At 34.8% G+C, this 72,089-nt stretch overlaps 4 protein-coding genes across 4 annotated transcripts; 1 reads left to right on the plus strand and 3 right to left on the minus strand.

The window, feature by feature from the left end:
- Positions 1-9,552: 9,552 nt before the first annotated feature.
- Positions 9,553-11,528, plus strand: LOC137387664 (baculoviral IAP repeat-containing protein 7-like). Its single transcript, XM_068074147.1, has one exon. It carries the CDS (start codon positions 9,566-9,568, stop codon positions 11,201-11,203), a length of 1,638 nt encoding a protein of 545 aa, XP_067930248.1. The 5' UTR covers positions 9,553-9,565; the 3' UTR covers positions 11,204-11,528.
- Positions 11,529-30,868: 19,340 nt separating this feature from the next.
- On the minus strand, positions 30,869-32,832 carry LOC137387246 (uncharacterized). The gene is made up of 7 exons (XM_068073586.1): positions 32,816-32,832; positions 32,474-32,519; positions 31,979-32,029; positions 31,714-31,848; positions 31,457-31,615; positions 31,113-31,289; positions 30,869-30,888 (listed from the first exon to the last, which is right to left on the minus strand). The coding sequence occupies exons 2-7, from the start codon at positions 32,514-32,516 to the stop codon at positions 30,869-30,871; spliced, it is 585 nt and encodes a 194-aa protein (XP_067929687.1). The 5' UTR covers positions 32,517-32,519; positions 32,816-32,832.
- A 15,073-nt stretch (positions 32,833-47,905) lies between these two features.
- Positions 47,906-49,382, minus strand: LOC137386760 (A disintegrin and metalloproteinase with thrombospondin motifs adt-2-like). Its single transcript, XM_068072892.1, has 5 exons — positions 49,355-49,382; positions 48,891-48,941; positions 48,606-48,761; positions 48,263-48,439; positions 47,906-48,025 (listed from the first exon to the last, which is right to left on the minus strand). Exons 2-5 carry the CDS (start codon positions 48,934-48,936, stop codon positions 48,006-48,008), a joined length of 399 nt encoding a protein of 132 aa, XP_067928993.1. The 5' UTR covers positions 48,937-48,941; positions 49,355-49,382; the 3' UTR covers positions 47,906-48,005.
- An 8,327-nt stretch (positions 49,383-57,709) lies between these two features.
- LOC137386761 (semaphorin-5A-like) lies at positions 57,710-59,258 on the minus strand. The gene is made up of 5 exons (XM_068072893.1): positions 59,219-59,258; positions 58,776-58,826; positions 58,491-58,640; positions 58,149-58,325; positions 57,710-57,787 (listed from the first exon to the last, which is right to left on the minus strand). Exons 2-5 carry the CDS (start codon positions 58,819-58,821, stop codon positions 57,768-57,770), a joined length of 393 nt encoding a protein of 130 aa, XP_067928994.1. The 5' UTR covers positions 58,822-58,826; positions 59,219-59,258; the 3' UTR covers positions 57,710-57,767.
- Between the last annotated feature and the right edge of the window lie 12,831 nt (positions 59,259-72,089).

The raw sequence follows: 72,089 nt of genomic DNA on the forward strand, positions 1-72,089 counted from the left end.
GCGAGGAATGTGGCTATTTATGTGGGACACCGTGGCTTCGCATTGCCCAGTCTAGTATAGTTAATAGGTCTATGATAATGGTAGATATGTGCATGACACATCCATTTAAGAGAAGTTTCTGTACTGCTGGTACTGTGGCATGCACGAACCTGCACTGGGAACAGGTATCCTTTCCCACACTCACTGAATTATTGGAAGACAAAACATGCTCCTGTTAGTCTAGTGGCAACCATTACTGAACACCTGTCTGATCTCATAACAGAATTTCGATGCTACTTCCCTGAGCTACCTTCAGAAAAAAATATATCCCACGAAATTCATTTTCACGCGCTGTTGAAGAAATTCCAGAGGAGCTACAATAGGAGTTTGTTGAGTTGGTCAACATTTCTGCACTGAAAGATGATCTCAGATTATTGTCTATTGACCAGTTTTGGCTCTCAGCAAAAAACATTTCTCTACTCATTGCTGGAAAGGCAATAAAGATTCTGATGCCACTTAGCTGTACCTACCTACGCGAAGTACGATTTTCATCAATGCTGCACTTTAAAAATGAGAAAAGAAATCGACTTGACCTTGAGAGCGACTTGAGATGTGCATTATAAAAAACAAAGCCTGATTTGTGTAAACTTGCACAGAGGCATCAGCAGGAGCGGTCTCATTAAAATTCATAATCTCACCCCACACCCGTTGAGTGTACCGGAATAACGATAATGTTGATGTGATTTATTACTATATATGCTACTCTCAGTTATTCAACAAATAAATACATGTATAAATGCTGCTGACCAACATATATGTATGTACCTGTGTAGCCCTTTCAGTAATTACAATATAGTTTGGGTTCACACTTCACATTTTCCAAGGGAGGGGGAATTTCTATATGAAAATTTTGCAAAAGGGTAAAAGCAAAAAAAGGTTGGGAACCACTGATCTAGGTCATCAAAGGATTCTGGAGAACAGAAAATGTACCACAACAACAAATATACAGAAACACATTCAATGGCATCAATAGCCTGATTTGGATGGCTCTGCTGTCAAGGAGCAAACAAAAGAGATGCATAATGCTCAAGATCTCTTAATAGTTTCTATTTGTTAAATATCTCCAAATTAAAAATTTTTGAAATTTTGTCATTTTTACAACATAGGGCAACTCGCATTTGTTCAGTTGCCTTGTTTTAAATTAACTAGCACTTTTCGTGTATGATCAAATCATCGCTAAACCAATAAAATATAATTTTTCATCGGAGACCAGCATACAGGATTGGGCATAGAGCATAAATCATAGAACATTGGGGAAATAGCGCATATGTATGATTACGATCTTCTTGGGCTTGTTATCTACTTTCTACTGAAACTTGTTTCTATTGTATCAACACATTTCAGAAACTCATTGTCAGGATCATATGCTATTGATTAACGCTTCACCTAGTGCACTCTTTGTTACCCAAATGTTGAAACAGGAGTAAATTTGATAACACCTTTTGTGCACTCATTATCATGTTCAGGGTGATAAAAATTACACACTCTTCCTTAATCTTGTATGACTTGCTTCAACTGACTGGTGCCAGTTGGTTGGATAGGCACCCTGTCGGCTCAGAGGACTTAATAAACATTGTAAAAGAGAACTCTGCTCAACGCCTCAGAGTTTCTACAGGTTTAATGGTGTCAACCCTCATAAGAGTGAAAATGTCATTCTACAGAATTTAACAAGTGTCATTTGACAGTCTACTGCATTGTCTTGATCTTGAACTACGTATAGATTTATAAGCTAAGACCAAGTAGTAGCTTAAATTGTTTCTGTTTGTATGAACAGACTGTGTCCACCATGCAATAAGACATTTATGGAGACTTTCTTATAAAAGACGACTACCGTAGGTGTAGCGCGAGATTTAAAACAAACCAATAGCTTACCAAACCTAAGAACTGGTAAAACTCATGCCAAAAGAAACCTTTTTGCCAGCATAACAATTTTCAAGCAAATCTGCCTGCAGTTTGAAACCGTATCATATATAATTATGTATAACCTTAATCTTGCGTCATATTTGAAGTTACCTTACCCATAAAAATATGTTCCCAGTTGTCATAGCCCAAAATTATATCCATAGTCTAGTTGTGAACGACACGATGATTGGCACCCGAATCATGCAGCTACTTAATAGAGACTCATACTAAATAAGCTTGAAAAGCTAATTGGACTTTCACTTATGCCATATCTCCTGATCATTTGCTGATAAGTTGTGATTCAGCAGGTGAACTTCCATTACGCACAACTGCTGGTAATTCATTTAAACTACAAAGTTACATGATATCTAATACCAGTTTCTATTCATCAAATCTATGACAAGGCTTTTGAGTTTGTTATATCTGGCTGCACTATCATAAGCGTTGATAATGGTTCTTACGCAGCAATTACCCATATACGTAGGCAATAAGGAAGTTACAGAACCTGGCTCAAGGAAATAAAACCGATAAGAGATATGCAATGTAGTAATAATGAATTAACTTATCGTTGCTGCTCTGTTGAATCAAGCTCCGACGACGAAGAGAAACTACTTCAGATTAGTTAGCTATCTGATGAACTGTATCTGTACTATAAGGGCAGCTAGTTGTACAGCTTATATGGTAGAACGGACAGCAGCAGGTAACATATGATTTTGTTCTGAAAAGCATAAAAAGAGTTACAATTAGAAATAGTTCAAACTCAAAACAGCTAAACTGTGCACGATATTAAAGTACCTTACTGCTATTATAAGGCTCTGTTTATTCTTTTTTTCATACTTGATAATACAATTCTTACTCTATTGTTGATACCAGTTGTAAGGAGTTGAAAAGAAACACTTCAATTATTCAGATTACATCTCCGAATAGACAAAGGAGTCAATTGATATAAGATTAGTTAAGTACGCTCCTAAGTTAAGTACACTCTTAAGTTAAGTACACTCCTAAGTTAAGTACGCTCCTAAGTTAAGTACGCTCTTAAGTTAAGTACGCTCTTAAGTTAAGTACACTCCTAAGTTAGGTACACTCCTAAGTTAAGTACGCTCCTAAGTTAAGTACGCTCTTAAGTTAAGTACACTCTTAAGTTAAGTACACTCCTAAGTTAAGTACACTCCTAAGTTAAGTACACTCCTAAGTTAAGCACACTTTTAAGTTAATTACACTCTTAAGTTAAGCACTTTTAAGTTAATTAGACCCTTAATTAAGTACACTACTAAGTTAAGTAGCTTATATAATTAACAGGCAATCACTGCTGTAAATCAAAGTTAGTTTTTGTTGTAGTAGGGCTAATTAAAAAAGCGCAGAGAAAACTAGGAAAAGAGAATTGAAAGAACAGTACTTACTCATTGGAGATTTTCTGTGAGTTTAGAATAGAACAAGGACATTATAAGATACATGAACAATGTATTTGTATAACAGCAAGCTGTTAAACTGGCCAATCAACGCTATGTGAAACTGCTCAACCCTCACATTGTTAAACTGCCCAATCATCAGGCTAAGGATGTAGCCAATCATCAGGCTTAAAAACTAGCCAATCGTTGCGCTACCACCAGCTAGCTGGCACCAATGATATACAGCCCCCCCCCCCCCAAGGATAGCCGACGGCTATCATATGGGCGGGGTTTAATGATGGAGCTCTATTAGGATTGTGCTAGCCTGGGTTTCGGAGCAAACACAACTCTCGCGGGGCGGTCGCGTTGTTTATCGTTTCATTAGCTTATTCAGCCAGTAGACCCCGCGGGTCACAATAGCAAACATTGAATTTTTGCAATGTAGGGGTAATACCTAACCAAAATAATGTATTTATTCAAAATAAAACATTTCAAATTACCTACTTTTAGTAATTTTAAAATTGGTAAAGGTCGTAGTATATGCCTAAAGTTAAATATAATTACCCGAACAACGGCATTTTTTTTCTAGTTTTTGATTAATATTTTGCCACCCCAAATATAAAATGACAAAGTCTTTCATCGGTTTCACATTGTTTTACCTTGCCAATAAGATGGGACAGCAGGCAAAGCTGTGCAATGTAGTTTTCATACTCAAAATCTAAATGCGAAACCGAATTTGAGCTATTTTACGATTGTGACTATTAATATCACGAATGCTTGTGAATGGCAACTGACTGATCATAACGGTGACAATATTGGGATACTATATTTATTTGAAAACAAAATGAATATAACAGATAAGTAAAATAACCACTATAGTTCATAATATTCGTAAATTTACAAGGTGCTTTATTCAGCATATTTGTTTGTTCGGGTGCCGTGTTCGGGTTAATCCCAACAGAGCTTCATCATTAAACCCCACCCATATGAGCGCCGTCGGCTATCCTTGGGGGCTGTATATCATTGCTGGCACTAAGGCACAGGTGTCAAACTCACGGCCCGCGGGCCAAATCCGGCCGGCCTTGAAATTTTATCTGGCCCACAAGATACATGTAATTTTACATTATTGCTATTCATGGCCCATTGATATGAAACGCTGATTACATAATACTGCACAGAACTGCAGATCCAGTCGTAATGCAACGCTTCGCCTGACTTGTCAGGTAGTTCTCGCATTGCAAGATAGCCGTTACAATAGCCGTTAGCCTGATGAGCATCTGGTATTCATCTTGAGAATCTCCACAACATAGGACATTACACTAAACGTAAATGAATTTGTTGCTTCGGCCAGATCATATAATCAGATCAAGGTCATAAGGACAAATAAAATTGAATGATTTATATTTTTATTGCTGAACAGAACACATTTTATGTATATTTCCAGGTTTTCTAGCATGTTCATATTTCTAACTTGTATAATTTTGATAGAAGATATTTTTAAGGAGAGCCAAATCTTTATGGGATATATAAGTTTATGCTTTATATACATCGACATAGGAGCAAATAAATTTAAACTTTGTTTTTAACCAGATATTTTCATGAGGAGCAAAAAATTAAGTAGAAGTAATTTATAAGTTGACTTGCAACAATATTTACATTACAGTTATTTGGTATCAAAAGATTCACCATCTCTTACTCTGTTGTGTTGTAAGTGCCAAATATGTGGAAATGTGATTACAAGCTCTTAAAAGCTCAAAAACGAAAAGCCGCCGTAGATTGGAATCAGGTTATTTCTACGACGTAGTCATTACATTTGGTTATTGTTTTGTCACGTGATGTTCTTACGTGAATTGAAAGGCCAATAAAAAGCTCAATATAAAACTTATTGTAGCACTAGTTTATGACAAACACTTCGGGTTTTACCGAAGAACCCGTATAAAATATAGATACTCGCTACTTTACAGTTTTGTTTCGGCATTATTTCGGCAGAGTAAGACATGGTAAATCTTTTCATATCAAATAACGGTAATGTGAATTTTGTTGCAAGTCAACCTTTAAACATTTCTGTCACCATTGTACTTTCTGTTATAAACGATTTGAATGTCACTTCTTAATTGCTAGTATCCTACATACTACGATAACCAGTAATGATACAGAGGAGTCCAAATATCAATACTAACAAATGATAACCAGTGTATAACAGAGGAGTGTAGATATCAATAGTAACACAAGATAATCAGTATATAACAGAGGAGTCTAGATATCAATAGTAACACATGATAACCAGTATATAACAGAGGAGTCTAGATGTCAATAGTAACACATGATAAACAGTATATAATGGAGGAGTCTAGATGTCAATAGTAACACATGATAACCAGTGTATAACAGAGGAGTCTATATATCAATAGTAACACATGATAACCAGTGTATAACAGAGGAGTCTAGATATCAATAGTAACACATGATAACCAGTATATAACAGAAGAGTCCAGATATCAATAGTAACACATGATAACCAGTATATAACAGAGGAGTCTAGATGTCAATAGTAACACATGATAACCAGTATATAACAGAGGAGTCAAGATATCAATAGTAACACATGATAACCAGTATATGACAGAAGAGTCTAGATATCAATAGTAACACATGATAACCAGTATATAACATAGGAGTCTAGACATCAACAGTGTGTATTACTAGCCAATCATCAGTCTGTATTACTAGCCAATCATCAGTCTTTATTACTAGGTCAATCATCAGTCTGTATTACTAGTCAATCATCAGTCTGTATTACTAGCCAATTATCAGTCTGTATTACTAGTTAATCATCAGTCTGTATTACTAGCCAATCATCAGTCTGTATTACTAGCCAATCATCAGTCTGTATTACTAGTTAATCATCAGTCTGTATTACTAGCTAATCATTAGTTTGTATTACTAGCCAACAATCAGTCTGTATTACTAGCCAATCATCAGTCTGTATTACTAGTCAATCATCAGTCTGTATTACTAGCCAATCATCAGTCTGTATTACTAGTTAATCATCAGTCTGTATTACTAGCTAATCATTAGTTTGTATTACTAGCCAACCATCAGTCTGTATTACTAGCCAATCATCAGTCTTTATTACTAGCCAATCATCAGTCTGTATTATTAGCCAATCATCAGTCTGTATTACTAGCTAATCATTAGTTTGTATTACTAGCCAACCATCAGTCTGTATTATTAGCCAATCATCAGTCTGTATTACAGGAGAAATTGTATGGTTCTTGTTATACATGATTTGTCAGTAGTTGAATAAAGCAGCACATATTAGTATCAGCAAACATACTATCTGTGTGTACTCTGTTAAGGAGATTAATTTTAAAGGTTGACTTGAAACAAAATTTACATTACAGTTATTTGGTATCGAAAGGTTCACCATGTTTTACTCTGCCATGTTGTAGGTTCAAAATACGTGGAAATGTGATTACAAGCACTTAAAAGTTCCAAAATGAACAGTTAATCGCAGCCATCGCGAAAACGCCGTAGGTTGGAATCCCTCTTAGAACCGCTCAAATGTGACGTAGTAGAACACGCTATGCTTCTGTTTACACTTTCATGCAACCTCAGTCGTCAAAATATTTTCCCAAATAAACTTCACGCGTTCAATAAAACCATGTCTATTGTCCTTATGCGTCTATTTCATCATCATTGTAATGTTGTCACTTTGAGCACTGATATCTCAAAACCTAGTTAAAAATCAGTTAAATTGTTTAACCTTAGCTTGAGAAAGTGCATATCATCTTCTGATAAACATGATGAGCCTGTTGGTTACCTGAGATGATTAAAAAATGCTGCAGAAATCGTTTGCACCATTCGACGGGAAATATGGGTCACATGATCAGATTATGACTAGATGATTAGACCAAGCTGAAATGAAACTGTAAAGTAGCGAGCATTTATATTTGATAAGGGCTTTCCCGTAGGACCCGAAGTGTTTTTCATAAACTAGTGCTATGAGATGTTTTATATTGAGCCTTTTATTGGCTTTTTACGTGTCAAAACAATAACCACATCGAGTTGAGTACGTCATCAAAATAAGAGATTCCAACCTACGCCCGTTTTTTGTGATGGCTGCGATTAACTGCTCGTTTTTGAGCTTTGAAAAGCTTGTAATCACATTTTACATATTTTGAACTTGCAACACAACAGAGTAAGACACGGTTAACCTTCTGCTGCCAAATAACCGTATTGTAATTTTTGTTTCCAGTCAACCTTAAAGGAAATTGCTTCATATCTGCAAAAAAAAAATTATGCAGGAGACAGTAGGCCTAAGTCCTATTTGAGAATGCGGTAAGATTTGATGATTTTAACATTTAAGACAATATAGGTGACAGTTTGTATTATTCTATAGCCTGTAAGTGTAGTATTGTAGAGTTGTTATAATGAAGCCATGGTGATGCAACACTTGGAAATACTGTACAAGACCTTTCAGCCTCCCATGTATTGTGATGAACTCTTACACAGCAAGTCAGCAATCTACTTGGGAAAACATAATATTTAGAATGGTGTAATAATTACCTATAAAAGTACCAGAAGCATATGACTAATAATGCTTTTGCTAAAGTAGAGAGAATGAGTGGTAACCTGAAGCAGAGAGAATGAGTGGTATCTTAACCTTTCTTAAACCAGGTGAGCTTTTATAAAAAGTTAGTGATTTTATTAACTCCCTATTATACAATTAGTTACCCAAGCTCTATAAAATTTATAAATGTTACAAAAAAGTTAAAGTCATGAGAAGTCATGGAAAATAGCAAGACTAAAATAAAGTTCAATAAGCTGCTCTAGAGTTGATTTCTACATCTAGACAAGTTAAAAAGGTTAATAAAACTATAAACCAGGTCTCTACCTCATCAGGGTTCATTAAATCAATAATAAATATAATATTAGGTAATAAACAGTCAGAAGATGTACAGAATTACGTATAAACAGTTGTAAGATGGGTGGACACACTGCCATGGTTTAATTACTCACAAATAAGTCAGTAGGACGATATGAGATATCCTGGAAACACTTGGTGCCATCAGTAAATGCGGTATTCAGTTTGAAATATATTGATTTTATTAGGCAAGTCTAATCGATGTGATTATGAGAAGTAACAACTAGTATGTCTATAAAGGTATTATGAAACTAAAGCATACAAAGTGAAGTCGTGATAATCTTATGTTGAACTGGTCGTACTACAGCTGGTAGTAGAACTAAAATCACAATCAAGTGTGCATAAGTAGTGATATCTATGTTCCAATCATATGGCATCGCTAGAATTAGGTAGAGGGCAGCATATTTAGTTGTACATTGTGTACAATTAAATCACTCTTTTAATACCATATTAAAAGTATGTTATTGACTTAGACGGACACCTACAATAAGTACTTTATCCATGCTAGTAAGAGATTGCATCAGCATTGCAATCACATCAGTCAGCAAGATTATTATCAATAGACTTTCTGAGCAATCATCAAGCCTACTTTATTCCCTTTGAGTAGACATAGAGGATGACTCATTGGAAAATCCCATTAGCCAATAACACACAAGTGGGCAAGTGTAGGCTTGTCAAATGCTGATCCTGCATTGCTCAACATTCCATATAAAAAGCAGCGAAAAAGATATATGGATGCAGATGTGAGGAGCGTTGTGATAAAGCAGCAGGCTTGAAGAAACTGTCCTATATACAATCTCAGGCAGTCAGGTGTCTGTTCTGACTGCGGTGAAAGGAAAGTAAACTAGCAAGTGTAATTATCAACATACTGAGCACGCTTTACACAGAAGCAAGGAAGAACTAATGTTGATGGCAGGATGGGTTTACCTAGCCAAAACAGAAGTGAAGCATTCATATCAAGAGCTGCTAGATACAGTAGTTTGTAGCTTAGCTCTTATTGGCTAATTGCATCCATAGCCACCTTTCTTCGGTTGCTATTGTTTTACAAAACGAGAAATTCTCGAATATATTTTTATTGTGAAGAATTTCTATAGCAGAAGTTGATTGATGTGACAAACTTCAAACATAATAACTGTTTACCACTTTTCTTTGCAGGTTTGAAGCGATGCATTCAGACCTTCTCTTTCACAGACATAGGTTGGACATAAAAAAGATGAATGGACTTATCTCCGTGTCTGTGCTCCTCATGTGTCACACAACAACTTTTGCAGAAATGCTTCCTGTAGTGAATAAACTGGAAACATATAGGATGAATTCCAACTTCCAAAGTGGTCATCCTCCGAGTTTCCAGGAAAACCTACTCTCGTTTCTTTCACTGATCATGCTGAGTGGATTATGCGTTGCTGCCATCTTCCTGATACAGATAAGAGCCAGCACAAGGAGAGAGCTTCGTAACTACAAACTGACTGCGCTCAAACAGCTACGGCCTCCATCACTTGGTAAAAAACCTGGAGGATGCTGGGAGTTTGATGATGAACATAGAGCAAAGATTCGAAGCCTGAAATATGATAATTGGATAAAGAAAACTTGTTTATGGATCTATCCGGTTGCCCAGTATCCAGAGAACCGCAATCCAGTTATACCTCTAACTCTACAGAAAGAACTTGACCAGAAAACCCCCAGAGAATATCTCAGTTACATTAACAATGATCTGACGACGGAGGAGCGAGAATCATTAATGGTCGATGAAGGACAAAGAAGAAGAACATTCCAGACACAATGGCCACATGATGGAACACTATCTGGTAACAAAATGGCTGAAGCTGGATTTTACTACCTCGGAGAAAGAGACCAAGTTCAGTGTGTGTTTTGTAGAGGGAGACTCCATAACTGGTCACAAAATGAGGTTCCTATGACTGAGCATGCTCGACTTTTTAACTTTTGTCGATTTGTCAAAGGATTGAATTGTGGGAACAGAGAATATAGATCAAAGAAGATGGAGAGTGAAGACATGACCAATATAACAGTATTTGGTAATCTTACAACCACTGAGGAAAGACGACAGCAAGAAAGTGGTACTGACAGTGGCCCATTGGGGATTTGTACCAATCGAGCTGCCATTATAAAATATGCTATAGATTCTGTGAGATTGAGAACTTTTCAGAGGTGGCCAGCCAGCAGCCACCTCACTGGAGAGCAAGTTTGTGAAGCAGGTTTCTATTATACAGGCTTTGGTGACCAGGTTCGGTGCTTTTACTGCTTAGGAGGAATCAAAGGATGGACAGCTCATGATGAACCATGGGAGGAACATGCTCGTTGGTTTCCTGACTGTTCTTATCTGTTGAACAAGAAAGGGACAGCATATGTTGCTCTAGTTCACCAAAAGACTCCGGACAACAAGAAATGTACAACCAAAACAAAGATGCAGAAACAAGTTGAAAGGAAGAAAAAAGCAGCCTTATCAAATCAAGAGGCAATGCCAAGGATTTGTGAAAAACTGGGGCATGATAAACAGACAATCGCTAAAGCTCTGGCCAATAACAACAACCATTTTGAAAGTGTAAAAGACATGGTGAACGCCTTGTACGCTTTAGAAGAATTTGATGAATTGCCAATGATCCAAAGTGAGGCAACACTAACATCTGGTGCTGCCTCACATCCTCTTCAAGAACATAATCCGCCTGCACAACGGCCAGCAAATCAATGGATAGGACAACTCCAACAAAGTGAGCGACAGATTAAACATAAAGCTGGTTGTAGACTTTGTGAACTAAAGACTACTAACTTTGTTCCAGCTACTAATGTTGGACTTCCATGTGGACATCTTATTTACTGTGACTCATGCAAAACTGATGAGTCAAAAAAGAGTGTAATTCAGCAGGTAAAATGTCCCAACTCTGACTGCAATTCTCCTCTTGCGGGGACTATGAAAGTATTTTTTGCTTAGCTTTTAGCCTATATGTTCACCTTACGAGTCAGTGAATGTCTCCTATAGGTTAAATATTATGTTTTTTAAATATCTGGGATGAAAAAAACTTACTTTAAAAAAATGCTCATAATTATTTATTATATTTATTTGTTTGTGTGGAAACACTTTATGCTCAGATATTACCTTCTGTTTTCTGTTATTTGTACCATTATATAATGTGATTAAATATTTAATTTTCAAGTTAAAAAAGATATTGTTGTATTATTTCACTTATTGACATGTTTTTTATGTTATATGTTGTTGAATTGATTTATATGCTTGATGCAGAATACTTATGCAATTTTTAAACCGGGCAATATTTTAATAGAAATCAAGCCTTTATTTATCGTTCGAATATCCTTGAGAATTTTATAGACAATTTTTGATATCATTTTTATAACTACAACATATATTTTTATAGTATATTTTTATGAGCAAGTTGTGATCTTTGTTTTGAAAGATTTATTATTTATAAATACATGACTTTGACACGCATATGAGCTATAGTGTTATATTGATCACATGGTTAAGAATATGAAATTAAGGAGAAAACAATCAAACAATAATGCTGGATTTAAAAAATTCATACTGAGATATTAATGTGTGCTATTCGTTGGCATACTCAGTATGTATACAACAGAGGAGCCACATAATAACACTAACAACAATAATGACAGAACAACAATAACAACAATAATGATATAACAACAATAACAACAATAACTGTGTAACAACAATAACAACAGTAATGACATAACAACAATAACAACAGTAATAGCATAACAACAATAATGATATAATAACAAAACAACAATTATGACATAACAACAATTATGACCTTGTTTAGGTTAATAGTTAAACTTTAAACACAAAACAAAGTTAGAAAAAGCTTCATATTTTTATAATAGCTTTTTTTACTATTGTATAAATTGCTATGAATATGTTGTCTTTTGAATATACTGACTTTACAGCGATAGGAGCAATAACAAAAACACAAATATTCAAGTTTTCAACAGTGAATCATAACATATGGTATCTCTTTTGCTAAATATTTCTCCAGAGTTAAATCGATCTCTTTGTAGAAACAGTAGCTTGGTTTAATTAAGTTGTATGAGCTTCTATTCTTTGTCAGTATATAGTATCCATACATGGCCAGCAGGTGAACTTATCTGGTAATGCTGAGGTCCAAATTCATAATAGTGCAGCCAGTTAGAGCCACCTACAAAATAATGTTTCCAAAAGTAGGCCACACTTTTCATTTGGCTTTAAGAACATCATGTCCTTTTGTGTGTTCACGCAAGTCGTATATATGTTGTATATATACAACATGTAATATATACATGGTGTATATATATTATATAAAAATATATATATACATTATATAGATTATATATTTATGTATATATATTATATAGATTATATACACATAAATTTATATAATATATATTTGTATATATTGTTAAATACATATGTGTGTATATAGGTTTATGTATGTATATTTATATGTATATACCAGGTAGCGTTTGTATCAGATATGGTACTCCTTATTTCAGGTATTCACAAGAAGACTGTATTTTCCTACAGCTTTCTTGCTTTATTTATGTACATATATATATTATATATACATAAATATATATAATATATATATTTGTATATATTGTTGTATACCTATGCATGTATATATATTTATGTATATATATTTATATGTATATACCAGGTAGCATTCGTATCAGATATGGTACTCCTTATTTCAGGTATTCACAAGAAGGCTGTATTTTCCTAAAGCCTTCTTGCTTAAATCGAAAAACTGATCTAAACATTTTGTAGCATTTTAATAGTTGTCTATTGTTGAATTATTAGCTCTATCACTAACTTTATTAAAAACATAAACATAAAAATATTTACCGGCATAGACAGCAGCCCACTGGGGATTTGTACCAATCGGGCTGCCGCTATAAAATATGCCCCAGGTTCTGCGAGACTGAGAACTTTCCAGAAGTGGCCAACTGGCAGCCCCTTCACTAGAGAGCAAGTTTGTGAAGCAGGTTTCTATTATACAGGCTTTGGTGACCAGGTTCGGTGCTTCTACTGCTTAGAAGGGATCAAACGATATACAATTCACGATGAACCATGGGAGGAATATGTTCGTTGGTTTCCTGACTGTTCTTATCTCTTGAACAAGAAAGGGATAGAATATGTTGATTTAGTTCACCAAAAGACTCCGGACAACAAGAAATGTGCAACAAAAACAAAGATACAGAAACGAGTTGAGTGAAAAAAAAAGCTGCCATATCTGAAAACTAGGTGATGCCAAAGACCCGTGAAAAACTGGGGCATGATAGACAGACAATCGCTAAAGCTCTGGCCAATAACAACAACCATTTTGAAAGTGTAAAAGACATGGTGAATGCCTTGTCTGCTTTAAAAAAGTTGGACAAATTGCCAATGAGCCAGAGTCAGGCAACATTGCCATCTGGTGCATCAAAACCTTTTCAAGAACATGATTCACCTGCACAACAGCCAGCAGATCAACGGATAGGACAACTCCAACAAAGTGAGCGACAGACAACACATAAAGCTGGTTGTAGAACTTGTGAACTAAAGACTACTAACTTTGTTCCAGCTACTAATGTTGGACTTTCATGAGGACATCTTCTTTACTGTGAGTAAAATATACAAGAATGCTAATGCAGAACCAGTTGAGTCAAATAAAAAAATTGGCCTAATTTGAGAATATTACTTGTGGAAAGCTGGGATATGATAACAGAGTTTACCAAATTCACTCTCCTGCATTGTTATGATACAGTGTACTAGGGTGAAAAGGTCAACTACTAGTATACGTCTTTAGTCACTCTCACTTACTTTACCAAGGTTAAAGACTTGAGGCAAAGTTCAGAAAAAGACAGCTTTTGCTGAGGAAGGCTACTGACACACAATAGTCATCATTTATCTATGGTTTTTTATAAGAGCATCAGTAGATGAAGAAACGGCAAACCATGTTCTGATTACGTAAAGACAAAGCAGTGAGTAATAAAAAAAACTGAAGACATAAAATGTCCACAGCTACTATATCAAACATGATGACTGTACAGTTTTCTAGAGTGTATCAAGAATGATATAAGCTGTGAATTCGTAGACAAAGTTCTATTTAGCAAGCTACTTTGATACTAACCATTGCGAAATAATGTACACCAATGTTTAAAATACCAATCTTGATACAAAAATACCTATTCAAAAATAATTTTTTAAAATCTTAAATACGGATTTTTGCAAAGGAAAATCTAACCACTAAACATAGCTTCCGAGTAGTTAGATTACAAGAGTGCACCACCACTCCCAGCTTTAGACCAGTATATAACAGAGAAGTCTAGATATCAATAGTAACACAAGATAATCAGTATATAACAGAAGAGTCTAGATATCAATAGTAACACATGATAACCAGTATATAACAGAGGAGTCTAGATGTCAATAGTAACACATGATACCCAGTATATAACAGAGGAGTCTAGATGTCAATAGTAACACATGATAACCAGTGTATAACAGAGGAGTCTAGATATCAATAGTAACACGTGATAACCAGTGTATAACAGAGGAGTCTAGATGTCAATAGTAACACATGATAACCAGTATATAACAGAAGAATCTAGATATCAATAGTAAAACATGATAACCAGAATATAACAAAAGAGTCTAGATATCAATAGTAACACATGATAACCAGTGTATAACAGAGGAGTCTAGATATCAATAGTAACACATGATAACCAGAATATAACAAAAGAGTTTAGATATCAATAGTAACACATGATAACCAGTGTATAACATAGGAGTCTAGATATCAATAGTAACACATGATAACCAGTATATAACAGAAGAATCTAGATATCAATAGTAACACATGATAACCAGAATATAACAAAAGAGTCTAGATATCAATAGTAACACATGATAACCAGTGTATAACAGAGGAGTCTAGATATCAATAGTAACACATGATAACCAGAATATAACAAAAGAGTTTAGATATCAATAGTAACATATGATAACCAGTGTATAACAGAGGAGTCTAGATATCAATAGTAACACATGATAACCAGTATATAACAGAAGAGTCCAGATATCAATAGTAACACATGTTAACCAGTATATAACAGAGGAGTCTATATATCAATAGTAACACATGATAACCAGTATATAACAGAGGAGTCTAGATATCAATAGTAACACATGATAACCAGTATATAACAGAGGAGTCTATACATCAACAGTATGTATTACTAGCCAACCATCAGTCTGTATTACTAGCCAATCATCAGTCTGTATTACTAGCTAATCATCAGTCTGTATTACTAGCCAATCATTAGTCTGTATTACTAGCCAATCATCAGTATACATTACTAGCTAATCATCAGTCTGCATTACTGGCCAATCATCAGTCTGTATTACTAGCTAATCATCAGTCTGTATTACTAGCCAATCATCAGTCTGTATTACTAGCCAATCATCAGTCTGTATTACTAGCCAATCATCAGTCTGTATTACTAGCCAACCACCAGTCTGTATTACTAGCTAATCATCAGTCTGTATTACTAGCCAATCATCAGTATGTATTACTAGCTAATCATCAGTCTGTAATTACTAGCCAACCATCAGTCTGTAATTACTAGCCAACCATCAGTCTGTATTACTAGTCAACCATCAGTCTGTATTACTAGCCAATCATCAGTCTGTATTACTAGCCAATCATCAGACTGTATTACTGGCCAGCCAACAGTCTGTATTAGTAGCCAATCATCATTCTGTATTACTAACCAATGATCAGTCTGTATTACTAGCCAATCATCAGTCTGTATTACTAGACATTTTTATGGTTCTTGTTATACATGATTTGTCAGTAGTTTAATAAAGCAGCACATGTTAGTATTAGCAAACTTACTATCTGTGTATACTCTTTTAAGGAGATTAGGTTTAAAGGTTGACTTGAAACAAAAATTACATTACAGTTATTTGGTATCGAAATGTTCACCATGTCTTGCTCTGTCCTGTTGTAAGTTCAAAATATGTGGAAATGTGATTACAAGCTTTTAAAAGCTCAAAAGCAAACAGTTAATTGCAGCCAGCACGAAAACGGCAGTAGGTTGGAATCCCTCTCAAAACCGCTCAAATGTAACGTAGTAGAACACGATGTGCTTCTGTTTACACTTTCATGCAAACTCATTCGTCGAAATATTTTCACAGGTAAACTTCACACATTCAATAAAACCATGTCTATTGTCCTTACGCTACCATTTTATTATCATTGTAATGCTGTCACTTTGAGCACTGATATCCTGTTGGTTCCCTGGGATGGTCGAAAAATGCTGCAGAAAAGGATTGCGCCGTTCGACGGGAAATATGGGTCACATGATCAGATTACGACTATATGATTAGACCAAGCTGAAACTAAACTGTAAAGTACCAAGCATCTATATTTGATAAGGGCTTTCCGGTAGAACCCGAAGTGCTTGTCATAAACTAGTGCTACGAGATGTTTTATGTTGAGCCTTTTATTGGCCTTTTACGTGTCAAAACAATAACCACATCGAGTTGAGTACGTCATCAAAATAAGGGATTCCAGCCTACGACCGTTTTCGTGATGGCTGCGATTAACTGTTCATTTTTGAGCTTTGAAGAGCTTGTAATCACATTTTCACACATTTTGAACTTGCAACACAGCAGAGTAAGACATGGTAAACCTTTTGATACCAAATAACCGTAATGTAATTCTTGTTTCAAGTCAACCTTTAAGAAAATTGCTGCAAATCTGCAACAAAGAAATTATGCAGGAGACAGTAGGCCTAATATCTATTTGAGACTACCGTAAGATTGATGGTTTTAACAGTTAAGACAATTTAGGTGACAGTTTGTATTATTCTATAGCCTGTAAGTGTAGTATTGTAGAGTTGTTATAATGCAGCTGTGATGATGTAATGTTTAGAAATACTGTACAAGACCTTTCAGCCTCACATGTATTGTGATGAACTCTTACACAGCAAGTCAGCAATCTACTTGGGATAACATAATATTTAGAATGGTGTAATAATTACCTATAAAAGTATCAGAAGCTTATGATTAATAATACTTTTGCTAAAGTAAAGAGAATGAGTTGTATTTTAACCTTCCTTAAACCAAGTGAGCTATTATAATAAGTTAGAAATTTTATTAATTCTCTGTTATACAATTAGCTATCTAAGCTCAATTAAATTTTAAAAATGTTACAAAAAGTTGAAGTCAAGAGAAGTCATGGAAAATAGCAAAACTAAAATAAAGTTCAATAAGCTGCTCTAGAGTTGATTTCTACATCTAGACAAGTTAAACAGGTTAATAAAACTATAAACCAGATCTCTACCTCATCAGGGTTCATTAAATCAATAATAAATATAATATTAAGTAATAAACAGTCAGAAGATGTACAGAATTACGTATAAACAGTTGTAAGATTTGTGGACACACTGTCACGGTTTAATTATTGACAAATAAGTCAGTACGACGATACGAGATATCCTGGAAACACTTGGTGCCATCAGTAAATGCGGTATTCAGTTTGGAATATATTGATTTTATTAGGCAAGTCTAATCGATGTGATTATGAAAAGTAACAACTAGTATGTCTATAAAGGTATTATGTAACTAAAACATACAAATTGAAGTCGTGATAATCTTATGTTGAGCTGGTCGTACTACAGCTGGTAGTAGAACTAAAATCACAATCAAGTGTGCATAAGTAGTGATATCTATGTTCCAATCATATGGCATCGCTAGAATTAGGTAGAGGGCAGCATATTTAGTTGTACATTGTGTACAATTAAATCACTCTTTTAATACCATATTAAAAGTGTGTTATTGTCTTAGACGAACACCTACAATAAGTACTTCATCCATGCTAGTAAGAGATTGCATCAGCATTGCAATCACACCAGTCAGCAAGATTATTATCAATAGACTTTCTGAGCAATCATCACACCTCACGCTAATTCCCTGTGAGTAGACATAGTGGATGACTCATTGGAAAATCCCATTAGCCAATAACACACAACTGGGCAAGCGTAGGCTTGTCAAATGCTGATTCTGCATTGCTCAACATTCCATATAAAAAGCAGCAAAAAATATATATGGATGCAGATGTGAGGAGGGCTGTGATAAAGCAGCAGGCTTGGAGAAACTGTTCTAAATACAATCTCAGGCAGTCAGGTGTCTGTTCTGACTGCGGTGAAAGGAAAGTAAACTAGCTAGTGTACTAATCAACATACTGAGCACGCTTTACACAGAAATAAGGAAGAACTAATGTTGATGGCAGGATGGGTTTACCTAGCCAAAACAGAAGTGAAGCACTCATATCAAGAGCTGCTAGATACAGCAGTTTGTAGATTAGCTCTTATTGGTTAATTGTATTCATAGCCACCTTCCTTCGATTGCTATCGTTTTACAAAACGAGAAACTCTCAAATATCTTTTTATTTTAGAAAATTTCTATAGCAGAAGTTGATTGATGTGACAAACTTCAAACATAATAACTGTTTACCACTTTTCTTTGCAGGTTTGAAGCGATGCATTCAGACCTTCTCTTTCACAGACATAGGTTAGACATAAAAATGATGAATGGACTTATCTCCGTGTCTATGCCCCTCATGTGTCACACAACAACTTTTGCAGAAATGCTTCCTGTAGTGAATAAACTGGAAACGTATAGGATGAATTCTAACTTCCAAAATGGTCATCCTCCGAGTTTCCAATAAAACCTGCTCTTGTTTCTTTCACTGATTGTGGTGAGTGGATTATGCGTTGCTGCCATCTTCCTGATACAAATAAGAGTCAGCACAAGGGGAGAGTTTCATAACTACAAACTGACTGCACTCAAACAGCTACGGCTTCCATCACTTGGTAGAAATCCTGGAGGATGCTGGGAGTTTGATGATAAGCATAGAGCAAAGATTCGAAGCCTGTACGATGATAATTGGATAAAGAAAACTTGTTTATGGATCTATCCGGTTGCCCAGTATCCAGAGAACCGCAATCCAGTTATACCTCTAACTCTACAGAAAGAACTTGACCAGAAAACCCCCAGAGAATATCTCAGTTACATGTACATTAACAATGATCTGATAACAGAGGAGCGAGAATCATTAATGGCCGATGAAGGACAAAGGAGAAGAACATTCCAGACACAATGGCCAGTGTGTGTTTTGTAGAGGAAGGCTCCGCAACTGGTCACAGCATGAGGTGCCCATGACTGAGCATGCTCGACTCTTTAGCTTTTGTCAATTTGTCAAAGGATTGAATTGTAGGAACAGAGAATATAGATCAAAGAAGATGGAGAGTGAAGACATGACCAATATAACAGTGTTTGGTAATCTTACAACCCCTGAGGAAAGACGACAGCAAGAAAGTGGCACTGCCAGCGGCCCATTGGAGATTTGTACCAATCGAGCCGCCATTATATAATATGCTATAGATTCTGCGAGACTGAGAACTTTCCAGAGGTGGCCAGCCAGCAGCCCCCTCACTGGAGAGCAAGTTTGTGAAACAGGTTTCTATTATACAGGCTTTGGTGACCAGGTTCGGTGCTTTTACTGCTTAGGAGGAATCAAAGGATGGACAGCTCATGATGAACCATGGGAGGAGCATGCCCGCTGGTTTCCTGACTGTTCTTATTTGCTAAACAAGAAAGGGGCAGCATATGTTGATCTGGTTCACCAAAGGACTCCGGACAACACGAAATGTACAACAAAAACAAAGATGCAGAAACGAGTTGAAAGGAAGAAAAAAGCAGCCATATCTGAACAAGAGGCAATGCCAGAGATTTGTGAAAAACTAGGGCATGATAGACAGACAATCGCTAAAGCTTTGGCTGATAACAACAACCATTTGAAAGTGTAAAAGACATGGTGAATGCGTTGTCTGTTTTAGAAAAGTTGGACTAACTGCCAATGACCCAGAGCCGGGCAACATTGCCATCTGGTGCTTCCCAACCTTTACAAGAACATGATTCGCCTGCACAACAGCCTGCAGATCACCAGATAGGACAACTCCAACAGATTCAGTGAAGGACTAAACATAAAACCGGTTGTATAAGTTGTGAACTAAAAACTACTAACTTTGTTCCAGCAACTAATGTTGGACTTCCATGTTTACATTTCGTTTACTGTGAGTAAAATATACAACAATGGTAATGCAGAACCAGTTGAGTCCAAGAAAAGAATCGACCTTATTTGAGAATATTACTTGTGGAAAACTGGGATATGATAACAGAGTTTACCAAGTTCTCCCTCCTGCATTGCCATGATACATTGTACTAGGGTCAGAAGGTCAACTACTAGAACGGCTTTTGTCACTCTCACTTACTTTAACAAGGTTACAGACTTAAGGCAAAGTTCAGACAAAGACAGCTTTTGCTGAGGAAGGCTACTGGCACACAATAGTCATCAGTTATTTACAGTCTATATATGAGCATCAGATAGAGAAACAGCATACCATGTTCTGATTACATAAGGAAAAAACCGCAAGTAATAAAAAATTGAGGAAATAAAATGTTTATAGCTACTATATCAAATATGATCACTGTGCAGTTTTAACGAATAGTTTATAAGCTGTCAATTCATAGACAAACTTTCATTTAATGAATTAGTTTTATACTAGCAATTGCAAAACGATGTACATCATTGTTTGAAATACCAATCTAGCAACAAAAATACATATTCAAAAATAGTTGTTTACAAGTCTCAAATACAGATCGTTAAAACAGAGAATCTAACCAGAAAATTCTCCAGCGGTATTGGTAGTAAAAATCACCCTAATTACAAGTATTTGATGCTAAGGTATTTAATTTAGGCACATAAATAAAATGCACTTCACTAAGACATGCTCTGAACCACAAAGTAATCTAAGCTCTGTATTAACATGTGTTGAGTAGTTCTAAAAAAATCAGAACTCTAAGGAATGCTTATCTTGCACTAAGTTGGAGTAAGTAAGAATGTATTATTTATAAAAAACTCAAGAATTAGAACAGAGTTACAAAAGCAAACAGTACTGAAGTTATGTAACATGTTAAAATCACTATAAAAATCACAATCTCTTAAGAAGTCTGTAAATGAGAAAAATTAAAAGAATATAACTTTTATATATGATTAGCTTTCTTTTTGGCCCACTTTAAATGACCAGTTTTGATGCTTCCACCGCTGTATTGATGGTCAAGGATTTGCTATAGGAAGTGCACGCTTATTACATCTTTGACTATTGTTTAACAAGGAAAATAAGGCATTTATTGATCTGGTTTTTTTTTAAGTTCCAGACAACGAAAGGTGTCAAACAAAAATGCAAAAATCAAATAGCACTAAAGAACGAGAAGACCAAATAATGGAGAGACAAAGATAAACTATGAGAGTAGCATGTTCATCATGTTCTGAGTGCTCCTATTTGCTAAGCAAGGAAGGCAGCTCACATGTTAATATGATCTATCAAAGGCTTCTCAGCGGCAGAAAATGTACGAGAGAGACAAAAATGCTAAAACCAAATTGTGTTACCAAAAAGACCAAAAGATGGACCACCAAAAACGGATACTCATAAAGGAAGTATGATCACTGCACTCCTGACTGTTTTTATTTGCTAAATTAAAAAAATAGGGAAATGCTGACCGGTTTTATCAAATCACTCCAGACCACAAGAAATAACCTGCAAAAACAAAAGTGCTGAAACCAAATTGAATTGAAGGAGCTGGGTTAAATTTGGATGGCCAGAGATTTACTATGGGCATCCCTGACTGTTCCTGTCTGATAAACAAGGAAAGAAAGGTATACATGTATGTTGATCTAGTTTATCAAAGGATTGCAGACAACAGGAAATATACATGTAACAGAGACATGTATGTAAAGATAAGTTAAGTTGAAGAAAATGAATCAAAGAATGGATGTCATAAGATCAATTATGGGAGGAGCACGATCACTGCATCCCTGACTGCTTTTATTTGCTAAACAAGGAAGGAAAGGTATATGTTGATCTAGTTTAACAATGGACTCTGGACAACAGGAAATGTACAACAGAGACAAAATATCTATTCATGATCTTTGTCATCAGAGGGTTCTGGAGAACAGAAAATGTACCACAACAACAAATATAGAGAAACACATTCAATGGCATTAATAGCCTGGCTTGGATTGGATGGCTCTGCTGTCAAGGAGCAAACAAAAGAGATGCATAATGCTCAGGATCTCCTAATAGTTTCTATTTGTTAAATATCTGAAGATTAAAATATCTGAAGATTAAAATATCTGAAGATTAAAATGTTTTAAATTTTGTCACTTTTACAACATAGGGCAACTCGCATTTGCTCTGCCAACAGCAAATACGAGTTGCTCTTTACGCAACCATAAGCTAACTGCTAGCCATACGCAACCATAGTTGCAACCATACGCTAACTGCTGTTGTCTCTGACAACAGCAGTTAGCGTTGTTAGTGACAGCAGCAGGTAGCGTATGGTTTTGTTCTGAAAAGCATGAAAAGAGTTACAATTAGAAATAGTTCAAAGTCAAGACAGTTAAACTGTGCACGATATTAAACGACCAAACTGCTATTATAAAACTTCTTTATAAAGCTTTAGATTTGCTCCTTAGCATCCTGTGCCAGTCAGTTTGATTAAGGTAGAGTTGGCCGCTGTCACGCATCGTAAATGATCTATTATCTATAGCAAAAGTGATGAGTAGGAACATCTTATGTGATGTTTTTATATGGATTGCATAACCAAAATTGTGTACAGGGAATAAAGGTTTGTAATGGTAATAAAACCCTAAAGATACCAGAAGCCTTTGTTCCAGAGATTCTTTTAGAAGTATATCTGTAGTGTTTTCCTGGTACTACTTTGATTTCAGTATACGAACTATTTGTATAGAGCTGGTTACGTCTGCCTAAAGGTTAGAAAACTAAGATAAAATAGCTCAAAAGTAGGTAGAAATCATTTTTTAAATCCAGTTTCATCCACACAAACAAAATTTTTAAAAGTTATAGTTTACTTTGTATATTCTGAGTGAGATATACATGTAAACACTCTTGCTAAGCATTTTACTTCCTTAGCCAATGATACTCTATTAGGAACACTTGTAGCTAACTTGAAATCTGTTTAACTTGTATTTTTCCTAATACTATAACCACTGCTATACTACTCTGCTTAAATAAATAAATCAGTTTTAAAATAGTTTTAGCAAGGACTTTATTGTGTGTTGTTTATCAGTCAAGTAAATTCCGTAATAATAGTAGGCTAGGCGGCTGATCAACCACAAATTTGTGTACATATATCCATACAGAATCTATATTCAGTAGTTAGCGCTCGCTCGTTTGATCACTTGGCTAATGAGTTTGACAGACCCGCTGCCTCGGACCACGATCAATGGGGGGCGGGGACTTGTTTACCGTTTAGACTAAGGGAAAGATCGTTGCGTTAGCAACCGTCTGCAGCCACTAAAAGCTGAATGGAACTTATTATGCTTAGCTTTGAAACGCAAATGAAGTGTTGAATACATAGAATTTTATTATCAGAAACTATGGCAAGCTAATGTGACAGAAAGCCAAAGGTTCGTTTTGTTTAAGCCACTATTATAATCTTTTATTTTGTGTTTAAGCTACTATTATAATCTTTTATTTTAAGCTTTCAAATGACATTCATTCAGCAACTGTTGATATCTATTTTACTGGAATTTAAACTTCCTTGTGTTTATTCGTAATTAACATGTTATTGTAGATTTCACGATGTTACTTATTAGCCAGCGTTGATGGAAGTTTGAATATATATATAAATAAACACCAGTGAAATCGAACGCTCACCACAAACACTTCGCTACAGCACTCAAGTGCAATTACATAACAATTAGCTTGTCGGGTGTACACGTATGTACATAGCAGACCGCGTGAACTGCTACAACACTATTTATTTTCATTGTTTTATATTATGTTCAGAACAATTTTAACTTTGTATTCTACTACTGATCCTTTCAGCTTTCATGGTGCATTCAATGTTCAGAAGAATACAGTACAATCAACACATGTCCAACTAAAAATGAAGAGACTTTTACCACTCGATGAAGGAAATAGACTAAAAGAATTCTTTTACATCAGCAGCTTGTATAATTAACAGGCAGTCACTCCTGCAAACCAAAATTAACTTTTTTAGTAGTAGCGCTACTTAAGAAAGCGCAGAGGGAACTAGGAAAAGAGAACTCAAAGAACAGTACTTACTCATTAGGATTCCCTGTGTGTCTAGAGGAGAACAAGGACATTATAAGATACATGAACAATGCTTTTGTACAACAGCAAGCTGTTAAACTGCCCAATCACCACATTGTAAAACTGCCCAATCAGTACATTGCGAAACTGACCAATTAGCACATTGTAACACTGCCCAATCACCACATTGTAAAACCACTCAATCAGTACATTACGAAACTGACCAATCATCACATTGTGAAACTGCCCAATTATCAGGCCTAGAAAACAGCAAATCATCAGGCTTAAAAACTAGGCAATCTTTAGGCTACCACCAACTAGCTAAGCTCTAAGGTGTGAAACAGTAACTTGACATGAAAGCTATAAATGCTATTGAAGGCATGCATTATATATATTTGGTCTATTAGGCATGAATTATGAATGAGGGAGTAAAGAGACAAATAAAAACGTGATAAGTCAAGAGTTGGAGTTGTGCATACAATGAGAATATCCACAGAGTACACACAAGTGTGCATATATAATCCCATGGCCAAACACTCGCTTCGCTCGTGTTTGGAAGTTTTATGATAAATGCATATGTGCACACAACTCCCGAAAAGTATCCATCAACGTCATACCCAAATCCTTGTACCGAAATCCCATCAAAAAGTTTAACCAGTTTTCTGTGGAGTCGTCTAAGTATAATAATAATACAAAACACATATAAACCTATTTAAGTATGTTACCAAGTCTTTGAAATGTGTCGACAATATCCTAAAACTTACCCATCTGATTAGACTATACATAATTAGACAGATTTATTTGGCCTAAAATCGCCATTAAAACCTGACAAGCCTTTTTAATCGAAAGCAAGACTGGCCAACAAAACGCCCATAAAGCTGTGCGCATTTCATGAGAAAAACGTGCACATTTCACTAGTCTATGGCCAAAATCACCGCTGGAATATCGTTTATTGCTCTCTCTCTCGGAAGAGTACAGTTCATATTGGAAAATGTTCGTATTCTGTTACAACGATAAAATATTGAGAATAGCAACTTTAAGATCTTGAGATTAGATTTTACTGAACTATACTTTTCCCTATTATTAGAGAAACTGAAATATTTGCGCACCTTCAGTAAAATCCAATTTCAAGATATTAAAGTTACTATTCATCGGCTCAGACAAACCAACTCTCAATATTTTACCGTTGTAACAGGAAATGAACTTTTTCTAATATGAACTATACTCTTCTCTCTCAGGAGTTCAAAACATTAATGATTTACCTGTTAACAACTTTGCTAGGGAGCGCATCACTTGATTAGCTATCAATGACCAAATCTTACAACGTAAAAGAGACTAGACTGCGCGACCTTTAACAGAACACTGCACTTATCTAACAAAACTATTTCTATTATTTTCTATATGAACTTTTTTTTAACACTTTATATGTCTCCTTGTCTATATTTTTATTATTATATATTTCCTTTTTTATTAGATCATACACAAAATACTTTACATATACTTATATAGGGCCTACATATAAATCTATTTACAACATTGCTCTATATCCTATACCATTATTCCTTTTCTATTACTCTATGTACAACTTTACATTCCCCGTATACTGTTCATTCACAACATTCCTAACATTTTTCTACACTTACACTTCTAAAATAGAATTTTTTCACCGTAATATATCCATTTATATTACACTACCAAATACAACTGTAATATCAACAATTAACCAATTACTCATATACTCGTACATGTACCTGGTTTTAAAACCCAAATTTACCTCCAAAATAAATTGTTGGCTGCACTTTTTTGAAGTCGTGCTCCCTTAAATTTATTTTATATCCTATCGAACAACTCTCATTTACACTATACTCTGTCAATTCCTGCTGATAACTACTTTTTCAACAACCAGCAGTACCCTTTCTTTTTTCCATTATCACTTTGGTTGTGGGCGGTATGACAGGGGAATTTCTAGCATATATACACTTATATAATGTATATATTGTATATGTACTGTATAGTGTTTATATCACTTATACACTATACTTTTTTTCAGAGTTGGTGTGTGTATCTGTCGTCGTTGTAAATGTTCATTTATAGCTACAGTATTAAAATCTTGAATTAAGGACTCCGTACTGCAGAAGATTTGATCTCGGACCCTCCCATTCGCCAGTCCGACGCATTACCAAATCATGGTAAGACTTGGTACTGCGTCGGACCACACAACGCATTACCAATCTACCATATCACACGAGATTGATAGATTCACTAGGTGATATATGATGCTATACGGGAGCAAATATGCCATCGATTTCCGTTACTATGCAGCGTGATGGCGTAACGTCATGGAGAAGAGTAGCTCTGATTAGTAAGCATACTCAAATTATCTATTGACATTGTGCCAGGTTGATAGCAAGTGGCAGGCAACGCTTATAACTGTTCATTGTTTATAAGCTGATTTTAATACTCGGGTAACGCCGGGTAGTACAGCTAGTACATATATAGTACTAGTAATGGAAAATAGTTGCACTTATTTTTGCAGCTACTGGCAGTTTCATGATTTCCTTTGTCAATCTTCAGGCTGCTATATATATTTATATATACATGTATATGCTAGCTGCATTACCCGTTTAGGGGAACAGATTCACGTACAGCAAGAGGTTTAGTGAGAGTTGTCTTTCACACTGTAAAACAACTCCAAATATGCAGCCTACTGAAATTGTTGTCCCAATCATAGTATGCATACACATATGCAGTCATAATGTCATATCAATAATGTTGGAAAAAACAATGGAAATCCGCAATGTGTTTTACGGCTAGATGCGTGTAAGATCTAGTAAATGTTTTAGATTAGTGCATCTACATTCATGCATTCGTTCATACCCATCTATATTTGCAGTTGACGATCGCGCGCTTTCACTTGCACTTGCAATCAATTACCTCGCAATCAATTGCCTTGCAATGAATTGCTTAGCACTCAATTGCTTCACAATCAATCGCTTCGCACTTACCAACTCGTTCATCCGGAGCGCCGCGACTGGAGACTCCCGACGCACTCAGGGCGAAAAAAATCTCACGGGCATTCCCGAGTGACGTCAAGGCCCAAAACCCGAACCGCTAGCTGCATTACTCGTCCACGGGAACACAGATTCACGTACAGCAAGAGGTTTATTGAGAGTTGTCTTTTATACTGTGAAACAAATCCAAATATGCAGTTTACTGAAATTGTTGCCCTGATCAGAGTATGCATACACATATGCGGTCATACATGTCAATAATGTTGGGGAGAACAATGAAAAACTACAATGTGTTTTACAGCTGGTCTACAATGCATCAATCTCAAACTGCTCAAATTGGAGTTGTGCTACTTTTGTACAGAGAACTGATAATGAAATTGACATTGCTAGGCAAACTGAAGTTGTTTAAGCTGGCAGTATTGAAAAGTTTTGCATTTTCTAAGAAATTCTACAAAATATTTGGCTATCGCCAGCATTTATTGAATGGAGAATTTTACATGCTTAAGACACTAATCATGTCTCACCAGTTCTTTGTCTAAAGACTGTGTTTAGACATGGTATATACAATCAGTGCGGCAGTAATGTGGTTGTGTTAATAAAATTTATATGTATAACATTGCAGACAGTATGATGTCAAGGCAGATACAGCATTAGCACCTTACAATAACGTCAACATGATAGCCTTTTTATGAGATGCAATGAGGAAAACGAATGCATGAAAATATATATATACTGTAAAATATGTTAGAAAATACTGCATACAGATAATATGTAGGTATATCAGATAATAGCATGACATAATGCAAGCATGAAATAACAATAACACCATGTTAATTCAACGCAACACTTGCGGATAGACAACATTTTTTGTTTTTGTGTCGGGTGTATGAACAAACAGTTTTCGGTTTGTGCCTACTTTTGAGCAGGCAACGTACAGCTGGCCATGGCTAAAGCCGGGTGACAGTAAGTCGATACCAGCTGTTCTCTTTCTTCTCGCCGTCACCTATTGCAACACTCAGAGTACCCGTGCAAGATCTGTAGTAGCTGTAGTACTCGTAGCTAGAAAAAGATTTAAGTAACTCAGCCATGAAACAAAATGAACATGTTTACTATCACCTACAGTAGCAAATGCAACGTTTTCAAGTAGTGTAGATGTAGCAATTCATAGACAATACAACATTGAATGAGAAGTACTTACCTTTTAGAAGTAGAAATTTAGTAGGTAATTTTCGAAGCGAAAACAATTGTCTAGGTGGCAAGAAAAGACAAACGTTCACGTGACCTTCCGTTGGTAGTAAATATTAATTTACTACTCATTTAGTAATTAAATTTACTACTCGTTAACTTATTTAATGAGTAGTAAGTTTTAGTTAATTTTATTGATTTATTTACTACTCATAATAATTCAGTTTGCTTCGTACGACCGTTCGACCACACCACACACACACCTTACAAATATACAGACATTTACATATACATTTACATATACATTTGCATATACGTCTACATATACGTTTACATATACGTTTACATATACGTTTACATATACGTTTACATATACGTTTACATATACGTTTACATAAGCGTTTACATATACGTTTACATATACATTAAAAAATATACATTTACATATACATTTACATATACATTTACATATATATTTACATATACATTTACACATACATACAGACCTAAAAAGGAAAGTTTTGTATTGCTTGATGAAGCTGCATGTAGGTACAGTGGAGTTGTCTACTCATATCAATTCCTTATAAAGTAAAGGTCTTTGGAGGCTGAGACTCTGTTTAGCTTGTGCAACCGGCTCAGTTGGTCGAGTCATTCAAATGCACAGATTGGATTTGTCTACTCGGTCAAGAATAGCAATGTCAGTTTCTGTATTAACCCCTCTCAGTTTAGCTTATTTCTCTACTTCTCATTTGTTTCCATGGCAACAGTATTTCATGGTACTAGTAAACACACAAGGAGGCTAAAATTCTAAAGACTGATAACATAGAAGTTGACCTAAATATATTTATGAGCCGACATCACTGCATCAGAGATAATTAACAGTTAATATCACAGTAAATGCTGTGGTACAGCCAAATGTGGATACAAAACTGTAAGCTATTTTTAGCAAAGATACAAAGGCAGGAAAAAGAAATGTAAACACATCAGGCCGAATTTTGGACGGCAGATCAATGGGAAAAAGTACTTTTCTCTGATAGATTGATATGTTAAGTAAGAAACCATTCTGGGCTATGGCAACTGAGAAGACCTAGCGGGCGTTTATTTTGTGCTGGATTGCACATACTGTAAAGGAACTGGCATACTTAGTGCATGAGATTGTCTGGATTTCTCTAGAGAAATACACATCAAAAATAAATGATGGCAAACATATAAAAAACGGAACAAGATGTTTAGTTTGCAACAAACAAGTACCAAGGCCTTGTTTTATGAAAATGCAAAATGGAAGCTATGCAGAAGTAGATGAAGGACGTTTATGTAAAGGAGTGAATGATATGTACAAATCTTTTAATGTGCTGCTCTGACTAGCTTATAGTGGACACTCGAACTTGAAAGAGACTTTTTGGCAGAATATGGCTGCATTACTCAACAAAATTAAAATAGCTAATGGAAAGCATTCTATCTGTTTGGATCATAATAATTGAGCCTGGCTAATTCAAAGAAGAGGAGTCATCAATGCTAAATTGTTGCCACCGTGTTATGAAGAACAAAGGTTTTCAAACTAAATACCAAACGACTATCACTAGATAAACATGCTCAGCGAGATATTCATCTCTTTGTTTATACCCTGCAGTTAGACAGAAGACATTCTGAACAATATAATGATGTCAAACTTTGTGATGTAGCCCATTGGTTAAAGAGATGTTGCAAGTGGCAGCTCCACGCTTTGTACATGGCTTTATGTAGGAAGTATGAATAAGCTTTCGCTGCCACTAAAATTCTTCAGTGTTACTTATGTGCATGAATGTAATCAAGCGCTGCCCACGAGTTGAGGTTGCAATAAAATTAATAGCTGTATTTATTAATTGTCACAGAACAACCAACTCCTTTAAGGTTTACAGCCCTAGTTCTTAGCTTAAAAACCTTAAGATAAGGAAGATGCTAGGAGCCCAGCACTCAGTGTAAGAGATTTAAAATGCTTATAATTGGGTGCATTTAAGGAAAGAACTGCTGAGGAGGTCCGTATATTTAGAGATGATTCCATTAATAATAAAGAGTTCTTCATTCATCCAGTATATATTTATTTATTAAGAGACAAATCATAAATCAAGCCAATAGAACATCAAAACACAGAAGTTATGCTCTCATGATCATATTGACAATAGTAACGCGGAAGTTGTCTTCTCAAGTCCAGTTATCTAGTGGTAGTCTCCATACTCTGCAAAATACAACAACCTCTAATTATTATTCCATTGTTAAGTTTCTACTAATTAAGCTTTAGAGATCATGTAACTGTAACTCCTCTACATTGAAATTTCTATCTAAGATTATAATAAAGATTTGTTTGAATGTGACTACATGCAGGAACTGTTATATCCAACCTTGAAATATTCTGTTATTATCTGTTTAGGGAAGACACAACAACTTTATCATCAAACTTACTATCTCCATAGCACTTTTGAGTGTTGCAGGCTCTGGTCTGCTTAGAGGAACCCTTGCAGAATACTTTGTAAACATTGGTGGAACCATACTTGCTCAGGCATGTTCTAGTTCTACTTTGGGTTCCTGAACCACATTGTCTTGTACAGTCAGACCAGCTGCTCCAGCTCGACCAGTATCCTGCAAGAAGAGTCGGTAATTTTATCTCATTTATCAATGACTTCAGATTTCTAATAAAAATTGATTCTCTAGAAAATGTGCAAAACAGATGTTCATATCAGAACATGATGATCCAAATTCTAGCAACTGTAGAAAAACTGAACTGGTACAGAAATTTCTTTTACTACCTTTAATATTAACAGGTTTCTCTTCACTGCTCTCATTGCTGTCACTACCACTGTCACTACCACTGTCACTGCTGCTGTCACGGCTGCTGTCACTACTGTCACTGCTGTCACTGCTGCTGCTGCCACTGCTGTCACCATTCTTCTGGCTGCTTTTGTTTTCTAAAAAATTTACAATACTGATGTTCGTATCAGGACAAGTTGGCCCAGATTCTAACAACTTTAGAAGAATCGAACTGCTACAGAGATTGTTTTCTTACCTTTGGTATTAACAGGTTTCTCTTCACTGCTCTCGCTGCTGTCACGACTGCTGTCACTTCTGTCACTGCTGCTGCCACGGCTGCCACTGCTGCCACGGCTGCTACTGCTGCCATGGCTGCTGTTGCTGCTGTTTTCTAGGAGATTATAATATAAAAATTGACAGATGTGACTCACTAACATAACCAACAGTATGGAGAGGTATTATTAATTCATTGGTCATCAAATCAACTTTCATAGCCTGAGAGTAATTCTAGTTTAACTTACTGCTGCTACTGCTCTTCTTACTACCCTTTTCTCCAGCATCCACCATCACAGCTACAAACAGTAAATATAATATATAATATGCTAGTAATAAGTTCTCAAATAGTCAGAACCTAAGCTTGTCCCGCTGGTAAGTAAACTAGGAATTCTATGGGACTATTACTACATTGCGCCTGTGCATTTTTATCTATGTTCAAGTGGGAGTTGTTGCATCTACAGCATTGTTGAGTAGATAACTCTTTTACTAGTTTTCAGCAAGAGTACTAGTAATTTAGATCACTGTGTCAACTTCATGATGAGACATTTAGCAAATGAAATAGTTCAGATTAAAATTAAAAGTTGAAAAAAAGTATTGACTTTTTTTCAAATAGCAAAATTATATTACTTTTAAAAATACCCAAAACTTTGGTTACCTACGTTTAAATATATAAAATGCTTTAAAATGATAACAATTTACCATATTATATAATAGTTTATACAATAAATATAATTACTTACCAAACAAAAGGATTACGAGCAGAGTCAAAATGAGAATCCTCATTTTCTAAAAATAACACAAACATTTCTTTTAATTCAAACAGAAAACTATAAACTAATATATTTATTGGTAAACTCTCTATTGATAAACATCAGATATATCTGTAGAGAAGTATATGTTGGAGAGCTGGTGAACTCTCTCTCATTATTACTATACGTAACCTGAGTTAGTTAGACAATAAACTACTTGGAAACAGACCAATCCACACAGTATGTTAGTAACCTGTACAGAAATATTTACAGAGGCTGATATTCACATCTCAAACTTAGTGTAAGGAAACTAAAAAATACAAAGTAACTTACAGTGAGACAAGTATGTGAGCTGATCAGAGAGTCTATAAAGAGAAATGAAACTGTGTTTCCAGCATTCTTATGCAGGCTTATATACCTTTCCACTCAGACTAACCGATTACAAACCAATGATATATCTTAGTATTGATCTCTACTTTGGGTTATCAATAATCAATCAATTATCATCAAAAAGAGGAACAATGTCACTAACACGTACATTGACATGAAACAGTGGCAAGTTGGCTAAGGACAAAGACGTAGGGCACAGCGCTCATGTCATATAAACTATAGAATAATGCTACAGCCATAGTGGAAATTATTAAAGCTCTTTTATTGTTAAACTTTGTTGATGGATTATAAATACCTAGGAACTGATGGAGAGGGTGTGCCATTCATATCTGACTCAGCAAAGTTGAATATTATAGTATAGTACATTCATGTGTCAGTGTACTAGTAATTAAATGTATTTATCATTTATCGTTTTATCATTTATAGCGACAAGAAAATGTGTAATAAGTTATCGTCCTCCCCAAGAACTTCCTAAAATTCTCCGTGTCATCCAGAGATAAAAACTAACTCCTGATCATTAGATGGTAACATAGAGAGATTATGTTCAAGTGTTTTAATTCAGTTTGAAAGGAAAGTTAGCAAATCAAATATGTGCCATTCACATCTGACTCAGCAAAATTGAATATTATTTAACAGTATATTCAAATTCAAGATACAATTAATAAAATAAGTAGTAATGAAGCTAGAAATATTTAATATATATTTAATGTATATTTATCATTTACACTGACAGAGAAGCAACCAATAGTACTATGTTATATCCTAGCTACGAACTTCCCAAAACTCTCTGTGTCAACCAGACATAATAACTAGCTCCTGATCATTGAATTTGGGTAATATTGAAGGAATAATTTTAAGGCAGTTGTTTAATTCAGTTGTGGAAAGAAAGTTAGCAAAGGATAAGTTCACCTACTCTGTATAAACATGATAAAACTTGTGTATGGTGCTGTAGATACATAGCATGAACATTATAGATATAATTTATTTATATATTTAGGAATATGGCATTCTAGATATAATTTATCTATATACTTATCCCACGACCAAACAAGAGTGAAACGATTGATTGGAAGAATTATGATAAATGCACATGTGCACACAACTTCCGAAAAATTATCCGTTAACGGCCGTCACCAAACCCTTGAAACGAAATCCTATCAACAAATTTAACTATTTTTTAGTAAAGTCCTTTAAGTATAATAATGATACAAAACGCATATAAACCTATTTAAATATGTTACCAAGCCTTTGAAAGGTTACCGCAAATTCCTAAAACTAACCCATCTGATCGGATTATACATAAATGGACAGATTTATTAGGACGAAAATCGTCACAAAACGCTTGAAAAGCTTGGTTTAATAAAAGTTAAGACCGAAAATTGAAACGCCGAGGAACAGAGAATAGAACGATAAAGTCTTGCGCATTTCACACAAAAAACGTGCACTTTTCACCAGTCTACAGCATTGTTCCCAAGGTTTCGGCAATTAACATAGGAGTACAGAAATCGTTTCATTCTAGTCGATTTCAATTTTTTTATTTTCAATTTCATCTGCTGACACATTTGAGTACTTTCGTATTCTAACTGATGTCCAACGCAGTATAAGTAAAGGAAATGACGATGATATTTTTTAACAGTTCTTATGAGATTATTACAATAATTAATTATAGGTTTGGATGACTACAGAACAATGACTACGTAGTACAGATTTTCTAAAAATCTAACGCAGTGTAAGTAGCCTAAAGAGAAAGACGATGATTTTTTTTTCTAACGGTTTTAATGAGATCTCATTACAATAATTAATTATAGGTTTGGATGACTACAAAACAATGGCTACGTAGTACAGATTTTCTAAAAATCTATATCAGTGCATTTTCCTTCTAAAATTGGCCGATATTGCATTTCTCTTTTTGCAGGAGGAGATATATAAACATATAATCTTTTCCTTTCATTATTGCTATTTGTTGTGTATAATAACACCCACACCCAGCACATTACAGCTACCATTGCAATTATCCTATTTGACTGCTAATATTGCATTTCTCAACCATCAGTACCCTTTCTTTTTTCCAATATAACTTTGGTCGTGGGCTGTATGACAGTGGAATTTCTAGTTCATAAAAATATAGAAGTTTCATCGCTAGGTTTTGTAATATAACTTAAAAAATTGTAATTATTGTGATAAATCAAACATTGTCGCTTGTTATTTATCATTATTTATGCCCCAATAAAATCCCCAAAATCAGCCGGCACGACACTTCTCGATTTTTTTTACCCCAGTTAGGCAAACTATGGCGAATACTGCGGAAAAAAAGTGACAGAGGAAAAGAAAACATTTAATCCTACGTGGGCTGTTTCATTTGCTTTCACTGCTGATGTGAATGGTTCACCAGTTTGCTTAATATGTAATGAGAAATTTGCAAACAAAAGGTCAAATGTCGCAAGACACTTTTAGAATAAACACGCAGCCTTTGCTCAAAAATATCCAGAGGGAGATGAGAGAAAAAAGACCATTTCGGAACTGATGCGTAAAGCTAATTTGAGCAAAAATCGCTGCATGAATGAAATTTGCTGCAGTTAGAATTTAAGTTTGGTGTTTTGTTATAAGAAGGACTGAATTAAACATGAAGTTGTAATTTGTTTAAAAGTACTCTTATAACATTATATTTTCATGTTACGATCACGTTATTATTAGCTATTTAATAGCTCTTTCATTGTTCTTTGCAAAAGTGTAACTTTTTCTCAGCAGTTAAATCATTATACATGCCACATCTTTTTGTTTTATGTTTTAAACGTGGTATAAAAGCATTAAAAGCTAAACAAAAACGTTGTGTGTAGTATTTATGTATTTTTTAATTTAAAATATCGAAGGGGTTTTGTGGCTCCCATTGCGTTCTTTCCTGCGGAAAAAGGGTCCAAATGGCTTGTGAGTGGAAAGGCTGCAGACCCCTCGGCTAGGTAGTCTGTTTTGCTACAATGACTACATTGGAAAATCATTTGACACTGATACAATTATTACAAACAGAAAAAACAAAATAGATATCATGAATATGCTCAGTTGAAAATAGCAATGATTACATAGAAGTGTGTGAATAAAAAGGTTACTGTTGTAACCAAAGCTATCATCAACTTTTGAATACGATGATACTGGCAAAAACATTAAAAAATGAGATATCAGACTGATTTTGTCGAATGCTTTGTCTGATCAAATGGAGAGAGAAGGTAGATGCAATACTAACTCAAGATAATATAACAGTCCAGGTTATACTGATCGAATGGAGAGAGAAGGTAGATGCAATGCCAACTCAAAATAATATAACAGTTCAGGTTTACAAGTTTTAAATGTGTTAGTTCTTAGCAATTGCTACAAAGAAGAACAGAAAATTGGAGCTGGTAATAGGACATTTGAAATTGAAATGTCACATTTGAAAATTAAAAATTAAAAAAGAAAGTAATGAATTTTGAAATGGCTTTTAAAAAAATTTTGAAAGCAAAAAAAATGCAAAAGGTAACATCAATTATTAATAAAAATTGCATTTTCATTTAGTGATAAAGATACAGTAGATAAAATTGCTAAAAATGATCTTAGCAGCTTAGCCTTGCAGTTAGGAGTGTGTACTTGCTAGCTTGCTGTTGCAAGCTTCATGAGTTCAAATTCAGTACGGAGCACATATTTCATTCTGAAAACGTTATTGCTATCAGTAGACAGATGACAAACCTTGAGATTTATATATAAACTAGCTGTGCTACCCGGCGTTACCCATGTATTAGAAGAGTATTTGGACCGAAAATTGATTTGTGTTTGGTATACCAACATTTGCCATTCTAACTTTCAAACTATCATGAGAAAAATAAAAACCACTGTAAAGGTTTTAACACTTTGTCAAACAACTGTACCTTTCAAGCTAGTAGCCTGGCATAAATTCCACTAAGCTAGTTAATAAGGTTAGGCTTCCAATGACGGTAAGCCATGACTTTGAGTCTGTATTGTTGTCCAGCTTAGGTGTTCTATTTAGCTATAGCCAGAAAACAGACGGACTTTGAAAAATATAGATATAGATATAAAAATATATAATATATGTAATCATCTATATATATATATATATATATATATATATATATATATATATATATATATATACACATATATATATATATATATATAAATTGTTTCCTCACCCCGGATACCCCGTATGGGTGGTAAATTCTGCTCTAACTTGGGTCTCCTACCAGAGACCTGGGAGTTTGAGCACTCGCCTCAAGATCTTAGCTGTTCTCAATAGCGCACTTTTCTGCAACTCACCTGAGTTGATTGTTGTTGGTATTTGGGCAAGCCACATTTTATGCGCTGGTGTTATTACACCCAGTGCCCCCAATGATTACTGGGATTACAGTTGTTCTTACATTCCAGCATTTTTCAATCTCTTCTCCAAGAGGGAGCTATTTCTTTACCTTTTCTTTTTCTTTGCTGGCTATATTGTAGTCATTGGGTATTTGGGAGCACTTGCTCCTGGGCTGCCATGATTAGCGACTCTGTATTGGCCATTAGGTTTCCTTTGTTCAGCCACATATATGTCTGGTGAAGATCGCCAACCTTAGATATTTGTTGGTGGTAAGCACCATGAAGAGGTTTCGTGTGCCAGTCAATTTCCTCATCATCAGGGCGTAGGTCCGTTGTAAGAGCAGCCGATTGAAATTCAGCTAGCAACTTAATATATATTATATATATATAAATCTCAAGGTTTGTCCATCTATCCATTCGTTGGTACTTCGCCTGTCCAGCTGTAGCGATGAAGTTTTTAGAAAGAGAAATCCACAGCAAGCTGGACTAGTAGTCACAACCTCTAGTTTTGTGGAAATCTATTCGCCAAATACACTACACTTTCCAACTTGCCATACCATGGAATAGGTTTGGTACATACTTGGAGTAAATGCCAATCTTTCATAGCTTTACGTCAAACACCGCGGTTAGCTTTATGTGCAAAGCCATACCAGAAGCAAGATCCATGAAGTCATACCAGAAGAAAAAGGTATGCCCATACATGGAGAAAAATGCGTAAACTCATATAGCCAACAAGACTACTGTAATTAGTATAGACCTGTAGCAGGCACTGCAGTCGGTACGATATGAATTACACAGAAACAAACATAGTAAACATAAATAAATAATGTTCATATAAATAAACATCTTAATTTAAAAGCTAGAATAGCAAATTTTGATGTTGAATATGTTGATTAAAAGTAAGTTTTCTGTACAACAACCTTTTTTATTACCCGAGCAACACCGGGAATTCATCTAGTACAGATATAATTTATTTACGCACTCTAAGTATATGTCAGTCTTACTGTTAACACTTGAAGCCAACTGTAAAATTTAAAACGCTTATTCACTCAATACCTTTATTCAAATACATAATAATCTACATATGTTATTCTCAGTGTTCATCTCAGTGTATGTGTGTTTGTTTGTCCAGTTATAACAATAAAGTTTCAGGAAAAAAAATCTACTTAGCACTGGATTTGGTCTCGGAAACTCCATTCTCCGGGTAAGTATACAACCTACTACTCAATTTGTGCACCTACTGATGCAGCGTTTGTGAAAATACTAGCATAACTGACATGTAACACCATGATCCGTCGCAACGTCTAGCTGGCGTCACGGCTCTTATCATAGTAAAGATTTAGACTAGCTTCAGTTACTAGCTTAATTTACACAAATTCATTGGGTACTTAGTTTATCACCCGTGCGACGTAGGGAATTAAACTAGTAACAATATTAATGTTACATTTCATATATTTAATTCATATCCTTTGTATGACAAAGCTAAAAAGAAGCAATTCTTACTATTTAAACTACGACTTGTGAAACTTTTAGAGAAATTAGAAAGATGAAATAGAAATGTGAACAAAAGAAACGTAAAATTTTAATACAAACATATAGCCTAACTCTAAATTTTCCTAACTTTTTTATTTTCTTAAACTGTCTTAACCTCATCTGTACTTATTATGTTACTTGTACCTGACTGTTGAATATACTGTTAAATAATATTCAACTTTGCTGACTCAGATGTGAATGTGAGTGACACATTCTCTCTATCAGTTCCTAAGTATTTATAATCCATCAACGGGGTTTAACAATAAAATGACTTAAATCGTTGCTACCGCAGCTATAGCAGTAATCTATAATTTATATATGACATGAGCGTGTGCCCTACGTCTTTATCCTTAGCCAACTTGCCACTGTTTTATGTCAAAGTACGAGTGAGTGACAGGATACCTCTTGTTGATGATAATTTATTGGTTATTAATACCCCGAAGTAGAAATCAATACTAAGATATATTCTTGGTTTGCAATCAGTTTCTCTGAGTGGAAAGGTATATAAGCCTGCATAAACTGCTAGTAACAGTTTCATTTCTTTTTATAGACTTTCTGATCAGCTCACATATTTGACTCACTGTAAGTTACTTGTATTTCTCAATTTCCTTACAATAGATTTAAGATGTAAATATCAGCTTCTGTAAATATTTCTGTGCAAGTTACTGACATACTGTGTGGATTGGTCTGTTTCCAAATAGTTTATTGTCTAACTAACTCGGTTACGTATAGTAATAATGAGAGAGAGTTCACCAGCTCTCCAACATTTACTTCCCTACAGATGTATGTGATGTTTATAAAGAGTTTACCAATAGGTGGTCTATTAGTTAATATTTTTCTGTTTAAATTTAAAGAAATGTTTTTGTCATTTTTAGAAAAAGAGGGTTTTCACTTTGACTCAGTCTGTAATCCTTTTGTTTGGTAAGTACAAGTAAGTAAGTACATGTAATTATGTTTACCATATACTAGTTGAATCCCCAGCGTTGCCTGGGTAATAAAAAGTCTCTGGACCGAAAATTTATTTTATTAAAAGGTTTACTTGCAACAAAATTCACATTACAGTTATTTGTTATCAAAAGGTTCACCATGTCTTACTCTGTTGAATTGCAGGTGCAAATATATGGAAATGTGATTACAAGTTCTTAAAAGCTCAAAAACGAACAGTTAATCGCAGCCATCACAAAAACGCCGTAGTTTGGAATTTCTTTATTTTTATGGAGTTCTCAAATATTTTGGTTATTGTTTTGACACGTGGTGTTATCACGTAAAATTAAAGGCCGATAAAAGACTCAATATAAAACGACTCGTAGCACAAGTTTATGACAAACACTTCGGGTTCTACCGAAAAGCTCGTATCAAATATAGATGTTCGCTACTTCACAGTTTTGTTTCAGCTTGGTCTAATCATCTAGTCATAATCTGATCATGTGTCCCATACTTCTTGAAAAACAGCGCGAGCATTTTCTGCAGCAATTTTTGACTATCACAGGAGACCAACAGGCTCGTCATGTTTATCAGATGATGATATGTACTTCTTCGAGCCGAGGTTAAAAGCTTAAACGAATTTTTATGGTAGGTTGTGAGATATCAGTGCTCAAAATGACAGCATTACGATGATGATATGGACGTGTAAAGACAATAGACATGATTTTATTGAATGCGTGAAGTACATTTGTGAAAATATTTCGACGAATGAGGTTGCATAAAAGTGTAAACAGAAGCCATTGCGTTCAGCTACTTCCCATTTGAGCCGTTTTAAAAAGGGATTCTGATCTACGGCGTTTTCGTAATGTCTGCAATCAACTGTTCGTTTTTTAGCATTTGAGAACTTGTAATCACATTCCTACATATTTTTCACCTACAACACAGCAGATTAAGACATGGTGAATATTTTGATACCAAGTAACTGTAATGTGATTTTTGTTGCAAGTCAACCTTTAACATAAACAACATTTACCATTGTAACTTTTAAAGTTCATATCATGAGAAGAGTGTTTTTTGTGCAGTTCAAATGAACTAAAAGAAAAAATAAAACAACTGTAAAGGTTTTCAAACTTTTTCAAACCACTGTAACTTTTAAATTTCAAACCATAAAAGTGTTTTGTTGAAATAAATAAGGAGGAAAAATAAAACTTTAAAGGTGTTTAAAAGTAAATGTGAAATCATTAGCAAGTTTTTGCTAAATTGTCTGTTTTTCTACGATTACAATGAAACATTGTTTGGTATACAATTATATGACTTTAGCTCATTTTAGTGTTGGCATCATAAGTCAGAAATATCGTATAGATGAATAGAGTGGTATAGAAAACCATGGTAATTATCTAATGCAATCCCTTCCTGGTAAAAGTCATCAAAACCATCATCGTTCATAAATAGTAACAACACAATATGTTAACCTTAGTAACTATAGTTACTAACAATAACTTTAGTGCATTTTGTGTTTATGATCTGCAAGAAAATGTAACATTACAATGTGTTACATGCAGATTCTTACCTTCTAGACAGATGAGTAACATAAACGCTGAATCCAATTTAAATGAATTTAGCTTACTAAAAGTATACATGATGGGAGTTTTAGTGGGTATTTTAGTAAACTTTAAACTTTCAGCTAAAATTTCATCACGTAGTTTTTTGCAAATCCAGTTTTATCACAATGGATAACAATGAGATAGCAGCAAAATGGTGTATTGATATTTTTGTTATTTCATCGTAATCAGTACGACAATCGCCGACTTTTAATTTTGAGAGAAATCATTGTTCTTATCGTATGGCGGAAAACAAATTCACCCTAGTATTGCAAGAATGAGAAAGCATCATGTTTTATAGAGGCAGGCAAAAAAGATTTTAGAACTCTGGCATCGTAACCTATGGGCGCAATGTATTAATCAATATGTCATTTAGCGTGTGCTGTCGAGAAAAGGGTATGAGGTATATGATAAGAGCCATAGAATTCTAAGGATTGCGTAGCGGTTAGATGCCTGGTTAGAAATTTGTGGTTGCAATATCCACGATTTCAAATCCAACAAGAATCGAGCTTTTCATTTCAAGATTTTAATAGCTGGGTCAACCAAAGCGCAGACTGAATCACAAACACTGAGATTTATGTATATAAATAAAGATTATATATAATAGTATGAACTATTATCAATTTATATCTTAACTTGAGCTACATTTTTGTTTGTATAAACTTTTAATGCTAGCATCAACTAGTTCATTTACAAAATATTTGATCATGAAGTTGGCACAGTGATCTAAATTACTAGTACTCTTGCTGAAAATTAGTAAAGGAGTTATCTACCCAACATTGGTGTTGATGCAACAACTCCTACTTGAAAAAGATGTTGATGTACAGGCACAACGTAATGATAGTCCCATAGAATTCCTAATTTACTTACCTGTAGGTTAAGCTTAGGTTCTGACTATTTGTGAACTTATTATTAGCATATTAGATATTATATTTACTGTTTGTAGCTGTGATGGTGGATGCTGGAGGAAAGGGTAGTAAGAGGAGCAGTAGCAGTAGTAAGTTAAACTAGATTAACTCTCAGGCTATCAAAGTTGATTTCATAATCAATGAATTAATAATACCTCTCCATACTGTGAGTTATGTTAGTGAGTCATATCTGTTATCTTCATATCATAATTTCTTAGAAAACAGCAGCAAGAGCCATGGCAGCAGTAGTCGTAACAGCAGCAGGGACAGCAGTGACAGCAGTATTGACAGCAATGAGAGCAGTGAAGAGCAACCTGTTAATATAAAAGGAAGTAAAATAAATTTCTGTACTAGTTCAGTTTTTCTAAAGTTGCTTGAGTCTGGGTAATTATGTTCTGATATGAACATCTGTTTTGCACATTTTTTAAAAACTCAAATTTTCACTCGGCATTTGAAGCCATTGCTCAATGTGGTAAAATTGCTGACTCTTCTCACAGGATACTGGTCGAGCTAGAGCAGCTGGTCTGACTGTACAAAACAATGTGGTTCTGGAACTCAAAGTAGAACTAGGACATGCCTGAGCAAGTATGGTCCTACCACTGTTTACAAAGTTTCCTGCAAAGGTTTCTTTAAGCAGACCAGAGCCTGCAACACTCAAAAGTGTTATGGAGATTGTAAGTTTGATGATGATTTTATATTGTCTTTCCTAAACAGATAATAGCAAAATATTTTTAGGTTGAATATAGGAATTGATGTAGTTCACATTCAATTAAATCTCTCTGGTAATCTTAGACAGAAATTTCAATAGTGAGAGTTACTGTTAAATGATCTCTAAAGCTTAATCAGTTGAAACTAAAGACTGAAATAATGATTAGAGGTTGTTGTATTTTACACAGTATGGAGCCTATTACTAGATAACTGGACTTAATAAGACAACTTCCCTGTTGCTATTGTTATTATGATCATGAGAGCATAACTTCTGTGTTTTTATGTTCTTTTAGTTGGATTTATTATTTGTCTATTAATAAGTATATATTGGCTGAATAAAGAACTTTTTAACTGAAATCATATCTAAATATACATATTCCCTCAGCAGATTTTTTCCTTGAATGCATCCAATTACAAACATTCTGAATGTGCTGGGTCACCTGCGATCATAGCATTTTCCTTATATTGGGCCTTTCACACCAAGAAGCTGTGGCTATAAACCTTAAAGGTTGGTTTGCAACAAAATTTACATTACAGTTATTTGTTATCAAAAGGTTCACCATGTCTTACTCTGCTGTTTTTTAGGTGCCAAATATGTGGAAATGTGATTACAAGCTTTTAAAAGCTCAAAAACTAACAGTTAATCGCAGCCTTCATAAAAACGGTCGTAGGTTGAAACCCTTCTCAAAACGACTCAATGTGACATAGTTGAACACAATGTCTTTCTGTTTACACTTTCGTGAAACCTCGTTTGTCGAAATATTTTCACAAATATATTTCACGCATTTAATAAAACCATGTCTATTGTTCTTACGCGTCTATTTCATTATCATTGTGATGCTGTCACTTTGAGTACAGCTGATATCTTAAAACCAAGCTTAAAAATCAGTTTAATTTTCAACCTTGGCTCTAGATGTGCATTTCATTCTTGGATAAACCTGAGGAGCATGTTGGTCACTTGCGATTGTCGAAAAATGCTGCAGAAATTGTTCGCGCCATTTGGGGGGAAATATGGGTCACATGATCAGATTAGGACTAAAAGATTAGACCAAGCTAAAACGAAACTGTTAAGTAGTGAGCATCTGCATGTATATTTGATAAGGGCTTTTCGGTAAAACCTGAAGTGTTTGTCATAAACTAGTGCTATGAGACGCGTTATATTGAGCCTTTTATTGGCCTTTCAATTCACGTGATAACATAATAATAACCACGTCGAGTTGAATACGTCATCAAAATAAGGGATTGCAACCTACGGCCGTTTTTTTCACTGTTTGTTTTTTTAGCTTTTAAGAGCTTGTAATCACATTTTCACATGTGTTGAACTTACAACACAACAGAGTAAGACATGGTGGATTTTTTGATAACAAACAACTGTAATGTGAATTTTGTTGCAAGTCAACCTTTACCTGACAAATACATTTTGAATCTTCGAATGAAGCTCACCTCTGCTATATATTTATTAACCTGAGTCAACTCTGTGTATAACTTACACTAGTTGCAAATCATTTAGTTAAACTAGAAACATTATAAATGAACAAACATCAACTGATTCCTGTAGAACATGGAACAGCGTAACATGTTGTTATGTTGGCATTATTACCGACTACTTACACAACACAGATATGTTTAACAGGGTAAGTGTAGTTGTCGTACACCAACAATACACTAGGTACATAAAATCCTCAATTAAAAGTATACTAGGTCATTCATGAACTCTAAGTACAATCACCTGAGTCTACGATTAACCTTAGTTTGAATTTAAATAGGCCTACACAATCAAAGTTTTAAGGCTGTGAAAAAAATGATGTTTTTGAACTACAAAAATTGTAAGGAGCAACAATCAGCACAGCATTTTTTGACCATAACTTTTATGAAGAAAGTGTTATAATAAAGCTGCAGAGATTGGAAAGACTTTAAATTAAACAGCTTCCCTAGCAGATGATTGAAAAAATGTAGAGGGATGTTTTATTAACATCTTACCCTCTCTCTGCCCACTTCCTGTCTCTGCCCACTTCCTGTCTCTGCCCATTTCCTGTCTCTGCCCACTTCCTTATTTCATTTCTCAAAACTTTCTAAAAGGGTTCATGAGTCACAGTCTTGTCGGCAGCAGTGAAATTGTAACTTTTGTTAATATAAAAATACTGTATGCAGACTGAGTCATACAAGATAAGATATGACAGCCTGTGTTACTCAGTAGGCGAGGTGATAGTGAGAAGGGGATCACGAATAACCAAGTAATCGGTAAAGCTTTAGGGGATGTTACTCAACATGGTAGAAATGCTGTATTGGTATGCTTGCAGACTATCTAGCGCCTGTCGCAACCTGAAATAGATAGCAATTTTCTAATCTAAATGTATACACATAAAAATGATTATGTATTTCTGTTGTAGACTATATATCTGCCTTTTCAGCATGTTTGTGGTATAGCCACACAGAGGTGTGAGCAAGTACAGGTGAAAATCACAAAAGCATTAAGAGACACTTGGTTACTAAGTTATTTACTCGAGTCGCTCCAAGCAAGATTGTTCTGAAAGTAGATTCAACTTGTATGAAGACATTTTAGTTTTCTTTTGTTATGTGAGTAACTGTCTAAGTAGTATATACATGTACTTCCATTCCTCCTTCTTGAGTGGTCTTATCATTTTGCTCAGAAAATCAAATAATCAGTAGACCAACAGCTTCAATGAATTCTACTCACTACCTACTGTTAATGCTTTCACTGACTTCAAGCAACCGTTGTCACTGACTGTTATCTACTGCTATCACTAAGTGCAACCGTTGTCACTGACTGTTATCTACTGCTATCACTAAGTGCAACCGTTGTCACTGACTGTTATCTACTGCTATCACTAAGTGCAACCGTTGTCACTGGCTGTTATCTACTGCTATCACTAAGTGCAACTGTTGTCACTGACTGTTATCTACTGCTATCACTAAGTGCAACCGTTGTCACTGACTGTTATCTACTGCTATCACCAAGTGCAACCGTTGTCACTGACTGTTATCTACTGCTATCACTAAGTGCAACCGTTGTCACTGACTGTTATCTACTGCTATCACTAAGTGCAACCGTTGTCACTGACTGTTATCTACTGCTATCACTAAGTATAAAGAAATGCAATGAATGGCTGACAGCAACTGATACCACTGAGTATTAGTATTGAAGGTCACCAAGTACAGTCAGCTCTTGGAACTGACTACCATCAGCTGCAGTCACTGAGAACTGTTGACTGCTGGCATTAACTTCAATCAACTATTGCTACTTATTGCTATCCACTGCCGTCACTAACTATCATGACTCATATTACCTCGTTCAGTTTACTAGCTTTTGGATTAGTGTCAGTGTTCAGTTTTAACATCTTATTCCGCCAACAAGAGTTGAACCAAATTGTAAAATAGTTCTGTCTTAGCTACTTCCTCTATATCTAAAAGTTTATGATGAATAATTAAAGTTTTTTTAGCAGACGACATAAATATAGTACCTTAGGCAAGATTTTCCCTAATAATTAAATATAATACTTTATTATTTCTTTTATAGAACATTTAGTTGTTATACAGGTTGTAAAGGCTTTGATTAAATATCAGAATCTTACAGTGAGAAGTGAGTCAAATTGTAGATCACATTATGAGACACACGCATACTCTCTTTATCATTTTAGTGTAGTCATTGTTATTGATGAACATAACTATTACACGAGTTATATATATGAGCCAATCAATAAATTATTATATATAATATGATTTGCATAAGTAGTTCATTAAATTATATATATAATACTATATATATGAGTATATCAGTAAATTGTATTTACATGTATTATATCGAATATATGAGTATCGAAACAATTGAAAACATTGTTTCCTCTCCTCAGTTAACTCAAGTGAGCAGTCTGCTCAAGCTCGGGTCTCTTACCAGATCTTATTCATTTTAAAGGGCTTTTCTGCAACTCGCTTGTGTTGACTGTTGTCGGTATGCGGACAAGCCACATTTGGCATGCGGTGTTATTGCACCCAATGCTTCAATGGCTACCCAGAACTACAATAACTACTGCTTTTCTTACATGTCCGCCCTTTTTAATCTCAACTTCAAGTGGGAGATATTTCTTTACTTTTTCTTTTTCTTTGCTAGCTATGATGGAGTCTTTGGGTACTGCTAATCTTATAGCATAACATGAAAAGGTTCAACATTCAGTTTATTAAATTAGCATAGCGTTAGTAACAATCTTTATTGATATCATTAACAATAAAACCAGGCAGACCTATACCTAGATCCTTGATTTCTAAGGCTTTTACCAACCTAATCAAGCAATGCCCCTCATTGAGTGTACTCATATCTAACTCTAAGGCTGAACATCACTTCTTCTACAGCTGACCATTGCTCAGAACATAACATGAAGAGGTTTAATATTCTCATAATATGCTGATACTGTTGAGAGTGTAAAATGGACACAGTTTGATTCACATGCTACAATGTTTACCCGGTTCTACTTTATAAATAACTGTAGCCAGTTAGTAAAAATTAGCTAGTTAGTCATGTGTCTTTATTCTTCATATGTTAAGAGTTATCTAGGCTCAACATTCACCTGTTTATTATTGTCAATAAGTTTTTCTTCCTTCCCCAGTTACAATGCATTAAATTCATCCTAACAAGTTGCAAGCGTAAACCTTTTTTCTGATATATACATGCAACAGTTCTGTATTTGTCAATCATCATAGTAATAGTAACAGAATACTGTCATTTCTGTTAAGATTTATAGCCCCAGCTTTTTGACTTAAAAGGCTAGAAATAAGGGAGATGCTACAACCCCCTACCCATGCCCAGTGTAAAACCAGATGCTACAACCTCTACATTTAGTACAGAGGATTCAAAGTGTCTATAATTAGATGTATTCAGAAGAAGAACTGCTGATGGAGTCCGTATCTGTCTGATTTGATTTCAAAAAGAGAGTTCTGCGTTCAGCCAATATACGTGTATATTTATTAATTATAAATCAATTAATAATTATAAACCAATTATAAATCAAACCAATAGAACATAAAAACAGAAAGGTTTCGCTCCCATTACACAGATCATATGAAAAATAGTATCAGGGAAGTTGTCTTCTCAAGTCCGGTCATTTAGTAGTAGGCTCCATACTCTGTAAAATACAGTGACCTCTAATAATTATTCCTGTCTTTAGTTTCAACAATTTAAGCATTAGAGATCATGTAACTGTAGCTTCTCACTATTGAAATTTCTGTGTAAGATTATTAGAGATTTTTGTCTGAGATTATCATAAAGATTTGTTTGAATGTGATCTGCATGATTTCCAACATTAAAATATACTGTTATTATCTGTTTAGAGAAGACAATACGAATTTATCACCAAACTTACGATCTCCATTACAGTTCTGGGTGTTGCAGGCTCTGGTCTGCTTAGAGGAACCCTTGCAGGAAACTTTGTAAACATTGGTGGAACCATACTTGCTCAGGCATGTTCTAGTTCTACTTTGGGTTCCTGAACCACATTGTCTTGTACAGTCAGACCAGCTGCTCCAGCTTGACCAATATCCTGCGAGAAGAGTCAGTAATTTTACCACCTTGAGCAATACATTCAGATGTCTAATGAAAATTGGTTATTTAGAAAATGTGTCATACTGATGTTTACGTTTAGACATAATTGCCCAGATTATAGAAACTCTAAAAGAACTGAACTAGTACAGAATATTTTTTCGTACCTTTGATATTAACAGGTTTCTCTTCACTGCTCTCGCTGCTGTCACGACTGCTGTCACTACTATCACTGCTGCTGCCACGGCTACTGCTGCCACGGCTACTGCTGCCACTGCTGCCATGGCTGCTACTGCTGCCACGGCTGCTCTTGCTGCTGTTTTCTAGAAAATTATGATATGAAGATGTCAGATGTGACTCACTAACATAACCAACAGTATGGAGAAGTATTGCAAATTCATTGGTTATCAAATCAACTTTCATAGCCTGAGAGTAATTCTAGTTTAACTTACTGCTGCTACTGCTCTTCTTACTACCCTTTCCTCCAGCATCCACCATCACAGCTACAAACAGTTAATATAATATATAATACGCTAGTAATAAGTTCTCAAATAGTCAGAACCTAAACTTGTCCCGCTGGTAAGTAAACTAGCAATGCTATGGGATTATCTTTACATCGCGCCAGTGCATCTTTATTTTTGTTCAAGTAGGAGTTGTTGCATCAACAACAATGTTGGGCAGATAACTCTTTTACTAGTTTTCAGCAAAAGTAATTTAGATCACAGTGTCAATTTCATGATTAAATATTTAGCAAATGAAATAGTTGAGGTCAAAATTAAAACTTTGTATAAATAATAATTATTTAATAATTACACTGTCTTTAAGAATATTAAGAAGTTTGCCTAATTTAAAATTATAAATTGATTTAAAAAGATAATCATTCACCATATTATATACAATAAATATAATTACTTACCAAACAAAAGGATTACAACCAGAGTCAAAGTGAGAACCTTCATCTTCTAAAAACAACACAACATTTTTAAAATGTCTTTAAATTTAAACAGAAAACTGTAAACTAATATATTTATTGGTAAACTCTCTATTGATAAACATCCGACATATCTGCAGAGAAGTGTATGTTGGAGAGCTGATCAATTCTCTCTCATTATTACTATACGGAACCTGAGTTAGTTAAACAATAAACTACTTGGAAACAGACCAATCCACACAGTATGTCAGTAACTTGTACAGAAATATTTACAGAGGCTGATTTTCACATCTCAAATCTATTGTAAGGAAATATAGAAATACAAATAACTTACAGTGAGACAAGTATGTGAGCTGATCAGAGAGTCTATGAAGAGAAATGAAATTGTGTTCCCAGCATTTTTATGCAGGCTTATATACCTTTTCACTCAGAGAAACTGATTACAAACCAAGCATATATCTTAGTATTGATCTCTACTTTGGATTATCAAGAATCAATCAATTATCATCGACACGAGGTACCCTGTCACTAACATGTACATTGACAAAAAACAATAGCGATTTGGCTAAGGATAAAGACGTATGGTACACTCTCACTTCCTATCTAAACTATGGATTAATGCTATAGCTGTAGTAGAAATGGCTAAACTTGATGACTTATAAATGCTTCGGAAATGATAAAAAAGAGGATGTGTCACTCACATCTGATTCAGCAAAGTTGAATATTATGGAATGGTACATTCATGTGTCAGTGTACCAGTAATTAAATGTATTTATCATTTTATCGTTTATAGTGACAAGAAAATGTGTAATAAGTTTTTGTTATCTCCAAACACTCACCAGAGATAACTACTAACTCCTGATCATTAGATGATAACATAGAGAGATTATGTCCAAGTGTTTTAATTCAGTTTGAAAGGAAAGTTAGCAAATCAAATGAGACCCTGACAAATAGACTTGCCTTAATTGATGCTATAAACTCAGATACAATGAAGCTAAAGATAGCACGTTTTTAGAGATGCTCTGCTGTCACATAGTAAGTATTGATTAGTATTCTTTTAGAGGATTTGTTACAGCTGGGTAGAAGCTGCATCAGGAGAAAGACCATTGAAAACGCTTGAGTTGAAAGTAGAACAAGAAAGCTGTCTTTCATTTGCTAGTCAGTTATAATTAGAACAGAAAACAATATTTAATATAAAGCTGTGATCTGTATTTAATAAGAGTGTTATGAGAACATGTATAGCCAGCTACCACAGAGCGCAGCTCAAAGTTTATCTCAATTCAACTTATTTCCTTTCACACTGATAAGAAAAAAACAAATCATTAAACTTATATTACTTTCAAAATAATAATAATAAAAGTTCTCACTCTGCCTTTTCATAAACAACCCTTAGTCGAAAAAATTTGGCTATTTTCCTTTTTATGTAGACACTATAGCTGTGACCTTGACTTTTTCATTCATCTCAATGATCTTTTCAAAGTTCAAGTGTCAATATAATGCAGTCTGGTTAATTATAGAGATGAGACCGTGTACACTTATAGAGCAATATCTTTATAAATCAACCCGTAGTATAACCTTAAATACATGGTTTAAAAATTAGACTTTAATACTTGAAAAAGTAGCACCTAAACCTGCAAGAAGTAGCAGAGCTGGTCTTTTAATACTATAGTAACTTATTACTATAGAGTTTTAATACTATAGTACAATTATAATAGTCGAGTTGATGAGCTGTTATTAGTTGTTATTTCGTGAATATAAACTGTTCATTTCAAAGTTAAATTGAAAAATGAGAGGTTTCACCATTAATGGGTTGAAAATGATTACATGTACAAGAGAAAGGATATGCTATTCACATTTGACTCAACAAGGTAACATCTGATTATACAGTACATTTATATGTCAGTATACAAGCAATTAAATGTGTAAAGTAAGTAGAGATGGCAAAGTTTGACAGCAATTAATCATCTACAGTGACACGTAGATATTCAAAATGTTTTGGCATATCCTTCTTAACATTTTCCATAGATATCTTTCTCTGCTCAAAGACATTCAAAAAATAAAGTTACCTTTTAACACAGTGGGAAAATTACGCGATGACAACAAGCCCGACGCCACGACTAGCTATATAGCTAATCGTGGCGTAGGGCTTGTCGTCATCGCGTAATAAAGATCAATTTATATGAGTAATTAGGTTTTAATATGCAATAGCATATATGCTATTGCATATTATGGGCTTCATCACTCTTCCAGCTTTTTATTTGTTTACTTAGTATTGTTGATGAAAATGAATAAAAAAACAAGTGTGATAATGCTTATAAAAGAAATCAATGTTTACTTTCACTATTGTAGGCTTGTTGTAGATTTGTAGGTTATTGTCTGGTGATAAACTTTGAACAGCTGTACAGTAGCTATACATGTTCTCACCACACTTTTATTAAATACAGACCTTAGCTTCAGATTAAATATTGTTTTCTATGTTAGTTATAACTGACTAGCAAATGATAGACAGCCTTCTGGTACAACTTCCAGCACAATCATTTCCAATGGTCTTTCTTCTGATGCAACTAGTACCCAGCTATAACAAATACTCTAAAATAGTATTAATCAATACTTATTGTGTGACAAAACAACATCTCTTAAGACGTACTATCCTTGACTTACCTTTATTTAAATGTATAGATTCACTAAGGACATGTCTATTTTTCAAGGTCACAATTGATTTGCTAACTAATATTGTCGTCATTCAGCAATTAAAAGCTAGTTGCTATGAGTGGTTGACACAGAGAAATATGAAGCTATTGATCTGGACGTGTCAGAGTTCTATCGATTGTTTTCTTGTCACTCTAGATGATAAATATATATATTAAACCTTCCTAGCCTCATATCTACTTATTTTATTACTTGTACCTGACAGTTGAATATACTGTTAAATAATATTCAGTTTTGCTGAGTCAGATGTGAGTGGCACATCCTCTCTTTCAGTTCCTACATACGTACTTATAATCCATCAACAATGTGTAACAATAACAGGACTTTAATCATTTTTACTACAGCTATAGCATTAATCCATAGTTTAAATATAATATGAGAGTGTGCCTTACATCTTCATCCCTAGTCAAATTGCTACCGCTTCATATCAATGTACATGCTAGTGACAGGGTGCCTCTTGCTGATGATAATTTATTGGTTATTGATAACCAAAAGTAGGAATCAATACAAAGATATATTCTTGGTTTGCAATCAGTTAGTCTGAGTGGAAAGGTATATAAGTCTGCATAAGAATGCTGGTAACACAGTTCATTTTTTTTCATAGACTCTCTGATCAGCTCACATATTTGACTCACTGTAAGTTACTTGTATTTCTCAATTTCTTTACAATAGATTTAAGATGTGAATATCAGCATCTGTCAATATTCCTGTACAAGTAACTGACATACTGTGTGGAGTGGTCTGTTTCCAAGTAGTTTATTGTCTACTAACTCAGGTTCCGTATAGTAATAATGAGAGAGAATTCACCAGCTCTCCAACATATACTTCTCTACAGATATGTCTGATATTTACCGATAGATATATTAGTTGATAGTTTTCTGTTTGAACTTAAAGAAATCTTTGTGTTATTTTTAGAAAATGAGGGTTCGCACTCTGACTCTGGTTGTAATCATTTTGTTTGGTAAGTAATTATATTTATTGCATATAATATGGTAAACTATTATATGCAATAAATATAGTAGTTTTAAGTTTGTAGTTCAATTTGCATCCTCAACCAAGCTAAACTTTTGATACTTAAAAAAGCACAGTAATTTTACATCTATTAAAGAAATATTGTTTGTATAAAGTTTTAATTGTGACCTCAACTTTTTCAATCACCGAGTATCTTGTCATGAAGTTGGCGCAGCAAACTAAACTGTTATTGTTCTCTGCTGAAAACTGTTAAAAGAGTTATCTATCCAAAATTGCTGTAGATGCAACAACTCCCACTTGAACAGTGATTAAGATGCACTGGCACGATGTAATGATAGCCCAGTAGCATTCTTAGTTTATTTACTAGTACAATAAGCTTGAGTTCTAATAATTTGAGAGTTCATTATTAGCATGTTAGATATTATATTTACTGTTTGTAGCTGTGATGGTGGATGCTGGAGAGAAGGATAGTAAGAGGAGCGGTAGCAGTAGTAAGTTAAACTAGAATAATTTTCAGGCTATCAGTGTTGATTCGATAATCAACGAATTCCCAATACTTCTCCATACTGTTGGTTAGGTTAAAGAGTCACATCTGTCATATTCATATCACAATTTTCTAGAAAACAGCAGCAAGAGCAGCCATGGCAGCAGTAGCAGCAGTGGTGGCCGCAGTAGCCGTGGCAGCAGTAGCCATGGCAGCAGTAGCCGTGGCAGCAGTAGCCGTGGAAGCAGCAGTGACAGTAATGACAGCAGTAGCCGTGACAGCAACAGTGACAGCAGCAGTGACAGCAGCGAGAGCAGTGAGGAGAAACCTGTTAATATCAAAGGTAGTTATAATATAACTACCATATCGGGTCTACCTTATCACGACCTTATCTATATTATGGATATCTGTGCCAGCTCAGTTTCTACAAAGTTCCTAAAAATTATGTTCGGATATAAACATCAGTATGACACATTTTCTAAAGAACCAATTTTCACTAGATATCTGAATCTATTTCTCAATGTGGTAAAATTACTGACCCTTCTCACAGGATACTGGTCAAGCTAGAGCAGCTGGTCTGACTGTACAAGACAATGTGGTTCTGGAACCCAAAGTAGAACTAGGACATGTCTGAGCAAGTATGGCTCCACCAATGTTTACAAAATTTCTTGCAAAGGTTTTTCTAAGCAGACCAGAGCCTGCAACACTCAGAACTGTAATGGACATGGTAAGTTTAATCATAAATTTGAATTGTCTTCCCTGAACAGATAATAACAAAATATTTTAATGCTGGTTATAGAAATTCTTGTAGTTCACATTCAAAATAACCTCTCTGATATTCTTACACAGAAATTTCAATGTAGATGAGTTACAGTTACATGATCTCTAATGCTTAATTAGTAGAAACTAAACACTTGAATAATAATTAGAGGTTGTTGTATTTTACAGAGTATGGAGACTACCACTAGATAACTGGACTTGAGAAGACAACTTCCCTGAGACTATTGTCAATATAATCATGAGAGCATAACTTCTGTGTCGTGATGTTCTATTCAATCTATTGGTTGGATTTATAATTTGTCTAATAATAAATATATATTGGATAAATGCAGAGCTCTTTTTTTAAATGAAATCCTATTAAAAGATAAAGACTCCCTCAGCTGTTCTTTCTCTGAATGCGCTCAATTATAAAAATTTTGAATGTCTCACGCTGAATAAAGGGATCATAGCCTCTTCCATATATTGGTCCTTTTAAATCAAAAAGCTGGGGCTATAAACTTTTATAGAAATGACTACTTTTTTACCATTGCAAAAGCGACTGAAAAATACATTTTTAATCTTTGAATAAAACTCGCCTCTCCTGTATATTTATCAACTTAAGTCAACTTTGCTGTTATGTGTATAACTTACGCTAGTTGCAAATCATTTAGTTAAACTAGAAATATTATAAATGAACAAACATCAACTGGTTCCTGTTAAACATAGAACAGTGGAACATGTTGTTATGTGAGCATTATTACTGACTACTTTATACAACACTGATATGTTTAACAGGGTAAGTTTAGTTATTGTACACCAACAATATAGTCGTGTAGCGTGTCTGAAGTTGTACAGAAATCATCGGTTAAAAAGCATTTGTTGACCATAAGTTTTATGAAGAAAGTGTTATAATATAGCTACAAAAATTGGAAAGACTGTCAATAAAACATTATAATAATTAGAATAAGTTAGAGAAATGTTTTTTATAAAAATCTTGCTTTCTTTCTGCCCAATACCTTATTTCATTTCTCTAAACTTTCTAAAAGGGTTCATGAGTCACAGAGTATTCAGCAGCAATGAAATTTTAACTTTTGTAAATCGAAAATAATGCCAAGTGAGTCATAGAACACAAGATAAGATTTGACAGCCTGTGTTACTCAGAAGGCACGATGATAGTGACAAAAGAACCATGAATAATCAAGTAATTGATAAAGCTTTAGGGGATGTTACTCAACATGGTAGAAATGCTGTATTGGTATGCTTTGCAGACTGTCTAGCACCTGTCACAACCTGCCAGAGATAGCAATAAGCGACACATGATTACTATGTTACTTACTCAAGTCATTCCAAGCAAGATTGTTCTAAAAGTAAATTCAACTTGTATGAAGACATTCTAGTTTACTTCTGTTACTTGAATAACTGTCTAAATAGTATATACTCCCATTCCTCTTTCTTGTGTGGTATTATCATTTTGCTCAGAAAATCAAATACTCAGTACGCCAACAGCTTCCATGAATTCTACTCACTACCTACTATCAACTACTTTCACTGACTTCAAGCAACCGTTGTTACTGACTAGCTTTTGGATTAGTGTCAGTGTTCAGTTTTAACATCTTATTCCGCCAACAAGAGATGAACCAAGTTGTAAAATAGTTCTGTCTTAGCTACTTCCTAAAGGTTTGTGATGCATACTTAAATTTTTTTAGCAGATGACATATATATAGCAGGATTAGTTCGTAATAATTAAATATAATACTTTATTATTACTTCTGTAGAACATTTGGTTATAAAGGCTTTGATTAATTAGCAGAACCTTACATTAGAAAGTGAGTCACATAGTAGATCACATTATGAGACACACGCATACTCTCTTTATCATTTTAGTGTAGTCATTGTTATTGATGAACACAACTATTACATGATTTATATACATGAGAAAATCAATAAATTGTATCTATAATATAATTTGCATAAGTAGTTCCATTGGCAATGTGCCAGGCAAATAGTGGTAGGGGAGCAAGTGAGCAAGTGGTAGGCAACTCTCATCACTTCTCATTGCTTATAAGCTGATTTTTAATACCATTTTCCATTGGCAATGTGCCAAGCTAATAGTAAGTGGTAGGCAACTCTCATCATTTCTCATTGTTTATATGCGGATTTCAATACCCGGGCAACGCCGGAAGGCACAGCTAGTTATATCATATATATGAGTATCGAAACAATTGAAAACATTGTTTCCTCTCTTCAGTTAACTCAAGTGAGCAGTCTGCTCAAGCTCGGGTCTCCTACCAGATCTTAGTTATTTTATATGGCTTTTCTGCAACTCACTTGTGTTGACTGTTGTCGGTATGCGGACAAGCCACATTTGACGTGCGGTGTTATTACACCCTATGCTTCAATGGCTACCAGAACTACAATAACTACTGCTTTTCTTGCATGTCCGCCCTTTTTAATCTCAACTTCAAGTGGGAGATATCTCTTTACATTTTCTATCTCTTTGCCGACCATGTTGTAGTCTTTGGGTACTGCTAATCTCATAGCATAACATAAAAACCTTTAACATTTAGTTTATTAAAATAGCATAGCTTTAATAACAAGTTTTATTGTCATTATTAACATTAAAGCCAGGCAGACTTATACCTAGATCTTTGATTTGTAAGGTTTTTACCAACCTAATCAAGCAATGCCCCTCATTGAGTGGACTACTCATATTTAAGTCTAAGGCTGAATATCACTTCTTCAACAGCTGACCATTGCTCAGAGCATAACATGGTTTAACATTCTCATAATATGCTGCTACTATTGAGAGTGTAAAATGGACAGAGTTTGACTCAAATGCTTCAATGTTTATTCAGTTCTATTTTATAAATAACTGTAGCTAGTTAGTAAAAGTTAGGCATGTGTCTTTATTTTTCATATGTTAAGAACTATCTCGGCTCACCATTCACCTGTCTATTATTGTCAATAAGTTTATTTTCTAGAGATTTATCTTTGTTTTATCTTTGAGATTCTATACGAAGTTGTCTTTCCACGGTTACTTTGTATTAAAGTCATCTCAACTAGTTGCAAGCATAAATTTCTTCTTCTGATATATACGTGCAACAAAGTTCTGTATTTGTCAGTCGTCATAGTAATAGTAACAGAATACAGTCATTTCAGTTTAGCTTTATAGCTTCAGCTTTTTGGCTTAAAAGGCTAGATATAAGGGAGATGCTATAACTCCCTACCCAAGCCCAGTGTAAAAGATTCAAAATGTATTCAGCTCAATGCATTTAGGGAAAGACCTGCTGATGGAGTCTATTTCTGTCTGATTTCAAAAGAAGAGCTTTGCTTTCAGCCAATATACATGTATATTTATTAATAGACCAATTATAAATCAAACCAATGGAACATAAAAACACAAAGGTTATGTTGTCATGACACAGATCATATAGAAAATAGTATCAGGGAAGTTGTCTTCTCGGGTTCAGTCATTTAGTAGTAGGCTCCATACTCTGTAAAATACAACGACCTCTAATCATTATTGCTGTCTTTAGTTTATCGAAGACTGCATGTGCCATTTGCAGACGGTGTGCCATTTGCAATTTACCAGTGGATAAGTTATAATCTTTATTTTTCTTCTGAAGTGCCTATTCATTCATTTGTTTCTAATTCTTTTCTCGACATTCTTATCGATCTGAATCAATTTAAATTTCTATCATTACTCTGAAATATACTTACATCTGTCCATAAACACAGGACAAAGACACAGGAGACTTCTTTGAATGTGAGCTACATGATTTTCCATATCTAGCATTAAAATATTCTGTTATTATCTGTCTAGGGAAGACTATATAAATTCATCATCAAACTTACGATCTTCTTTGCAGTTCTGAGTGTTGCAGGCTCTGGTCTGCTTAGAGGAACCTTTGCAGGAAACTTTGTAAACAGTGGTGGAACCATACTTGCTCAGGCATGTTCTAGTTCTACTTTGGGTTCCTGAACCACATGGTCTTGTACAGTCAGACCAGCTGCTCCAGCTTGACCAATATCCTGCAAGAAGAGTCAGTAATTTTACCACCTTGAGCAATAGATTCAAATGTTTAATGAAAATTGATTCTTTAGAAAATTTTCATACTGATGTTTGTGTTTAGACATAATTGCCCAGATTATAGCAACTCTAGAAAAACTGAACTAGTACAGAATATTTTTTCGTACCGTTGACATTAACAGGTTTCTCTTCACTGCTTTCGCTGCTGTCACTGCTGCTGTCACGACTACTGTCACTGCTGCTGCCACGGCTACTGCTGCCACTGCTGCTACGGCTACTGCTGCCACTGCTGCCACGGCTGCTCTTGCTGCTGTTTTCTAGAAAATTATGATATTAAAATGACAGATGTGGCTCACTAACACTGACTAAACTGACAGTGCAGAGAAGTATTGCGAATTCATTGCTTATCAAATCAACTTTCATAGCCTGAGAGTTATTCTAGTTTAACTTACTGCTGCTACTGCTCCTCTTACTACCCTTTCCTCCAGCATCCACCATCACTGCTGTAAACAGTAAATATAATATCTTATATGCTAGTAATAAGTTCTCAAATAGTCAGAACCTAAATTTTACCTACAAGTAAGTAAACTAAGAATGCTATGGGACTATCACTACATTGTGCCAGTACATCTTCTTCGTTCAATGTTGGGTAGATAACTCCTTTACTGGTTTTCAGCAAAAGTGCTAGTAATTTAGATCACTGTGCCAACTTCATGGTCAAATATTTAGCAAATGAAATATTTGAGGACAAAATTAAGATTTTATACAAATGATAATTATTTCATAATTGCAAAATTACACTGTCTTTAAAAATATTAGAATGTTTGCCTTATTTAAAAATATAAATTGGTTTAAAATGATAATGCTTTACCATCTTACTTACATAATTACTTACCGAACAAAAGGATTACAACCAAAGTCAAAGTGAGAACCTTCATCTTCTAAAAATAACACAAACATTTCTTTAAATTTAAACAGAAAACTGTAAACTAATATATCTATTAGTAAACTCTTTATACACATCAGATATATCTGTAGAGAAGTATATGTTGGAGAGCTGGTGAATTGTCTCTCATTATTACTATACGGAACCTGAGTTAGTCGACAATAAACTACTTGGAAACAGACCAATCCACGCAGTATGTCAGTAACTTGTACAGAAATATTTACAAAGGCTGGTATTCACATCTTAAATCTATTGTAAGGAAATTGAGAAATACAAGTAACTTACAGTGAGACAAGTATGTGAGATGATCAGAGAGTCTATAAAGAGAAATGAAACTGTGTTACCAGCATTCTTATGCAGGCTTATATACCTTTCCACTCAGACTAACCGATTACAAACCAATGATATATCTTAGTATTGATTTCTACTTTGAGTTATCAATAATCAATCAATTATTATCAACACGAGGCACCCTGTCACTAACATATACTTTGATATGAAACGGTAGCAAGTTGGCTAGGGATGAAAATGTATGGCACACTCTCATGTCATATCTAAACTATGGATTAATGCTATAGCTGTAGTAGAAATGGCTAAACTTTGTTGGTGACTTATAAATGCTTTGGAAATGATAAAGAAAGGATGTGTCACTCACATCTGACGCAGCAAAGTTGAATATTATGGAATAGTATATTCATGTGTCAGTGCGCAAGTAATTAAATGTATTTATCCTTTATCATTTTATCATTTATAGCGACAAAAAAATGTGTAATAAGTTTTTGTTTTCTCCAAGAACTTCCCAACATTCTCTGTGTCATCCAGAGATAACAACTAACTCCTGATCATTAGAGGGTAACATAGAGAGATTATGTCCAAGGTAGTGTTTTAATTCAGTTTGAAAACTAAGTTAAGGAAAGTTAGCAAATCAAATGAGACCCTGACGAATAGACATGCCTTAATTGATGCTATAAATTCAGATAAAATGGAACTAAAGATAATATGTCTTAAAAAATGTTGTTTTGTCACACAATAAGTATTGATTAGTATTATGTTAGAGGAATTCTTATAGCTGAATGGGTGCAAGTTGTATCAGAAGAAAGACCTTTGGAAACGCTTGAGTTGAAAGTAGAACAAGAAAGCTGTCTATCAGCTGCTAGTCAGTTAGAACTAGAATAGAAAATAATATTTAATATAAAGCTGTGATCTGTATTTAATAAGAGTGTTATGAGAACATGTATAGCCAGCTACCACAGAGTGCAGTTCAAAGTTTATCTCAATTCAACTTATTGCCTTTCACACTGATAAGAAAAGAAACAAATCATTAAACTTATATTACTTTCAGAATAAGAATAATAATAATAATAATCCCACGACCAAACGAGCGGAGCAAATGTTTGAGAGTTTTATGAGAAATGCATGTGCACACAACTCACGAAAATTATTCATCAACAACATCGCAAACCCTTGTACCGAAATCTCGTCAACAATTTTAACCATTTTTGTGTAGAATCGTTTAAGTATAATAACGATAGAAAACACAAAAACATATTTAAACATGTTATCAAGTCTTTGAAAGCTTACCGCAAAATCTTAAAACTAACCCATCTGATTGGATTATACACAAATAGACAGATTAATTTGGCCAAAAATCGTTATTAAAACTTGCCAAGCCTTGCTTTTATCAAAATTAAGACCGGCAAACGAACCGCCGAGCGACAGAGAATAGAATCATTAAGTCGGGCGCATTTCACAAAAGAATAACGTGCACATTTCACTAGTCTATAGCATTGGCGAGTTGCCGAAGGTTTCTGTAATTAACGGAGAAAAACTGAAATCGTTTCTTTTTTGCCGATTTCAAAGTAACTGACATTTTGGAAACTTTTGAGTACTTTGATATTCTAACTGATGTCCAAAGCAGTGTAAGTGAAAGAAATGACGATGGTATTTTTTTTAACGATTTTTATGAGATTATTGCAATATTTAATTATAAGTTTGGATGACTATTGAAGTGTATTTGTTAATATCACTTTGGTCGTGGGCTGTATGACAGGGGAATTTCTAGTAATAATAATAATAATAATAAAGGTTCTCACTCTGCCTTCTCACTCCCAATCCTTACTTGAAAAATTTTGGCTATTTTCATTTCCATGTGGACACTATAGCTGTGACCTTGACTTTGTCATTCATCTCAATGATCTTTTCATAGTTCAAGTGTCAACATAATGCTTACTGGTTGATTATAGAGAAGAAACTGAGTAGACTTATGCAGCAATATCTTTATAAATCAACCCGTAGTATAGCATTAAACACATTGTTTGGGAATTAGATTTTAAGATTTAGAAAATTAACACGTTGAACCCGCAGGAGTTGGTGGTGTTTGTCTAGTCTTAATACCATATTACACTTGTGATCGAGATGATGACCTGTTGTCTCTTGTTATTCTGGAACTTTAAACAGGTGATTTCAATGCTTAATTGAAAAACGAGAGATTTCATCATTAATGGGTTAAAAATGATTACATGTATAAGAGAAAGAATGTAAGCTACAAACAGCTACACTTTTTGTAGTTTTTCTGTCAAATTGTCAGATTAAATTATTCATTGAGAGGAAAATAGCTAATGACTGAATAATACTCCGTGTATAATAACCAAAAAGGTCTATTTTAGTTTAGCATTTTGATCATATATTATCTCATATATAATTTATGGCGCCGTTAGAATAAGATTGGTGAGTTGAAACAATCAATGCATATAATTGACTTTGAATTGGGTAGCAAGTCTACCAACTGTGTGGTATATTGTATCAGCTCAAAAACAGTGAGATTAAATATAGATATTTAAAGAAATTCTACATAAAAAGAAATCACTCGGGTGTTTCTGATTATCTCCTTTGTTAATTGTCATAGCAGATTTAAGGTCGTGAAGATGTCAGCTTTACATAATATAAGACTTACATTATATAAGATTGACCTTCAATGTGCTGAGACAGACAGAATACACACCTTAGTACATTGAAGTCAACCCTAAAAGTTGAGCAGCAATGTTTTCTATCCTGTTTCATTTTATTATTATTAATATTATTAAGAGACAAATAGAGGCTGAGCTTTTTTAACTCAATTCAAAGCGCATCCATAAATTTCTCCCACTGTACTAAAAGGTAATTATATTTTTTCTTGCCTTTGGGCGGAGAAATATATCTATGGAAAATGTTAAGAAGGATATGCCAAAACTGTTTGGATATCTACATGTCACTGTAGATGATTAATTGCTGTCAAACTTTGCCATCTCTACTTCCTTTACACATTTAATTGCTTGTATCCTGACATATGAATGTACTGTATAGTCAGATGTTACCTTGTTGAGTCAAATGTGAACAAGACATCCTTTCTCTTGTACATGAAATCATCTTCAACCCATTAATGGTGAGACCTTTCGTTTTTCAATTTAGCTTTGAAATCAACTGTTTATATTCACGGAATAACAACTAATAACAGCTCATCAAGTCGACTTTTATAATTGTACTATAGTATTCAAACTCTATAGTAATAAATTAATATAGTATTAAAAGACCAGCTCTGCTACATCTTGCAGGTTTAGGTGTTACTTTTTTAAGTTTTCAAGTCTAATTTTGAAACCATGCATTTAAGGTTATACTACGGGTTGATTTATAAAGATATTGCTGTATAAGTCTACTCAGTTTCTTCTTTGTAATTAACCAGACTGCATCATATTGACACTTGCACTATAAAAGGTTTATTGAGATGAATGAAAATGTCAAAGTTACAGTTATAGTGTCCCCACGGAATAAAAATTAGTTGGTCAAATCCTAACAACTAATGTTTGGCAGGAAGAAAGTAGAAAATTAAGGCTATTAATACCATTCTGAGAGTAATTTTCTGTTTATCTTCTTACTATTGTGAGTGATAATAAATTGAATTGAAATAAACTTTATCTCAATTCAACTGAGTCTAATACCAAACAGTTTTTTGAGTAGAAATTGCCACCAACTCGGGTTAAGCAGAAAAGGAAACACCTTTTTTTTAATTGTTCAGGTATTCATATACATGATGAGGCTAAATGAATGCCCGGTGTAGCAGTTGCACGGTTAATAAATAATGGCTTGTAAACTGTGATAGGTAATGTAGCTGCCATTGGCTAATTTTAGTAAGCTAGTATACTGTATGTGTTGTTAAACTTAGTAATAAGAGCCGTGAGAGCAAGCTTTGGTGACTTTGTGCAGACCAGTGTTGTTAAGCATATTTTAACTAAGATAACAACTATCTGTCAATGAACTCATTGTAACCCGGTAGCTAAATGGGTTAGCTTGTCGCCTTGTGAACTTGATGTCCTGAGATCAAATCCTCAGATTTTCCTTTCTAGATTTTAATCGCTATAACTGGAGACACAGATAAACACAAAAATACAAACAAACACTGAGAGTTATACATACATGTATATACATGCATGTAAATATGATTTAATGATATAATTGTATATATGCTATTATATATCAAATGTAAATATGATTTAATGATATAATTATATATATGCTATTATATATAAAATGTAAATATGATTTAATGATATAATTATATATATGCTATTATAGATAAAATGTAAATATGATTTAATGATATAATTATATATATGCTATTATAGATGAATGCAGTAATCTACTTATATTAATGACGTTACAAATATAATTTTTAGATTTACTCATATATGTAACTCAGGTAATTCAGTTATTACACAAGCTATTGCTCCTGTAATAACTGACATTTTAAACTCCAGCTTAACAACTTCTCAAGTATCAAGTAAAATGAAAATGGCTAAAATAAAACCTTTGCTTAAAAAAGGCTCAAATCAAATTTGCTCTAATTATCGACCTATTAGTTTGCTACCAGTGCTAAGTAAGATAATTGAAAATGCTGTAAATAAACAGATTATGGAATACCTTGAGAGTAATTTACTGCCTAACGATGGACAATATGGTTTTAGGAGAAAGTGCAGCACCAAAGATGCACTAATTAAATTGACTAACAATGTTTTTAAATCCTTAAACGATGGTAAATGCGTTTTTGGCATTTTTCTAAATTTTGGTAAAGCCTTGGACACAATTTACTAAAACATATTGTACTCAAAACTCCACAATCTTAATTTGACATCACCGCAATTAACTAGATTAAAAGCTATCTAACCGAACGTAAACAACACACTATTATTGGTAACACTTTATCTTCCATACTAGATGTAACATGTGGTGTACCTCAAAGTTCCACCCTTGGTCCAACTCTTTTTTTAATTTACAAAAATGATTTAACACATGTCGCCAACCTTTTCACACCTTTGCACTATGCAAATGACACTAATCTCTTTTTCGAATCCTCTAACATCAACAAGCATATAGATTGCTTAAATAACGAACTTCTTGCTATTCAAAACTGGTGCACTTCTAACAAACTCACTTGAATGTTGATAAGATTGATTTTATGTTACTAAAAAAACCGAAATAAATTTCATCTAGCTAACCCTCATCCCTTTTTCATTTTCAACAAACCAATTTGTCAGACAGATCGCACTAAATCTTAGGTATTTTCATTGATTCTAATCTCACTTGGAAAAACACATCGAGTATTTACTAAAACAACTGAGACCCTTATCAGGCTTACTCTACCGCACATCTGAATACTTACCCCACAAACCTCTGCTTTTATTATACAATTCTATAGTTAATTCTAAACTTTCATATTGCCTTGAGGCAAGGGGCTACACACCTCCCACCCATCTTACGAATTTGATAACACTTCAAAAGCGCATGATAAGAAGCATTCACAAAAAACTTCGCCTCACCCACACCAATCCTTTTTTTAAATCAACATCCATACTACCTATCAGTTCACTATATTCATACCGCATTATACTTTTAGCCCATCAAGAATTTTATTGTAATTATATCCCTCGCGCAATACCTATATTAAACTCGATTCTCAAGTTTCTGTCTAACTCTTCCACAATCTTTTTCCCATGCAGGCCATCGCAGGGTAGATTACTAACAGACCAATTTTTGGAATCAACACACTAATATTATAAAAAACAAAGAGAAGGTGGCCAGTTTCAAGAAAAAACTTAAATTACATCTTTTAACTAGTGAACAAAACCTAATTACTCATAGCAATTGATCTTGACTACACGATGACAACAAGCCCGACGCCATGACTAGCTATGCTAATGCGTACTATCGGCCTCATCACTCTTCCAGCTTCTTATTTGTTTACTTAGTGTTGTTGATGAAAATAAATCAAAAATCCCAAAAAAAATGATAATGCTTATGAAAGAAAGCAATGTTTACCTTCACTAAGTTTTCAAGCTCAAACTGAGTTTGAGTTTGTAGGTTATTGTCTGATGATAAACTTTGAACAGCTGTACAGTAGCTACACATGTTCTCACAACACTCTTACTAAATACAGATCACAGCTTTATATTAAATATTGTTTTCTATGTTAGTTATAACTGACTAGAAAATAATAGACAGCTTTTTTGTAAACTTCCAACTCATGCATTTCAAATGGTCTTTCTTCTGATGCAACTTGCACCCAGCTATAACAAATACTATAAAATAATATTAATCAATACTTATTGTGTGACAAAACAACATCTCTTAAGACATACTATACTTGGCTAACCTATATTTACAATGTAAATGTATAAATTTACTAAGGGCATGTCTATTTTTCAAGGTCACAATTAATGTGCTAACTTTCCTTACAAAACTGAATTAGCAAACTTTGTTGGAGACAGTCTCTCAACATCATCGTCATTCAGCAATTAAAAGCTAGTTGCTATGAGTGGTTTACACAGAGAAGTATGGAAAGCTCTTGATCTGGATGTGTCAGAGTTCTATCGATTGTTTTCTTGTCACTGTAAATGATAAATATATATTAAACCTTCCTAACCTCATATCTACTTATTTTATTACTTGTGTCTGACAGTTGAATATACTGTTAAATAATATTCAACTTTGCTGAGTCAGATGTGAATGGCACATCCTCTCTTTCAGTTCCTACATATTTATAATCCATCAACAATGTGTAGCGAAGAAAGGCCTTTAATCATTTGTACTACAGCTATAGCATTAATCCATAGTTTAGATATGACATGAGAGTGTGCCATACATCTTTATCCTTAGCCAACTTGCTACCGTTTCATATCAAAGTATATGTTAGTGGCAGGGTGCCTCTTGTTGATAATAATTGATTGGTTATTGATAACTCAAAGTAGAAATCAATACTAAGATATATCACTGGTTTGTAATCGGTTAGTCTGAGTGAAAAGTTATATAAGCCTGCATAAGAATGCTGGTAACACAGTTTCATTTCTCTTCATAGACTTTCTGATCAGCTCACATACTTGTCTCACTGTAAGTTACTTGTATTTCTTAGTTTCCTTACAATAGATTTAAGATGTGAATATCAGCATCTGTAAATATCTCTGTACAAGTTACTGACATACTGTGTGGATTGGTCTGTTTCCAAGTAGTTTATTGTCTAACTCAGGTTACGTATAGTAATAATCAGAAAGAATTGATCAGCTCTCCAACATATACTTCTCTACATGTATGTCAGATGGCTATAAAGTGTTTACCAATAGATATATTAGTTGATAGTTTTCTGTTTGAACTTAAAGAAATGTTTGTGTTATTTTTAAAGAATGAGAGTTCTCACTCTGACTCTGGTTGTAATCATTTTGTTTGGTAAGTAATTATATTTATTGCATATTGTAAACTATTATATGCAATAAATATAGTAGTTTTAAGTTTCTAGTTCAATTTGCATCCTTAACCAAGCTAAACCTTTGATACTTAAAAAAGAAAGGTAATTTTTTCATGTATCAAAGAAATGTTGTTTGTATAAACTTTTAATTTTGACCTCAACTTTTTCAATCACCGAGTAATTTGTCATAAAGTTAGTACAGCAAACTAAACTATTATGGTTCTCTGCTGCAAACTGTTATAAGAGTTATCTACCCAAAATTACTGTAAATGCATCAATTCCAACTTAAACAGTGATTAAGATGCACTGGCACGATGTAATGATAGCCCCGTAGCATTCTTAGTTTATTTGCTAGTCCAATAAGCTCGAGTTCTAATAATTTGAGAGTTCATTACTAGCATATTAGATATTATATTTACTGTTTGTAGCTGTGATGGTGGATGCTGGAGGGAAGGGTAGTAAGAAGAGCAGTAGCAGCAGTAAGTTAAACTAGAATAACCCTCAGGCTATGAAAGTTGATTTGATAACCAATGAATTTGCAATACTTCTCCATACTGTTGGTTATGTTAGTGCGCCACATCTGTCATCTTAAGATCATAATTTCCTAGAAAACAGCAGCAAGAGCAGCCGTGGCAGCAGTAGCAGCAGCCGCAGTAGCCATGGCAGCAGTAGCCGTGGCAGCAGTAGCCGTGGAAGCAGCAGTGACAGAAATGACAGCAGTAGCCGTGACAGCAGCAGTGACAGCAGCGAGAGCAGTGAGGAGAAACCTGTTAATATCAAAGGTGTTAGTCTTGTATATTTGAAAGCTAAACAGCAACTGACTTACTACATAAGTGAGACAAGAGAGTAAAAGGATTATTACATAACAATTACATAACAGGTGAGTAAGTCAATATGAACAAAGAGTATGACAACAGCTATATATAAATACAAGATAATGACAGTAGTCAAAGTCTAAAACTAGTACATATTCAACACTCCCACATAGTTTTGACATGCACACTTATTAATCTGTTAGCCCCATGTTCTGCCGATGTACTACAAAGCGGTCTCTGCATAGGGGTTTAGTTAAGATGTCGGCAGTCATATCAGCGGATGGACAGTATTTAATAAGAATGTGTCCATTTGCAACAGCTTCTCTCAGAAAGTGATATTTGATGTCAATATGTTTTGTTCGGGATTTTGTTGCGGTGTTCTTAGCTATAGCGATTGCTGCTTGATTGTCAACCATGCATGTTGTAGGCATATGAGCATCCTTGCCATCAATGTCATTGAGTAACTTATGTAACCACATTGCTTCTTGTGTTGCATGAAATAACGAGACGTATTCAGCTTCTGCCGTTGAGACGGCTACAGTATTTTGACGTTTGCTTTGCCAGCTTACAGCTCCACCTGACATTAGAAACACATTACCTGAAGTAGAACATCGATTATCTAAGTCTCCAGCCCAGTTTGCATCGGAATAACCGATGACTTTAGTTTCATCTGACTTGTTGTAGCAAAGTTTAGTTGTCAGTGTTCCTTTGATATAGCGTATGATTCGCTTTACAGCAGTAAGATGAGCTTCTGTTGGACATGAGTTGTACTTTGACACTTCACTTACTGCTTGTGCTATATCTGGACGTGTTGCAACTGAAGCATATAAAAGTGAACCAACCATTGCTTGATACTTTTTTGAATCTACAGGCTTACTGATTCCATCATTTTTTATGAGTTTAACATTTATGTCTGCAGGTGTGGATACCGGGTTTGAGTCTTGCATACCAAAGCGATTGATGACTTGCTGAAGATAGTACTGTTGATCTAGAGATATTGAAGATTCGTGTTGATCAATATTAACTCCCAAGCAATAGTGCAGTGGTCCTAAGTCTTTCATTTTAAACTGATTTGAGAGAGCATGCTTCACTTGCATTAATGATGCATCGTCATCACTCATTATAATGAGATCGTCAACGTATACAGCCATTATAGTTTTGATGCCTGAATTGCTATCCCTAACATATACACATGGGTCAGTAGTGGACTGACAAAAATCTATAGACTTCAGAAAACTATCTAGAGCAAGATTCCAGCATCTAGGGGATTGCTTCAGTCCATAAATAGACTTGTTGAGTTTACACACAAGATGTTCAGATCCAGGTTTAATAAAACCTTCTGGTTGAGACATGTAGACTTCTTCATCAAGTCTGCCATTCAAAAAGGCAGTTACAACGTCCATTTGATGAATGTACATGTTGCGACTAAGACCATATGCCAGTAGCGTACGAATTGTTGCAAAACCAACAACAGGTGAGAATGTCTCATGATAGTCTATTCCATGCTGCTGTGAATAACCCTTAGCTACTAGACGACCTTTGAATCGCTCTATAGTTCCGTCACCTCGATGTTTAGCTTTAAACACCCACTTGCATCCAACAGCACTACGTCCTTGAGGTAACTCTGTAAGATTCCAGGTATTATTATCTATCAGTGACTGATACTCACACCTAGCAGCTTCTATCCATTCCTTATGTTGAGAGCTTTGTTTTGCCTCTGAGAATGTCTCTGGTTCAATTATGTGACCAGCTTGATGAGCAACGTGTTGAGCCTGGCTTACATACTCATCAATTCCATAGCGAACCGGAGGTCTACGTTCGCGAGCAGATATGCGTCGCTGTTGCCCTTCACCAGTGCATTGTCCAGATAGGTTTGGAGTTGTCTGTTCATTTACTGAATGTTCAACAAGAATAGATTTCTGCTTTGTATATTGGTCACATGATGGTTTAACGGTATTTGTAAAGTTTGTTTCATCAAATACCACGTCTCGCCTAGTAGTGACTTTACCAGTCGATTCATCAAGCAGGCGGTATGCCTTTGACTGTTTGCTGTATCCTATAAACCTTAGCTTCTGGCACTTCTTGTCAAGTTTCTGTCGCAGTTGATCTGGAACATGAGCATAAGCAATACATCCAAACACCCTTAGATTGTCTATGTTGGGTTTGCGTTCATACCACTTCTCATACGGTGTGAGATCATTCTTGTGTGAGGAAGTAGGAAGCCGATTTCTAACGTAGGCAGCAGTAGAAATGGCCTCAGCCCAGTATTGCTTTGACAATTTAGCATGGCACAACATTGAACGCGCTGCTTCACACAGAGTTCTATTCATTCGCTCAGCAACACCATTTTGTTCCGGTGAGTAAGCTGATGTGAGTTCATGATGAATACCTTTAGATTTCAAGTAGTCGGTAAATTCTTGAGACAAGTATTCACCACCTCTATCTGATCTCAGTGTTTTAATGGTTTTTCCAGATTGGTTGGTTGTATGTGCTTCAAACTCTTTGAACTTCTCAGGTACCTCAGATTTGTTTCTAAGAAAATACACAGCACAGCATCTAGAAAAATCGTCTATGAAGGTAACAAAGTATTTGCTACCTCCAATTGATTCTGTTTCCATTGTACAAACGTCAGAATGCACTAGTTCCAGCTTCTGGGTAGCCTTGATATCTCCCACAGGTTTGAAGGGTTTACGAGTCATCTTTCCTTCAGCACAGCCTTCACAAAAAGAAATGTCTATTGCAGGTAAGCTTGTAGCACAGACTATATTTCCTTTACTCAGTTTTTTCAGAGTAGTGCTATTCACATGTACTAGACGTTGATGCCAAATCTCTGCGCTAGCAGTGTTTGCATATTGAGTTTCAGTTTGTACACAGTCTAGACTGAACAGCTTATTAGCTAGTGATCCCATGGCCCTAACTCGACCACTAGCATCCTTAATCCAACATCGAGTATGGCCGAACTGAACAATGTAGCCTTTCTGAGTGGCAGCTCGAACTGAAAATAAACTGCTTGTTAGCTGAGGGACATGAAGTACATTGTAAAATGCAGATGCACATTGAACTCTACGATTGAGCTTTAGCATCACTTTTACAACACCAACTCCCACAGCTTCAACTGTTCGACCATCACCTAGGCTGACCATTGCTATTTGTTCTAGCTTCTTGTAGCTATTAAAACTTTCCCTGTTAGGTGTCATATGACACGATGCTCCCGAGTCAATTAGCCAGGATGAGCTACAGTGCAATGAAGATGTATTGCTATGATGAGTGATAAATGTAAATTCATTGCCTACACAGCCATTGTCATTTTTACGTTCAAAATGGTTTTGCAGCCGCTTCCATGCTACATCAGGTGCTTCTGTATCTGTTATTAAGTAGAGAAGTTCAGTACTAACAGATAGAGCAATTACTGAGAAAGCCTTACGATACCTGGATTTAAAAGCAGTTTTCAGCGCTTGATCAGCTGAACCTTCTGGTGCTTTCTCAGTACCATCCACGATATCGTATAGATCCTTTAGCAGCAAAATGTGTTTCATCTGGAACTTCCATGTCTGATAGTTCTGACTGTCCAACTTATCTATTGTCCATTTATCACTATCCATTGTAGAATGAGAGGTAGAATCTATGTTCTGGTTCAGTAGTGCTTGTTTCACTGTTCATGGTATCAATTGTTTAACTCCTGGTTCACCAGTCGTTGGTCAGTCAGTATAATAGCCGATCACCCTTTTTCTGGTATCAAACTCATGTACAGCTTCTTTGTTTGCCTGCCTGGGCCCATAACCTGTTAGTCTTGTATATTTGAAAGCTAAACAGCAACTGACTTACTACATAAGTGAGACAAGAGAGTAAAAGGATTATTACATAACAATTACATAACAGGTGAGTAAGTCAATATGAACAAAGAGTATGACAACAGCTATATATAAATACAAGATAATGACAGTAGTCAAAGTCTAAAACTAGTACATATTCAACAAAAGGTAGTTATAATATAACTACCTTATCGCGGTCTACCTTATCGCGACCCTATCTATATTATAGATATCTGTGCCAGCTCAGTTTCTACAAAGTTCCTAAAAATTATGTTCGGATATAAACATCAGTATGACACATTTTTTAAAGAACCAATTTTCACCAGACATCTGAATCTATTGCTCAATGTGGTAAAGTTACTGACTCTTCTTGCAGGATATTGGTCAAGCTAGAGCAGATGGTCTGACTGTACAAGACAATGTGG

This window comes from Watersipora subatra, chromosome 2 (genome assembly GCF_963576615.1).
Source record: "Watersipora subatra chromosome 2, tzWatSuba1.1, whole genome shotgun sequence".
Classification (NCBI taxonomy): domain Eukaryota; kingdom Metazoa; phylum Bryozoa; class Gymnolaemata; order Cheilostomatida; family Watersiporidae; genus Watersipora; species Watersipora subatra.

Coding starts and splice junctions, on each gene's coding strand:
- LOC137387664 (XM_068074147.1), top strand. CDS start 9,566: ATGAATTCCAACTTCCAAAGTGGTCATCCTCCGAGTTTCCAGGAAAAC.
- LOC137387246 (XM_068073586.1), bottom strand. CDS start 32,516: ATGAGGATTCTCATTTTGACTCTGCTCGTAATCCTTTTGTTTG. Junction 32,030..32,473: donor GCTCGTAATCCTTTTGTTTG/GTAAGTAATTAT, acceptor TACTGTTTGTAG/CTGTGATGGTGGATGCTGGA. Junction 31,290..31,456: donor GAAACCTGTTAATATTAAAG/GTAGTAAAAGAA, acceptor CTCTTCTTGCAG/GATACTGGTCGAGCTGGAGC.
- LOC137386760 (XM_068072892.1), bottom strand. CDS start 48,936: ATGGTGGATGCTGGAGGAAAGGGTAGTAAGAAGAGCAGTAGCAGCA. Junction 48,762..48,890: donor TAAGAAGAGCAGTAGCAGCA/GTAAGTTAAACT, acceptor ATAATTTTCTAG/AAAACAGCAGCAAGAGCAGC. Junction 48,440..48,605: donor GAAACCTGTTAATATCAAAG/GTACGAAAAAAT, acceptor CTCTTCTCGCAG/GATATTGGTCAAGCTGGAGC.
- LOC137386761 (XM_068072893.1), bottom strand. CDS start 58,821: ATGGTGGATGCTGGAGGAAAGGGTAGTAAGAGGAGCAGTAGCAGCA. Junction 58,641..58,775: donor TAAGAGGAGCAGTAGCAGCA/GTAAGTTAAACT, acceptor ATAATTTTCTAG/AAAACAGCAGCAAGAGCAGC. Junction 57,788..58,148: donor TCAGAACTGCAAAGAAGATC/GTAAGTTTGATG, acceptor TGTATTTTACAG/AGTATGGAGCCTACTACTAA.